We start from the raw sequence: 72,089 nt of genomic DNA, 5'->3' as shown, positions 1-72,089 counted from the left end.
TTATACCTCAGCGGAATTAAAAAAGGCGTTGATTTCAATTGCATATAACTTTGAATCAAATATAATACATTCCATATAATTACCGCATTGCATACAATAAAGAAAGTTATGTGATGCCTATGTCACCGATTGATCAACTTTTGGCGTTTATCAGACCTCTGAAACTGGACCCTTCGGTGCTTTAACATTTTTGCGCTTATAAAGAGCAATATTCAACCAATTTCTTTAAAATTTAATATTTAAATTCGGGGTGTTAAAACAATAAAGTTTTTTGAGAAATCAAAGCTCGGAAGTCGAACTTGAGGGCCAATTTTCTATTTTTTACCATATTTACGGTACGAATGGATAAAATTTCTTAAGTTGTTATTGTTACCGAAACTAGCTTGTGAACTTTTCAGGGAATTTTGGTGCGAAACTCTACTAAGACCCAATAGAATTTGAGAAAAATGTAATTTTTAAGATTTATTTAAATTTTTCATATCTTTTTTAACATTTTATATGAATGTAAAGAAAATGCAAAATTCTAGAACAATTATAACAATATAAATGGCCAATAACATTTTAACGGATTTCTCACCTCTAATGTCTCAATCAAAAATCTTCTTTTAATTTAATTTTAATTCTCAATCAAAAATATTTACATATTAATTGTAATTCAAAAATAAAGTTTAGAAGTCACAAAATAAACACGAAAGAAATTCTTTTCTTCTCGATAATACTAGAATATTTCAATACTATGCAAAAACATATGTGAAAATTTCTACATAATCACCTTTACTGTTTCATAAAATATGACTTTAAATTCATACGTATGTTATATACGAAATAATAACATAGCAGAATGATTGAATTTCAAAAATTTATGATCCGAAAGTATTTAAGTGCGTAAAAAGCGAATTAAAAAACAAAAATTTTTGGAAATACGAAAAATCGTCAAAAAAATAAGTGCAATAAATTCTAAGCTGCTTAACCAGCATTCTTTAAATTTTTGGCAAAATGTAAAGTCATAGTCATAAGTCTGTGCCAAATATACAAAAAAAATATTGTTAATTGGCATCGCTTTTTAAGAATACTAAGAGTACTTTTGATTTTGTCCACTTATAACTTCAAATTCAAGTAAAATTAAAGTTCAAAAATCAAGTAATGAAAAAATTAAATTTAAAATGAATAATTAAAGTAATTATTCGCAAATGCGAAAAAAATAATGATTTTTTTTTTCTTTCAAAAAACACAATTAATTTAATTTTTTCTAATATTAAAATAATAAAGATATTTCAAGGAAAAGCCTTAAGCAGCAAATTAATTTTTTAATTTTACTTGTCAGTATTAATTAGAAAAAAAAATTTTTCTCCCCTTCCTCAATAATATATTAATAAGTACCTACAATTTAAAACACAATCTCAAATATTAATACATAATTTGAAAAAATCCTCAAGGTTAAACTTATTCATTATGTCGTTCATATTATTTTGTCTTTTGTTTTGGTTGAACAATGCTAACGAAGATCTTTCCAATGCCAAAAGAATGCACCCTTATTTTTTAAAGGAAAACACAAATTAATTTCGAAAATTTCTTAAAAAGTTTCTGCTATACTTGATAACATTGATATCGTAAAAATATCAGCGACAACTCAATTATAATTGCAGAATATAGAAAAATTCTTTCAAAGTTTACCAATATATTTCGTGTTTGAAAAATATTCCAGTTAGTGAAAGAAAATTAAGAACACCAAAAGTCTGTTGAATGCAAAACAAAATTTTAAAATAGATCTAGAAATTTTGAAATTTTGAATTTTTTTTTTATGATATTTTGCTCAGAAGCTCGAAATAGTTTTCATTCCCTTAATATGAATGTTTCATGTACTATATAGTTCATTTGAGAAATTTAATTATACGAAAATTTTGCACTAATCCAACGACGTCACACACACATCAGAATTTTGAATAGGTCACTGAAAGGAATACCGAAATATTTGACTTCAAATCCATAAATTCATGTAAGATAAATGAAGATTTAAAAAAAACCGTCACTGACGTTTAAATTGCTACAAAAACAACTTGTAGCATAGTATACATATGATCTATATACGTGTACGTATGGAAATCTATTCATTCGACTGGTTTCCACTGGTTCTGTTAAATATTCACCATCATTATTACATTGTTCACTGAATTAAAAGTCATCCTCCTTGATGGAAATACGAAAATCTCTTACAAGACCATAAAAAATAAACTCTTTGAATTCTCAAAATTATAATAACAACATGTTATATGTATGTATATGCAAAATGTGTATGTATATTCCAGACTGTACACAAGTATTCGTACCACGCCACACTTCATATTTACAAATCATACAACAATATAAAATTTGTATATTTTTGTGTGTAAACAAGTAACTATATCACAAATTATATACGGACTGTATACGTAAATTACGTAAAATATTTTTTTTTTTCGAAGAAGAAGAAAAAAGCTGTGTGCAACGAGTGGCACCTATTCATCTGAAAATAAAAGAAAAATAAAATAAAAATCAGGAGCAAAATTAAAAAATTCTCAAGCAGCACAAAAGTACAAAAAAAAAATAAATGAAAAATAAAATGCAAAAGAAAAATTGAAGTGAAAAATAAGTAAAAACAAAGCGATCAAGAACAAAGTAAGCAAAAAAAACTGAAAAAAGGAAAAATTCCAGTAAACCAAAAAGAGAAACTTAAGTCTAAATTTGCATGTTCTTATGAAAAGTCCTTATGATGTAACAGCATATTATTAAAGGCAATGACTATAAGAAAAATTAACAGAGACCGAAAACAACAATAAAAAAGAAAAAAGAAAAATGAAAAACGCTTCTTTGATGGAGTCTGAAAAGCTTCTGATTCAGATGAAGTACTATATATAGTTAAGCACCAAAAACATTCACACATACTCGCATATATACTTACAGATCAGACTTGAAATTTACTTCCATAAATGAATATTGAGAGTTGCCCATATTTGAAATTTTTTTCTTTTATTAAATATTAGATTTTATATCGTAAAATTTTAGGGAATGGGTTGTTTATGATTAACTAAATGAATACGATAACTTTTGCAAGATCTTTGTTCACCTACATAATATTATACCGCATGCGTTAATGACACATATATCCACCAAGCTAGACCACCAAGCTAAAATTATTTTGCGAAATATTAAAAAATAAATCAAAAAAATGTGTGAAATCAATAGAGCTAAAAATATTAATTGACACAATAATTTCCGTCATCGTTCTTATATAAACGCCATTCAAATTTGGAAATTATTTTAGATTTACTCTCTGAGCTTGGCGGGTTGATAGATATATGACATTAGCAAGCATGCAGTGTGACGATTTTCATTCTCTAATTGTCTTATTCCACAATGCACTTCGAAATACTCGAATCACTAATTCCTGTATTGATTTTTTCCTAAATTATTTTATCGATTAAACCTATACAACATCATTTAAATGGCGCCGCTTTAAAAAAAAGAAAATGATGAGCGGTAGTCTCTTGATATTTACTAGACCGAAAAAGTTCACTTATCTAAAATTCCACAATCCGATGGTGTTTTATAATACGATTCTTGTTAAATTTAAACTTATAATTTATTAAGGATTGCATTTGGGACTCGAGAAATTTCCGCCACCCAAAGAATACCAGAAATAATAGCTCCATACTAATGGCCTTACTATCACATCCATTTTCCTTAATTTATTAATTGCAAAATTAGTAATTACAGCCTTTAAAAATTTAGTTGCTACATCTACTTTTAATTGGCATTGGCACTATTCTATACTTTTCTCAAACCAATTTTTAGTATAGAATAATCATTCACACAACACTGGCAACATTTTTAATTTTATTCTCATAATATTTGATGTAAAATTTAACACAAACTTAAACGGGATTTATAGTCCTCTGTAATAGTCTAAGTTAACTGTTTATAAAGGAAAATAACAAAAAAAAAATGGAATTAAAACGATAAGAAAATTAAAAAAAAAAACAACAATGGAAAAATATGTAAAGTATAAAGCAGTAGAGTGTAACTGCTGTTACACTCCGTTTATGTACACATAAGGCAAATAAATGAATATTATAACAAAACATAAAAATAAAAAAAAAATTATAAAGTAAACCAAAAAGAAAAAGCAAAAAAAAAATATAACGGAACGGCACATCAAATTTGTGAAAATGACCTTTTTTTTCGGGGGTTTGAATTTTCCAGGCAATTTAACTTTGAAGAGCTCATTTAAATCTTGTTTAAAACATTAACCGAGAGAAAGATCTTTATTCTTTGTTTACTTCTCTCTCTCTCTCTTTCTCTTTCTTTTACACTCTTAAAGATTTTCTTATACATAGTCTAACTATCATGGAATTGCCGTTTATACTAAACAGACTTTTCTAAAGTGCCTTGTGCTAGCGTTCGTTCACTCTAAGATGAACGTAACTTTGTTTTTGTTTTCATTTTTGTTTTTTTTTTCAAGAAAATAAAAAATATTCTTAGAAAAAATAAGAAGATTTAATATTGAAGATAACCATAATTTAGGGCATCAAGAAAAAAATAAATAAATAAATAAAAAGAAAACAATAAGAGAAAAAAAGGAAAACTTTTCTACTCTTCTCTCTACTTTAGCTCTTTTTTTTTATTCTCTTGTTTTTATCTTTCTTCTGCCCTTATTTTAAGATAGGAAAACCTTTGAACGGTTTCAAACAATTATGAAACTTTAAGAAGTTTCTGATTTCATTATTTCATATATTTTTTTTCTTGTGATTTATTTTGTTTTTCTAAAGACATAAACAAATATTATTATTATTATTATTATTATTAATATTAAGATATTAATAAATTTTATACTTTTTTTTTAACTTTTCGACTTATTTATTCATTTATTACATAAGAAAAATATCTTAAAAATATGACATTATAGGCCGAATTTACACATAACACAGGAGAAAAATTATAAATAGATTTTGCCCGGTATTGATACTACAGAAGGATCATGTCATGTACGTAAAAATTGGCGGCTAATTCTTAAATGCGAACTAAAAATATTCTGGCTTTCAGATCGTAAAAAAATAACATTTTTTAAACCGTCTTTAAAAATGCTTAAACATTACGAAACGAATTCGAAATTTGAATTCTCAATTCACACATGATTGTGACATTTGGCGACTGGTCTTAAAACTTACCAACTTTATTACAATTTATGCAAAGAATAGCAAAAATACTGCATTCTGAAAGTTAATAAAAAGCATTGAGATTTTATTCAAAGCGCTTCTTATTTTGACCCGTGTATTCAAAGACAATACTTCGACTAGTGGAAGTCACCATAATGTCAATCGGTCAGCTTTGTCATATTTCGATAGTCCCTAATATAGGTAATACAATAATATTCAAATCGTAAATTAAATTGCAAATGAAAGGCAAATAAAGCCTTTATGAACAATGTAATGTAGTTTGCTTTCATTACAAAAATCATAATATTATCAAAAACAAATATGAAAGGTTAAGTGCAATGTTATAACCAATTTCATTTACGTCCAACGCTAAGTTAATATCGATATGATTAAACGAAATCAGCAGGAGCAAAGCCAAAGAGCGGTGTAATCCTTCGTAATTCACTGAGACTCCAGACAGAACGATTTTTAATTTACAAATTGCCATTTGAACGAACAGTTGGCATCGTTTTTCGTTATTCGGGGGAAATAATTTATATTACTTTTGCTACGAATATAATTTTTGATAAGTGAACTTTTATATTATGTGGGTTGTGAATAGGAGTATTTCAATGGTGTAATTCAAAAAAAAAAAATTTAATGCGTTAATTACCAACCGATTAATAGTTATGATTCATTTTTTAATTATTTTTAAAAGATTTTGAAAATAGTTTAAAAATTGAAATGTTTTAACTTTTAATTACAAAAGTTTTTAAACCGGAAAAAAATTCGCAATACCTCAGTGCATATTTCTTACGAAAAGCGGTTACAAACCATTTAAAATAAATATTATATTGGAAGTAAAATTAATTTTTGTGGTTTCATGAAAAAATTTAATTTTCCATTACTTTCCTGAAATTTATTCACCAAACAAAAGTTTCCATTATTTTTTTTTTTCTGAATACGCCTAAGGCAAATCGTAATTGGCGTGCCGTTCTCTCTACAAAAATTAAATATTTCACTTTAAAAAAAATTTTTTTTGATTCCTTTAAGCTATCTTTTTTTTTCTTTTTTTTGAAATTTTTTAAAAAAATTTATCGCGGTCATATTATTACTTAAAAATGAACCTGATGTGATCGGCTTATAAACGACCATATTCTGTAATCTATTCTTGTTAATAGTTTATTGTTCAGCATATTAACAAGATTTATTGTTAAGAACTTGTTAACAAACTTCGTAGTAAAAATCAATTTATGGGTCTAATTTTTCTTTAAAATTGGTTAATTAGTTTCGTTAGCGAATAATAAATTTCAAGGAAGCAATTTAATTATTATATTCTTTTGCGCCACCAACGATGTTTCGATTAGTAGGATTAAACGCATCACAAAAAATTTATCAATTCATGTACAAATTTATCAATAAATCTAAAAATAAATTTTCTTTAAAATCTGTCAAGCCGAACTTGGGCAAAGCAATTTATAAACCATTTTTTTTTTTTTTCCTCCACGGGGACCGAGGCCCCTAAGCCCCACTCACGTCAACCCATAGGATCTTTTGTAATTCCTATCGCCCCTGACAAACCGCAGTATGGCAGCCACATCAAGCTGCGAGATCCTCCCCGGGGTTACAAAGCCCCCCAATTATAAACCATAATCCTGCCATTTTATCGAAAATACCTTTTTATATACTACATCAACCCGAAATGGTGAAACTCGACAAATATATGTATGAGATGAATACCTCCCTTATAGCAAACAATGCAGTCAGTAAAGAGAAGCAGTATTATTCATCCTAAAAAAAACTTAAGCATAATTCTTTAATAAGTTTAGGCATTTTGACCACACCAGAATGAGTGTTGAATAAACAAATTTAAAAATTTTTATTTATAAGAAATTAATTTTTGGAATTTTTTTGTGAAATCTTTGTAACTGGTAAAGAAATTACGCCTTCTTAGCACAGCAATTTCAAATTGAATGTTATAAATTCACATGATCTTATGATTATTTTAAATTTAAAACGGAAATGACTTCAGTAATACTGATTTTGCTTTGATAGTTTAGTTAAATGTTTGCTCATATTAATTGTCCCGTTAGTGCCCTTACATATACAAAACTGGTGTGAAACGATAAATGGCTGTGATTTGTGTTAAATTGCAATGCAATAATAATTCTTATTTCTAAATTGAAGAACAGGATTTTTGGGGCTATTCAGTAAACAAAACACCACTTTACTCGTGACTGTCTATTAATAGAAAATTTTGTTCAATTATACAAAATAATATCATCTAAATGTTATCATCTAAAATGGGTCAAAATTTAATACAAAATTAGAAAATGAACAATCTGAAACTCTTAAAGCATTATCATTAAATAACGTTGTGTATTCTTAATTCTCTTATAATTGCAAAGTTCTATTCAACCCTTTAAACTGAATTGTTTCATGGTTTCTTAATAATTGACGCATTAATTCGCAAAGAGCTTACATTGGCCTTGGAAAAATTTTTCATTATTACAAAATACTCATTTTGTTATATCTAATTAAATTCTTTATTCTTCGCAATGTAACTGCTTTTAAGCGCTTATTAAAATTTTATATTTGACTGCAATTCTAATAATTTTGGACAATTCACTATTAACTACATATTTTCATGAAATTTGAATTTTTATGATTCTACTAAAATTATAATTAAAATCTTTTTTTTAAACAATCATCTGCTACAATATTTTGTGAATGAAGAAATTCTTTAAGTTAATTAGACAATTTTTAATTTTTCTTTTAAATACTGCTTTGGCATCCATCCACTAATCGTTTAATTTTATTTGTCAATCCCAGCCAAAAATAACTTGTATTTTCCTCTTTTTTCTATTTAAGTTTTTTCTTTTTAGAAAATTTTTATCATCTCTTTTAAAGTTAAAGAATAAAATGAAATTCTCAATACTTACCAATTCTCATTCTCCAAAAAAACAAAAACAAAAAAAAATTAAAAATCTAAAACACCCAAAAAAATTTGTAATAAAATTATGCAGTCAGGACATGTCCAAGTACTAATTCATTAGTTGCACATTTAAAACTCAAACTTACTGCCAAAAAAAAAAAAAATAAATAAAACCCATACAAAAAGAAACTTGTACAGAATCGAGAAAAAAGGACATTACTGAATTCGAATAAAAAAATTTTTTAGAGTGGAAAAATGTGATGGCAAAGAAAATGACAATAACAGTAAAGTTTTTCAAATAAAAATTTTTATATATGGTACTATATACCTTGACCTTTCCTTTAGCCATGTTTTCTCAATAATTTTTCATTCGTGCATTTTATACTATTATTGTGTCGTTTCAATAGAAAGAATAACAAAAAAAAAAAAAAAGAATGGTCCTTACAGTTTTCATTTTTTTGTTCTCCTATTTGACTTTCCACATTTACGTACATGCCATCTATTCATAATACTTAGATCTATATGTACGTGTTCCTATATTATAATATTTTCATTTCATAACTGTAAATATGTTGTTATACAATATAATATAAAACTTTTAATACTTATTTTTGAAATAAAATAAGCGATCTAAAAAGAAGAAAACAAAAAAGTTTTTTTTTAATTTTTTTGTTATTCTTTAAGTATGAAATGAATAATAGTAGTTTATAAGTTCGAATATGTGTCCATTGTCCAATTAAGAATCGTGTAATGGTAAAATGGTATAACTGACAAAATGATTATTTTCTGGAAAACACAAACTGAGTTATAAGAAAATTTTATATTTAAAATTAATTTAAATTTCATAAATGTTGTTGATGTAATAAGTTACTATTTTTCGAGGGAAATAGGGAAAATTAGCAATTTAATTAGCGAACACATTTTCAGTTAGTCTAAAAATAATTCATTTTCGGAAAGGTTAAGATCAAGAACTGGAAATTTCATATTATTATCAACACTTATGAATAAGTTTCGGAAAGGAAAACTTCGATAATCTATAAAGGATTTTGAAAGAATTTGATAAATTTTCGCACACTATTGGAAGAAGTTTATTGATATTGTAGAATAAAAACATAATGTCATTGCAAATTAGACTTATCAAGAGCTGCCAAATAAATTAAGAAAAAATGTTCAATAGAAACTAATACTTTTCCACTTTGGTCTTTTGAGCTTGGAATGCGTATTTAACAAATTTGAAAAATCTAGCGGGAAATTTTATTTCGCCTAACACATACTTTGTTTAAAAATCTCCCGAATTTCAATTTAAAAAAAATATTCTTCATAAAATTTTTCTAAAAAATTGTTTATAACTTTTGCAATAATGTCATCCGTACTAAAAATATTCTGACAATTTTTTAATTTATGTGGGAATTAATACCTGCTTAATAACAATTTTGAAACAACTTATACATAATTGAGTTGATAATCAGCTTTATAAAAAATGTTTAATTAGAATTTCAACGTTTCCGATAATATTTTAAAGCGAATTTAATTGGTTTACTTTTTCTATTTCCTAAGAGACTCAGAATAATATACAAGGAATCCAATCGAGAATAAAAAAATACTTTTACATTTAAACTTGCTATTAAAATTCCAAAAAAAGAAACAAACATCTAAGTATTAACGACACTAGAATTGATTTTCTCTCTTAAAATCATTAAATCATAAAATTTTCACATAAAGTTTGTGTTGTATAAAAAGAAGTGATCACAAAAATAATCTACTCACAGAAATGACTTATTTTTTCTTTCTCACTATTAATCATTAAAAGCACTACTATGTACAATTTAAAATATATTATTAAACACTTTTGATAGATCTATAAATTTTAAAATGCTTTCAAAGAAATTTTATTACACTCCACTATAATAATAAAGAAACTATAGGAACCCTATATTGTTAAATAACTGAAATTTATAACTATGTGCATAATAAGAAATCACTGTAATATTTACGATATCTTAAGTGTTTGTTTAACAATTTTTATGATCATACAATTATAGTTAATAATTTTATGATATTTTTATACCCTGCACTTCGTGAAGGGTATATTAACTTTGGTATGGAGTTTGTAACTACTTGAAGGAGTCATCTGCGGTATGGACATATATATATATTCTTGCTCAGCGTAAAATTCTGCGTTGATTTAGACATGTCCGTCCGTCCGTCCGTCCGTCCGTCCGTCCGTCCGTCCGTCCGTCCGTCCGTCCGTCCGTCCGTCCGTCCGTCCGTCCGTCCGTCCGTCCGTCCGTCCGTCCGTCCGATCGCACGATAACTCAAAAACGAATAATGCAATCGACACCAAACTTTCACAAGTTGCTTCTTTTCTGCCAAGGACGAACCCTATTGTTATTGGACCAATTCGGACAACGGGTTCGGGTAGCTGCCATACAACTCAAAGAGTTTATTTTAATTATTTCAAAAACTAATAAAGGTACAAATATAAAATTTTGTATACATGTGTCCAATTATATTCTACATATGCTCTAAAAATTTTAATGAGATAGCTGCACCGGTTCGGGTGGCTGCCATACAACTCCAAAAGCAAATTTTTTATATTCGGCAAAATAATAAAGTCAGATTCATGAAACTTGGCAGTTGTGTGTCCAATTATAGGCCAAAGATATTTCTGAAGTTTTTGTGGAATTGCTTGACAGGTTCGAGTGGCTCCCATACAAGTCCAAAAGCTTATTTTAAGTATTTGGAAAAATAATAAAGTCAGATTCATGAAACTTGGCAGTCGTGTGTCCAATTATAGGCCAAAGATATTTCTGAAGTTTTGGTGGAATTGCTTGACAGGTTCGAGTAGCTCCCATACAAGTCCAAAAGCTTACTTTAAATATTTGAAAAAATAAAAAAGTTAGATTGGTGAAATTTGGCAGTTGTGTGTCCAATTATAGATCAGATATACCTGCGAAGTTTTATTGGAATTGCTTGACAGGTTCGGGTACCTGCCATACAACTCCAAAAGCTAATTTTAAATATTTGAAAAAGTAATAAAGTCAAATTCGTGAAACTTGGCAGTTGTGTGTCCAATTATAGATCAGATATATTTGCGAAGTTTTAGTGAAATTGCTTGGCAGGTTCGGGTACCTGCCATACAACTCCAAAAGCTAATTTTAAATATTTGAAAAAATAATAAAGTCAAATTCACGAAACTTGGCAGTTGTGTGTCCAATTATAGATCAGATATATTTGCGAAGTTTTAGTGAAATTGCTTGGCAGGTTCGGGTACCTGCCATACAACTTCAAAAGCTAATTTTAAATATTTGGAAAAATAATAAAGACGATTCATGAAACTTGGCAGTTGTGTGTCCAATTATAGATCAAAAATATTTCTGAAGTTTTGGTGGAATTGCTTGACATGTTCGAGTGGCTCCCATACAAGTCCAAAAGCTTATTTTAAATATTTGGAAAAGTAATAAAATTAGATTCATGAAACTTGGTAGTTGTGTGTCCAATTATAGATCAGATATATTAGCGAAGTTTTAGTGGAATTGCTTGGCAGGTTCGGGTACCTGCCATACAACTCCAAAAGCTAATTTTAAATATTTGGAAAAATAATTAAGTCAGATTCATGAAACTTGGTAGTTGTGTGTTCAGTTATATGTCTGACATATCCGTGAAGTTTCTATAGAATGGTTTCACAGGTTTGAGTAATTGCTATACAACAATGAAAGGTGCAGGGTATAATTCAATCGGTTTATACCGACTGAAACGTTTTTACTTGTTTTCTTAAAATTTACGATAATGGCTTATAAACCACAATACTATGACCTGTTTCTCGTCATCTTATATACATAAAAAAATATTATTTTTTATCATAATAATGATAGTAAAAATATAAAAACGGAAAAAAAACAAAATAAAAATAAATGGTCCGATCCGTCTAAGGAGAAAAGAAAAAATTGAAGTATCCATTCTAAAATGAAACCATTAAATAACAGCCATTTTAACTCTATTTAATTCCACCCATTTTAAATTACTAAAAAAAGAATAAAAAAAAATAAACAAACAAGAAATAAAGGAAAATTGTGTTAAAAATTTTTATTTCTATTTTAACGTAACAATAACTAAAATTTAATATTGGAGTCCAGAAAAAAACTATACGTTATTATTACAAAATACCCGTCGTATAACAAAACGAAAATTATTATATCAAAAAATTCCATACAATAATCATCCAACATGATGGTGAATTGAAAGGCAAAACATACTTTAGGATATCAAGTTGATTTTACAATTTTGAATTTCGAATTTTTTGGTAATGATCAAAAAAATTCAATAAACTTGCATTTGTATAAAAAATAAATTTAATTAATTAAATCACATATGGAAAAATATCACAGCTTTAACAAGATAAGCAAAACCAAAGACTCAGCAAATCATCAACATTTTAAATCATTGTCACAGAATTTATTTTCTCTCCAGATTCAAAACGTTACCAACACAAGAAAACAAAAAATTTTTATGTTATACAACAAAAATTATTTCTTCTTTAACGACTATTACAGAATTTTTATATAAATATTTTGAAATCTCATACGCCTAAAGTTTACGCGAATTTGCCAATTACCACCAAGTATTCGTATTCAAAAGAATTACAGTGTGTGGAAATCACATTAAACTCGAATTTCCAATTCCAAGAGCGCTCCAATTTCTTTTATTTTCAAAGATCAATCTTATATTTATAACAATAAACGTTGTGCCGCAAAGGCAATGCAGTAATTTTGAATATCTGTTAGAGTGGTTACATTAAATGGATCCATTATTTAATAATTACACATTGGATATGTATTAAGGCACATGACCTTTATATTCGTGTTAAAATTTCTATTTTATACCAATTGCGACTGAATATTCAAAACGAAACCAAAAATTAATAAAAATATTCTTAAATTTGAAATTTTTCCCAATATTTAAGAAAAAGAACAATATAAAAATGTCCTCACAATCACTAATATGAAAACTATATAGAAAATAGAAATGTTTTTTTTATGTTCACAAATACAATAAAAAATAATAAAAATTCAACAAAACAAAAATATTAAACGTAAGAATAACAACAATAAATTCAAACTAAAAAGCCAAATATTATTATAAGAGTGCAAAGCTATTTTAGACGTGAGTAGAATTAATAAAATCCGCTAACTAAAAAAATCCAAGAAAAACAAACATAAAAGAACTTTTTTTTACATTTTCCTCCCTTTCTTATACTTTTGTCCTGACATCATTATTTCATATAGATTTGTAACGGGAACATTAAGTTTTTGTTAAACAGTGTTGTTTCCATTCCCTAAAAAAAGAGAAATTTTATTTTTTTTTCTTATATTTTGACATTTCACACGGCCAACACTTTAATATTAGTGTATGTCCTTATAGTTTTATTTTGTGATCTTGGACATACTTGCAAAACAATTTTATTTAAAATTAAATAAAGGGTCCAACAAAAAATTAGAAATGAGAGCATGAGAAAGTTTGTCATAAAATTTGTGTTAAAGTGACAAAAAAGGAAAAATATTGGAAAAAAATATCTTTGTTATATTTTGTACTAGTTTGCTTTTATAACTTTATTATACGAGATCTGAATCGATGACTTGTTCAAAACAAGGAATATTTTATAAATATTATTAAACTTTGCAATTTATTACGAATATCTGTACAAAAACTTCAGGAGGAACTAAATGCGTAGATGCTACTGCACCGATCCTTTAAACAATAAGGTCTCGGGTTCTCCCCGGTCAGGGTTACTATAAAAATTATATTTCATACAATATTATACAAGAAATTTTCGTATATTCATAATATTCGATATTAAAAAACTAAGAAAAATAAACAGTAAGATATTAATGAACTTATAAATATTTAATATAAAGAAAAAAACTACAGCAGGCTAGTCAGCTACCTAGTTAAAACTATAAGGCGCAATGAAACTAGGGCGTGATATCATGCACTAGCCCTATGCTCCTCACTATAGGAATAAAAAAGGAAAAAAAATATATACAGGGTGATTCAGAAAGTTATACAACAACATATACCACTAGTTAGAAGATCGAAAATGGATAAAACTTTTGTTCCAGACTGGGTGCCAAATCTTAAAAGTAAAGATTTTAGCGAATTTTCACGAAATTTTTACTTAGTTAAAGTTTTTGAATTATAACTTCCATTCTGAAAAAGATAGGAACTTCAAACAAACAATTTGTGAAAGGCCTAGTAGAAGGCTTAAAATAGACATGCTGCCGGATTTTGTATTTTGTGTACCTTCGGAATATAAGCATTCAAACTTTAGGGAATTTTTCCTTTGTCTTATTTTTTCAGTTTTTTCTAAATAGATAATTTCGTAAGAAATTTTTTTTTTCACAGCTGTTTAAGCTTTAATTTAAATCCTTAAACATTTAAAATTTTTTTATGATACAGAAGATATAACACAAAAATCACAAATTTTGTGAGTCATAAAGTCAATTAAAATCAAACCAGATGTTGATAAAACTAAAATTAAATTCAATTTAAAATTCCCTTATCAAAAAATTTTACAAATTTCTCAAAACTAACACCAAATTCTCCTATGAAATTCACCTAGTTCCGCAAAAATTTATATTTTTCTTCTTTCAAATTTATTTCTATTTAATCGCATGTTTTAAATCAATCGCTTTATTGAACCTCCTCTTTAGTTACATCAACCGTACACCAATTTTAGTTTTTGTAGAAATATGTTTGAAATCTATTCTTCCCATTGAATTATTTATTAATTGTTAATTAGTTTCATAATTTTAATACCATATCATTTACATACTCCATTTTGTGTAAAAAATTAAATTTTCCAATAACAAAAATTTTTTTCTATTAAAGCAAAAATCAAAATTTATATGGCATGTCTTTAAAAATTCGTTCCACCTGGAGAATTTTTATAAATTCAGATGCCAAATGGTGTCTAGATTTCGAAAATATTTTTTTCAAATTTTTAAATTGCGTCCAATCTGAGAAAAATGCATTTAAAAATTTCAAACCATATAGGTACCATTTCTTATAAAAATTGGCAAAAATTAAAAACTTATCAATTTTCCTTACCAAGAAAAGTTTCGAAAAAAAATTTTTGATTACTAGATTTTTTTTTTATTTTTCGTAATAAAAAATTCTAGTTTTTATTTTCAAAAATTTCAAATTTTTTAAATTCAATTTTTGTTTTTCAAATTAAAAGTTTGTATAAAATTTCGTTTCAATTTTATTATTAATAGTTACATTTCAATAAAAACATTAAAATTGAGTCTTTTTATCAAAATAACGACTCTTCAAAATATCAACTGTTTTTTGTCTGTCTGACTATTGTCTCTAAAAATTAATAATAATTGATAATTACAACGGTTAAGATCCTTGCCTTTAAGAATCTTTAAAATCTTGACATATAAATGGTTTTTGTGCTAAATCTTCTGTGCCATATAAAATTTTTTAATGCTTGAGGACTTAAATTAAAGTTTAAAGCTGTATGCTGGGCAAAATTCTATAAAAAAATTCCAAGATTTTAAAAAATCTCTTTTAAATTATCTAGTTAGGAAAAACTAAAAAAATTAAAAAAAAGAAAAATTTTATTTTCTTTAAAGTTCGAATGCTTAGTATTTCGAAGGAACATAAAATACCATAAAATACAGAATCAAGCAGCATTTCTATTTTAAGTCCTTTACTAAGCCTTTCTGAACCTGTTTGTTTGAAGTTCCTATCTTTTTCAGAACCGAAGTTATAATCAAAAACACCTGGAAAAGTAAAAATTTCGCAAAAATTCGTAAATACCCTGGAACTCGGAAACCCTTGAGATTTGGCACCAAGTCTGAAATAAAAGTTTTACCCATTCTCAATCTTCTAACCAATATTATATATTGTTCTATAACTTTCAGAATCATTGTATATATATATGAAAATATAAAACAAGCCATCTTAAGACAAAAATTTACTTCTTTGCTACAGAGTCATTAACCTATTGAAGTCGGTATTTAAAACAGTACATTCTCTAATAACTTATTTGATGTCTTGAGTACAACCAATTTAAAAATTCTATTAAAATAGAAAAAAGTAGAATAAAATAATTTTAAATAGTGTTTAAGAAAACAAAATAAAATTAAAATTCGAACAAAAACAATTTCATTATAAGACAATGCAAGTAGTTTTACCGCAACATTACTAGTTGTACCAAAGTTATACCAAGATATTAGATTTTTGTTAGTGTCCCACAGACTTATTAAATAATGTAGAACTCTGCCAATATTCTGCTTCTCATTAACTAATGAAATAAAACTAATGAAATTCGTCCATTAATTAGAACAAATTTAGAACATTCTTGGACTGTCATTAAATCAAAATAATTTTTATACGCTAGTAGTCTTTTGCATCAAGATCATATTTTAAAAATTCCAATAAATGTTAAAAAAATTTTTTTGCCAATAGTGTTAAAATGGATAATCTCTTTGTTGAAAATTTCGACACAGTTTTCTTTTTTTAAAAATTAAAAACTTTGCAAAGACTTCTTTTTTATTTTAAAAGATTATTATAATGAATTTAGTATAGAAAGTAAAGAGTACATTTTATGAAAATTAGATGATTGCATAAGAATTTTAATTTTATTATCAGAATTTTTGCTTTTTTTTTTTTTGCATTCAAATCTTGCCAAATGAATAAATTAAAATGAATTTTAAAGAGCAGAAAAAAAAAATAGAAAATGAAATTGGCAAAGAACTTCTCTGAATACTTTAATTTTTTCATCTTTGTGGAGATGATTATCTCATACAAAGAACAAAATTTAATAGATAATATAAAGGATATTTTCATTAATTTTATTATAATTGAAGATTTGGGTGTAAAACTGTTTTTAATTGTTCTCATTTTGCAATCTAACTAAAAAAATTATATCATAGTTAAATTTTTAACTCTATACAATTTTTGTTTTAAATTAACAACATACCCGGGTTACATATAGTGTTGTAAAGTAAAAAAACACTTTAAGATAATTAGGTCACATAAGTATTTTGAGCTAAATATAAAGAAAATTATTTGTGTGAATTAAATTGGGTATTGCTATAAGATTATATCTTCTATACAAGTAACTTTAATACAGCATTACCCGAAAAAGGTTTTATATAATTTAAACAGTAATGAGTTAACTAAAATATATTGTCCAATATTTCGTTTAAAATGAAGCTTTGTCAACATTGAGTGATTTAAGCTTAAAATAGAAGGAAGCCCTCGAAAAAACTATACAACCAAATTAATACTAAATGTTTTTATATTCTCGAGTTCGTTTGAGTTCTAAAGTGACAATCAAGGTAAAAAAACAAAAGATGGCAGAATGTACAAGATTCTTAAAGGATTGGACACTTTCAAGAATATTTTTCTTCTTTTTACCGTGTTAGTCAAAACCGATAGCTGCTAGTTTACATTAAAAAGCTGTTCTAAATATTTCTGAACATTACTATTTTTAGCAAAGATATACAATTTTTGGTTTAATTCCAACAAAAAGAAGAACAGAATTCAATTATTTAAACTGTCTTAATTACAGTTTACAAAATCAGTAGAAATTCTCATACTTTCGTATAAATTGAAGGCATCTACATTGAGATTGTATTGCATAACATGAAACCTAATGTTGTCAGCACCTAATCGCTCAACTACACAACATATGCAAAATTATGGAAATGCATTTTGGACACTTCCTTATAATTTTAAGGAAGTTAGTATGCTCTTAAATAATATACCTAGAAAAAATATAAATGTGGCTTTTAGTAGTGTTTCGTTTTGTGCTATCAGAATTCTTCGACAGATTCGTCAGTTACTTTTTGTACCAAACAAAACACAAATATTAAATTTCAAAATATGTATTCCGTCGATTATTTTCTTAGATATGGTAAGAAATGTAAAATCCGGCACCTAGTAAAAGTTCAGTTCCCGAGAGCTGACATGTCCCAAAAGTTGATAAAACCGTCTCACCCTCAAGTAAACCTAATTTGTGATACTGATCTACAGAAGCAGACTGACTAACAGACCGACAGGCATCTCTCTAAAAAAAGTTTATTTACGCTTCCCTAGCATGGTGAGATTCAGTTAATTTGATGCCATCTCATAACCTCACTATTGTATGCAATGCAGTCAGTAATTTAAACTGAGATCTTATGCATTTTCTTAAAATTGTACTCTTACAGCACATGAAAATCTTTTTAAATCATGAAAATTTTAAATATTAAATTTTTAATCCTCATTTTAATAAAACTATAAATAAAAACCATTCGCATCCATACTTTGTTACAAAAGCTTATTATTAAAAATAAAATTGGAATTAAAATCTTAATTCGCTTGTTGAATATCTCATATATAAATTTTCATCTTTCGAAAAAAAAATATCCTTAATTATAGAAAAACTTTTCGTAATATCCTTCTATACTTTTAATAATTCATATTTAATGAATCCCCACTTTTATAACATAATCTTTATTTTTTCTTCTGTTCAAATAATTTTTATTTGAATTTTAATACCCGCTTAAATAAAGTTTGAAATTAACCTGATTTTAAAAATATTTTTTTTTTGTGTTTTCCATGAAAAAATTTTCAATAAATTCCCTAACAAAAAATTTTTTCTTTCGTTATTTTTAACCAGACAAAAGGAAACCAAAAATTTCATTTCATCCCTTTTCTTTTTCTTTTGAATTTATGCACGTAACGTTTGCCCTATAGCATGCACGTATCTATAGTGCAATCTTAATCGTAAATAATAAAAGTCTATGAATGTTTTTTAATGAATAAATTTTTATAACTGTCGTTTTTATAAATATTAAGAAGATCTAAAAATTTTGGAAGTTTTCATTAAACTTTTTTTCTATTTCATTTACAAAATATTTTTTGTTTAAATTTTTGTCACGAAAATTATATATAAAGCGTAAGAAGCATTATAATATTATAACTGTGTCTGCAACGGATGAATAATAAGAACAGAAACAAAAAAAGCTACGCAAGGTTTTATTGAAAAATCATTAATAATTAATAAAATTATCTAAAATTGCATACTTTAAGGCTGTTTTGTGTTTGAGTAATGCAATTGCACTCATACATTTAAAATATTTAGATGATTATGTTTGTTTAATAATTTTCTTTAATTTCAAAATTATTTAATTTTTGTGAAATTTAATAAATAAAATCATTGATGTTTTGCTTCATTGAACCTGACACATTATGTCATACATGAAATATGCTCTTTATCAATGCCAATTTTCTTCCAAGCCATTTTCGTTTTACACCTTGTTCGTGTTTTTCTAATTCTATAAATTCAGAAATTACTTAGTTAATCTTATATTTAAATGTTATTTAAAGCCGAATATATGCATAAAGGATGTTCAGCTTAAATCTAATATTGTATAATAAAATACAATATGAAAATGATATTATAGATTATATTTACCGGGTAACTATCGACCATCTTTTTTACAAGGACTTAAAGCAATTGTCGAAAAATAAACAAAGATTTAATTCAGGTCCTTGATTCGATCAATTGGATTATATAGATTTCATATTTGTAGACCCCAGAATAGCACCTCGACTCGAATCGAGCAGGACAGTGAGGTGCTACTCGATTGAACATCGATAAAAGCTTATTATTCAAATTATAGTTTTTTTTATTCAAATCACTATTTAAAGAGCTATACAATGAGTAAACAATAATAATTGAAGCACACAAAGGGCAAAATGGTTATTTTTAAAAAAAAATTAAGGAAATTTAAACAGAAGTAGTGGCATATTTTTATCTTATTCAATTATTGTCCTTCCAGTACTTTTTGCAGCATTATAACAGAATTTTCAGCAGAATCTGAAGAGCAAGAATCTTTAAACTTTTCCTCCTATAATATTCCAAAAATACTTTCTTCTTCGAATTTTTTAAAAGAATATTTAGTTATTTATAAAACAATCATTCGTAGATATTTCCAAACCGTATCCACTAAATTTTCACAATCTTACCACACCCATACGGGAAGACTTTCCAACTAAATGAACTGCACATACCAAATTTCTTCTCAAAATTAAAAAAGTTTGTTTTTAATAATATTTTTGTACACATACCTAAAAGATAAAAATAATTATGCTTGAAATTAAGAAGAAAAAAGACAAAAACCAAAATTAAAATGTTTGTAAATGGAAATCAACATTAATTGCTAAAAAATCTTGAATGTCCTTGAATTACCTGAACCACAAACAAAAAAAACAAACTCTTTGCCATCTCCTATATTTATTTTTATAAAATTAATACATTTTACTAATGTAAATTTGTAAATTTAATACTGAAATTCACCTTTAGGGTAAATTTTAATTACACTCCTGATATTTCATTATTATTTCATTATTATTTCATTATACCATAATATGTGTATATGTCTATACCTACGTATGCATGTATACATAAATTAAGAATGTAGCATCCAATAATATACAAAAGGACAATATTTGTAATTCTTTATAATAAGAGAAATGAAATTCTATAGATATGGAATAATTAGTTTTTCTTAGAAATTGGGTACCCAAATAACTTTACACTTACATCATGTACGAAGGTATTCATATATACATGGTACTCTGCAAGTGATATAAGGTCTAGTATTAAAAATCAGATTGAAAAAATTCTACCTGACAATTATTTATTAGAGTTTCGAAGCTGTTGAAGTGAAAGCAATAAGTTGTTCCTAACTTTTTTACCTGACGAACGATAGGATAAGACATGAAAGTTATGCAATGGAAAAAATCGAAAAAAAAAGGTAAAAAAATAGATTTTTCATAGATTATTAACGTGTTTTGAAAAATTTTTGGCAATTCTGTTACCATTTTCGGCAATATTGCCACAATATAGGCCTGTTAACTGATAAAAGCGGTATAAATCACACATTATTTTAACTTTAATAACTTCGTAGCTATTCAGGTTATTTGTGAGATTTTCTTTAATATTTTAAAACTGTTCTTAGACTTCTGAATTTTCGCTTCCCTTTGAATATTTGTTTAAGGATGAAATCTAAGAAAACTCCAAACAATTATTATCCGAGGATTTTAATCAAATTTCAGACCACTCTGTAAAAAACTTGAATATTTCCTATATAATTATATAAGTCTATATATTATATGTACATAAATTTATGCATATATAATATATTTTTGGAAGGAACGTTTATTTCTAAAGGTCGAATCTTGAACAAATTTAATATTTAAAATATGAATAGTGTAATACTTTACTTGAATATTTGATTAATTATAATTATAACGAACTTTAATTATAGGACCAAAATATTTCGTTAAGCATTGAAATTGTACATAATACGTTATGTGAACCTTTACATAAGTAGATATATGAAAAAAAAACGTAAACAAATTTAAAATTTATGTAATCAAATCTTTCGATTTTCCTAAAAAATTAAGTGAAAAAATTTTTTGGAATTTCAAAATTTTTGTATGCTATAGTCCCAGCATAAGTTAATTTATGTTACAAGATTACATTTTGAAATAATTAGAAAATTATGACACAAGTTTAAAATAATTAAAATTTTTAGTGTCCAGAGACTTGATTCATTTTAAAATAGTACAAATTGAACAAATTGTACATAAACGTTCTAAAGTAAGTGCTTAATGTGGTTTATTATTTCATGCTTCAAATCAGATAAAGCGGAAATGAAGAGTTTCGAAAATAAAACATTTCATAAATTATGAGAAAGATTTGAAAATTGTTTTTTAGTTTCATTCTATGCAGTATAAATTGATACTAAGTAGTCGTGATCGAGTATTCAGAATTGAGAAACTAAATACAGGCTGTTTTTGAAAAGCTTACATAGGCTTAAAAATAAAACGGCAAATTATTTGTGTATTTTTGCAAATACAAGCATTCGAACTTTAGGAAAAAACCAATTTTCCAACCAAATTTCTTTTAAAAAAACACATTACGGAATATAAGCCAAAAAACTTCGGTAGGTCAAAATTTCGCCAAATTTTCTTAAAACCACTTTAACTTTGAAACGTTTCTGATTTGACACTATGCTCCCAACCAAAGTTTTACTTATTTTCCAACGTCTACTCGATGGTATATTATGGCTCTTCACTTGTTGCTAAATCAAACTGTATATGCGTAAATTATTTAAATTGTTTTATAAAATATAAATGAAAATTACATGGTTTGAAGGTAAAATGAAGCCCCTGGATAATTATTTATAGAGCAAACTTTCGGTTCTCAAACATTAATATTAAATTTTTAGCAACTTTATAAATAAATATTTCCGTAAATAATTCCTAAATATTTAAAATTTAGGAAATATTTTTTTTTTAGTACGACAGGTTATTAAAAGGCAAAGTGGTTATTAAAATAAGCCATTCCTTTGAAGAAAGAAAATACTAATAAATAAAAGTATGTATAAAAATTTCAATCACGTATATTATAAGCATTTTAATTTAAAAAAAAAATTGTTATAAACAAATATTTAATAACAAAAATTGTTTCCTTTAATAAATCCTGTTTCGTTTTCTTGCACTACCTACACATACACAAATATAGTTATTAAAGGGCAACTAACCCATAAACATAATATATATGTAAATAATATAAACGTTTTCATTACATTCTTTTTTAAATAAAATGAAAGTGAAATTTACGATATTTAAAACTACATTTTTACATAGTATGCTGCTTTAGAAATGAGTACCCTCTAGATGGAAAGATGAAATATTGAAAAAACTTCTGATTGCATTCAAAATCATTGAATGTGTTACTAAAAACAAAGCGAAAAGTGCTACATGATAACTATACATACAAGTATGAAGAAAACAAATTGACATATGTGAGCATCATCACACGTACATAATATTATTTATATGTATTATTTTAATTCATGTTATTCAATAGATGGAACACGTATCCGTGTCACAATCTGATCTGATTTAAAAAAATTTTCTACAATCATAAATTACAATAACAAAGACGAGAATATTTAAATAAAATAATATCTTTAATTTTAATTTGAAACACGTAATAAAAATCTCAATAACAAAATATTAAAGTGTTGGACGAAAAAATGAGAACAAAAATTAATAATAAAAAAAAATTTATTAAAAGGATGAGAAAAGTTTATGAGCATTTTAAGATTTGAATTAAAGTTTCATGTGCTTTGGAATGAACACAAAGTTTGCATGAAATTTTGTTTCTAATAACTTTGGTTGTTTGGTTTCTTAAATTTTAGAACACGTAAATGCGGTCCCAATATTCAGTACTTTACTTAACTTTTACACCTTGTTGTGCTGACTCTTGCGTACTATAGACTAATGATGTTATTCAATGCTTGGGAAAAACTTAAGATTTAAAGTAATAGATTGTCTCGCAAAATAATTTTCTCGGGTTTTTCACAAAGCTAATGAACATTAATTTATAGTAATATATGATAGAGTAAACGCATTCTATTCTGTTATACTGGTACAAGTGTTTTCTGTAGTTCTTGTTAATATTTTGGTATATGAGTATTTTTAATATATTCTTGGGTTTTCAGTTTTCAGATTTCAATTTTTCTATTTGTGCTAAGAAAAAATCTTTAGTTTTGTCTTAACAACCCCGGAAATGTGAAAATTCGGTTGGACTATGATTTGAAAATTTAACTCTAAATTTTAAACTTCATTTATTCCAATAACATATTCAAAATTATAATTAAACTTGTTTCATATATCTACAACAACTTTATATTCAAAATAATTTTAGTGATACTAAAATTCACATTTCATATTAAACTAACTACTAAAGAAATGCTTGCATAAGTGCCTTAATCTTCTTCTTTATATTATTATGGTTGCAATTTTCACTACAAATTTATGGATAGTCAAACTTATTCCACACTTTTGTAGAAATTTCGTTTTAACGATTTTGAGTTTTTTTTTATATTATTCCTTTGCTCTTTAACCAGGTTTATAGACCAATGGTTTATTAAAGCAACGAAACAGTTGTGTGTTGAGCATCTATTTTTGAAACTTAAATTTTCTATGCAAACATAAAAGGATATTATGAATAAATTACTTTTTGTATTCAAAATAGCAAAAGGAACACAAAAAAAATAGAATAAGAAAAACAAAAAAAAGGAAAATTTTCTAAAGTAAATGAGTTTTTCATTAAAGATACAAAATCGCATTACAAAATCATTGCAGTTGCGTCATCGTTGATGTAGAGAAAACCTCAAAGAAAAACCGTGACTGAAAGCTAATTATTTCCTTTTAAGAATGCACCAATTTAAATAAAAAAGTGAAAAAGAACTAAAAAATAAAAATAGAGAACTGTAAACATTAAAGGAGGAGAGAAGGCAAACCATATCTCGATCTTTTTTCAAAATAAAAGAGGTGGAAGGGGTGTGGGGAGAAAATATTTCAATATTTTCAAAATAAGAAACTTTTTTAATTATTTAAATTAATTTCCTCTACTAAATTGTGATTTAGTATCTGTATGAAAGTACTTGTGTTATACTTCAGTTATTTGATATAGTTTAAAGATAAGAACGAAAAAGTAAAACAAATTTTATATCTGATCGAAAAATTACTTACAAATTCTTAAAAGTGTTTTCCTATATTTAAATTTAGGTCTTCTAGTTTTTAAGGACAATTTTTTTTTTTGTGTGTTAGTATTACCTTGACTGTTTTCCACTTATTTCCTATTGAAATTGATGAAAGTTTATGAGGCAATCTCAGTCAATGCAATTAGATTGCTAAAAAATTCAATAATTCAATAATGCATGGAAGAGATTTCATTACTATGATTCACGAAAATTGAGTCTTCGAATAAATACTAACCGAAATGACTTCTAGAATTTGTTATAAAATGTTGCGAACCTACTTATTGTAATTTCGTGGTTAGCTTTCTTATTCACAATGTTGTGCATTACTAAGAACAAAAATTACAACATTAAAATTGTCGAAACTTCAATTCATTTGGCCACAAACACGTTTTATTAGTTGCGACTTCTTAATATTCTCAGCGTTAGATACTGCAAAAATTCTATATAAGGTCAGTGGGCGAAGCCGTTTTCAATATTTTCATTTTTAAAGCGACAACAATTCTACAGCTCGAACCTTAATTTTAAAGCACTAAAGCAAATTTTAATTGCTCGTTCTGCATATTTTCAATCTTATGTATGAAATTGCATTGAGGCATTCCATTAAATTTTCCTTTTTTATTTAAAATCTTCAATAAAATATTTGGCATTTCAGAAAAATTGCAGTATTCTCGTGGTATGCAATTTTTTTCTTGTCATATTTTCTGTTTTTTTTTTGGATTACCACAAGAGTAAATTTTCAATCAACTCTTTTTTTAAATTGGGGATAAAAATTAATAATGATTTTTCATGTTATACGCTTGTTATCATACGACCATCATTAACACGCTGTTCCAACTACAAAAAGTCATCATGTCAAATTTTTGTCCTACTAAGCGTAATGTAAAACAATTTGTTAATTCAATTTAAATACATATAAAAATGTGTGTATAGTGCGGTGGTACGTAACCTACATAATTTACATGACCAATCTAATAACTTTTCATTAACTTGAATGCCTGATGGGTATGTAAACAAAATCAACTAATATTCTACCCTAAACTAAAATTTTCCATGTTTTTGACAAGAGAGAGAGAGTAAAAGAAAAATGGAAAAACTAATGTAAACGTTTATTATGTACATATTAGGTTTGAGTGTATGAATTTAAAAATTTCGTATCTATTGCATTAATTTAGATATACGAAAACTAAAATCAAAATTCTCTCTATAGTTAAAAGACATTTGGAATAAATTAAAAAGTTTAGTTGACTCAGATTACATTATGTTTTTGGATGGGGAATTCAATCTAACTTCAGCCAAATACGAATTTGAGACAACATTGTTAATTAATTCATCTAGCTCTTTTGGGCTTAATATCGATTTTTTACTTTTTAAATGACTTAAAGGCCAGCCTCTAACAAACAAATATTACAATAAAATTGGAGATCATATTTTCTGGTAAAATTAGACCTGTTGAGTCAATTCGAATAAAATACTAGATTTACGCACAGTCAATATGTAAGCTTAGTCTCAGTCAATGTATTAGTCAATTGAGCAATTTCCTAACATTGAAGATTCGAATATTTAGTGGTATATCTCACATGTGAAATAAATTTCTCAACTAATTTTCCAAACTGTAATCAATTATTGTTAACCATTTCTCTATTGTAATATTGCCAATCACGAATTTTTTATTCCAAATGGACTCCTAAATTAATGGAATCAAAAAATTCACATTGACAGAATCTGATCTTGAAATATTAAAATTAATAAATCGAATTTTGTTAGTAAAAATAATAATGAAAAGGAAAAACAAACATATTGGTTTCCAAGCAAAAAAAAAAAACAGAAAAATGCTTTACCCTGCATTTCTATGTGTACACAAACTACTCGTAAAACCGAAAGCTTTCTAAAATTTTCAACGTTTACACAAATGAAATTGAAAATATTGCCCAATTCAATTTTTAATTTTCCTTTTTCTCCACATTTCTTCCTCTTCATTCGCAGTCTGTTTTTCTTTCCAATAAATGCTTCAGGTTTTTATCGTAATATAGGAGTCACATCGATAACAGTAAAATAAAATAAAGAAAAAAAATTATTAACAAAATAAATATAGAAGTTATGAGGTTATAAGAGAGAAATAGATATCAAAAGTAACCAAAATAACTTGTATTAAAACTTGATGAAATTTTAAAGTATGCACACACACAAAAACACACTTTTATAGTGAATCAACCAAGCATATTCATAAGCAGACCAAAAAAGTGTAGAACTCATAAAATACCTGTTTAAGTTGGGTAACCTTCTTGTTCATGAACAAACCAATATTGAAAAACTATTGAATTGAAGCGCTCTCTTTGAAAATTATTGTATACGGTTGAATAACCAGTTTTATTTTATAGTTCCAGTAGGGACTGTAGAAATTTTTCTAGTTTATCATGGTTAAATAAAAAAAAAAATGTTTTATTGATGTGCAAGTAAGGATCATAAGAAAATCTAAATTAAAAAAAAAAGCGAGGAGAAAAAGTGTACAATAGATTGAAAAGCATGGAGGAAAAAATAAAGTAAAATTATGTCAAAAGGGAAACATGCTTTTCATCGATTGATTTACAAATATTTGGGAAAGTTCAGTTACAAATTTTTTTTCTTTATTCTGTTTGTTTTTTCATTTTTGCTCACCCTCGTTCATAACATTCATTTTAATTTTCGCTTTGTTAGCAAAATTTTCCGTTGCTTTTTACCGACCGTATTGTGTAAACAATAGGTAGGTTATGTGATGGCAACAAATTTTGCATATCGAGTTTTCGGTGGGAACGTACTTCTCCATAGTAGGGAAGTGTAAATAAACTGTTTTTAGCAACCTGTCGGTCTGTCGGTCTGTCGGTCTGTCGGTCTGTCGGTCTGTGTGTGCACGCGTGTATCTCAAGTTCGGCTGAACCGATTTTGATGAAATTTTATATGTAAGTTTGTTTCCACCATGGCACGGATCGATCAACTTTTGGTATATATCAGGCCTCGGGAACTGCACTTTTTAGCGGGCCTGTTTTACATTTTTGAACATTTTGAAGAAAATATTCAACCGATTTACTTGAAATTTTATATATAAGCTCAGCTCGACCGTCCGCAAAAATTCGTATGTTTTGGAAGAAATCAGGCATCGGCAACTAGACGTTTACTACGGGCCAAAGATACATTTTTGTGTATATAAAGAGAAATAATCAACCGATTTCATTGAAATTTAATATATGAACTCCTCGTATTAAAACAATGAACATATAAATTTTTTGGAAAGATCAGAGCTCGAAAACGGATTTGCGGGCCGATTTTACATTTTTCACCATTTTGAAGAAAGTATTCAACTGATTTACTTGAAATTTCATATATAAGCTTTGCTCGATCATACGGAAAAATTTCTAACTTTTGAAAGAAATCAGGTATCAGCAACTGGGCGTTTACTACGGGCCAAATATACATTTTTGTGTATATAAAGAGAAATAATCAACCGATTTCATTGAAATTTAATATATGAATTCCACGTATTAAAACAATGAACATGTAAATTTTTTGGAAAGATCAGGCATCGGCAACTAGACGTTTATTACGGGCCAAACATACACTTTTGTGTATATAAAGAGAAATAATCAACCGATTTCATTGAAATTTAATATATGAATTCCTCATATTAAAGCAATGAACATATAACTTTTTTGGAGAGATCAGGACTCGAGAACTGATTTGCGGGCCGATTTTACATTTTTCACCATATCCACAGAACAAATTGATGGAATTTCTTGAAATTTGATATTTGAGTTCTGGCTATTACCGAAACTAACTGGCGAGCATTTCAGGGAATTCGGGTAGCACAAAGCGAAACTCTACTAAGAGCCAAATTTACATTTTTCTAAGTATGTTAACTATAAGCTTACTAATGTCCTAAAAATTGGAAAGAAGTATTTAACAGACATTTTTATAATATTCTTTAACACTTTCATTTAACTAGACAATACACAATGCGGTCGGTTATGTGCTGACCACATCAGATTTTTTTTTATGTTTCTATAGAAAAATTTAAAATTTATTAAGTATTTTGAAAAATATAAGATTTTATGTTAGCGAATTGAACAAGAGTAACAAGGGCTTACATACACAATATAATATTTTAAAAAACATGTTTGAACTGTTAACGTGAAAGACGTTATCTATTTTTCTATGACGTGAGGAACATGATTTTAATGGGGAAATTTTCATTGGAAAATGAAGTGTAAAATATTAAGTTACGTAAGTGCATTATTATCTATAAATGTTATAAAAATTTAACAGAACTAATGTTCTATACACGGAACGTCTGTAATATCTGGTTGTATCTGTGTTGTGGAAGTGATAATATTTTGTGTTGTGATGTGAAAAGATATAAGTTGCACTAGAAAATAGGAAAGTTTTAATTTGAACGCAGTTCAATATAAATTCAATATAAATATTTGTAGATATGCTCAATGAGGAAATAATTATTATGAAAGTTCCTTTATATTTTATTACTCCAGCTTACGATCCAGTTTTGTAGCTGAGAATTAGTACTTCATCTGTTAAATTGCTCACACTTATTCCCATATGTAATTGTTAAAGATGATATTTTTTTAAGTATTGAAAATAACTTTCCCAAAATATCTCCCCATATACCCCCCATAGGCTTGGGGCTGACACCAACGTCTTTCAAACGTGTTTTATTTTACCTCACTAGGTGTCCAATTATTAGATATTATTAAAGATTTGAAATTTCGATGAATGATTCAACGCAGGAATGTTCGTAACATCTTCCCCCCTCCCAGCTCGCTAGATCATCTCAAAGATGAGTTATTCCAGCTTTAATGACATTGAAAAAAAAAAAACAACATTAACAAAATTCGAGTAAAATTAATACAAGGCTATTTAAAAATTAATAAAATAACAGGTCTTAAAAATGGCTTTTTCGTCTAATAAAATTTAGTAAATTTCTTTTTCCTTTATTCTCTTTACTTAAATTTGAAGATAAGTTTTTGAAGATAAGAACCTATTAAATTCCTTGGGAATTACTGCTACAAACAAATTTTAATCTTCCAATAAATATTTTTCGTGTTAAAAGTTTTTTATTCGATATTTTATATTTAACGATTTGAACGCTCTCTGTGATTAATTTTAGAAACAAAGAAGGAAACTATTTTAATAAAAGCTTTTATAATTTTCGAAAAAGTTGAAAAATTAAGGAACAACCAAAAAGCTTATAAAGAAAATTATTTTCTAAAAGTTTTTTTAAATTTTCAAAAGGACATAAAAGCTTTTCAATTAATATAATTTCCTAACACCGTTAGGAAATTATATTAACTATAGGACAATTTATAAACTTATTCCATGCACCAAAATAATTATAATTATTCGGAAATCTGTTATAATAAAGAAACTCACTCAAATATTTGAAAGAAACTTACATTCTTACTTTAATATTTTATGTTTAAACGGAAACGCTGATAAAACCACCAAGGCTGAAAACTCTATCTTAATATGATAACTATTTTAATATAGCTGAATAAGTTTTTTTACTACAATATTAAATTTTGTGCAATTACATTGAATTACCCTACAACTCCAAAATTACCATCTTTTCTTTATGAAATTGTGAATTTTATTGAAAAAAGTTAGCAATAGCATATATAGTCACACCAATTTTTTTTAAATGCGGACACATTTAGTGAGAAGCTTCGTATTTTAGCTTTGCATACAAAAAACGTTGACTTGGACAATGTCTGTCAATCGCACGGTAACTTAAAAACGAGAAAACCAAGAAGCACTAAATTTTCAAAAATTATTTCTTTTGAGTCAGCTGGTATCATAATTGAATTATTTCAAACAACAGCTTGGAATAGCTGCCATACAACTCAAGAAGATTGTTTCTAATACTGCAAAGATGTTAAAATAAAATTTTGTAAATGTGTGTCTATAATTACACACATCTTAATTTATATAACCTGAGACTTTTAATGAAGTAGTTTCACTACACAGTTCTTAATGTAGCTTAATATAAGGTCTGTCACACAAACTATAATTACTAACTTATATAGTTTTTCAAAAACTTTTTTTTATAATCAGTTTTACGTGGTGTGTGGTACAATTTAGTTGAGTAAAAACGAATGAAACGTTTTTCTCATTACAGATTATTTCCTCCAGATTATTTTAGTTATACAGTAAAAAGTAGTAATATTAGTATATTTTTCATTCTGGTATCTTCTCTTTGATGATTTTCTCTAAAAATTTTATTTGTACATCTATCGTAGGCTTCTATAGCATAAAATATGATTCCATAATATGTCCCCGCATTCTAGCATTAACAGAGACAGACTCAAGACCCTTCTTACCGTGTAAACACTACTCATATGTTCAAACACATATTATGTATATGTATTTTACGGGGAGAGTTTTAGAAATTCATTCAATTACTAATATTCTTTAAAATTAAAAGTGTTTTATTTTATCACTCATATAACCATATTAAATTTTGTTTTACTGCCTTCAATATTTTGCTCAATAAGACTTTATTATAAGATTTTTTATTTGAATTTATTATATGATTATAAAAGTAAACGACGGGAATATAACAAAATATACAATTTTACTTTTATAAAAAAACAAAACAAAATTTTTTACATTTCACTATTGGTTTATTTTTTCAACAACTCCTTCACTTCTTTGAAGTCCTTTTGCTTTTATTTCTATATTCCTGTATTATTTCAATATTGGAGAGAACCTCGGATTCGAAAGGTAAACATCATTTTCCTATAAATTTTTTCTAATATATCGGAATCAATATTTGTACACATAAATGTGGAACATACGTATATTGTGTATTTCGAATTTTATTAACTAACAATCTGAAAAGATGCTATTTTTTATTTCATATTTCCCTTTTAGTTAAACTTTATATTACAATAATTTAATATTTAATAATAGAAAATGAATCAAAAGCAAAAATACATAATATGTATGTACGACTATGTATGTATATAATATAGAAAAACTATAATGTAATAATAATAAAATCAAATCAAGGATTTATTGAAACATTTTTATTTTTCACAATATGAATTGGTTTTAGGGTTCTTACTATTGCTAAACATAATATTAAATTACATAAGAATTATTAAAAAGTCTACATTGAATTGAATTTTAATAATATTTCGTGTATAAAATTTCTAAATTTATTTAAAAATATTGCATAGTTAAATTCAAATTAGAAGAAGATATTTTCAAGGAAAGAAAAGAGAAATCAGTGTGTAAATTTTGTAGACAAGAATTAAACAGGACGAGGAATACTCAACGTTTAGGAAAATTAGGGCTGGTTTGCCTCAAGGCAATATTCTGGATTCTATATTATACGTGCATTACTATATTATACAAGTATTTTACCAGATTTAGCAACGATGCAAAAATATTGGCAGTAGGATCTAATGTTGAATAATCGACAAAAAAATTACAGGAAGCAAGGTAACAATATAAGTAAATGGACAAATAAGTGGATAATAAAGCTAAATAAAAGTAAATTTGCTCATGTGAAATTTTACAAATAAAATTTTTTAATAGACCCACTACAATTGAATTTGAATGGTGTTAAAGTATCAATCCAAAACGCAGCGAAATAAGTAGGTAAGACTTTGGATGCCAAGCTCTAATGGAAAGAATTAGAATTAGAATACAAATATGTGTAGAGAAAACGATTGGCTCCTCGTTTCTGATTGCTAGATTAGCAACACATTACAAGGTATTGACATCGTAGTATTGTGACCTTCGTAATATTGTGACATTCATAGGGATTTGGGTGTCCCCCAAGTAAGTAAAGAAATAAGAAATTTGCATAGATTAACTGGCTGAAAGTATTCAATGTCTCAATCTCTTCATGTGCAACTAAAGAATATTATTATAGTGTTAAAGTAATGCTTCTCTTGAACGATAAATCTTCTATTCAAAAATGAAAATAAACTTAAAAAAATATTTACTATTTTACCTAATAAGACAAAATCATACAATAAAAATAGCAAAAAGAATAAGAAAATTAAAAAAAAAAAATTTAATAAATTTTTACTTTCACCAAAACTTCCACAATCATATTTTCATTTCTGACTACAACGCTTGTATTTTATCCCATCTTTATTATATAGGAACGCATTCATTTCTATACAAAATATTTTTATTGTAGTTATTATGAGTGTGTGTTGTATACCACAAAATCGTGTTCCAATTATATTTTAAAGTTTATTATACGATCCTTAAGCTTCCAAAACAAGGATAATAATTATGTTATCACACAAAGAATTTTAATTTTCATCAACAAAGCCAAAAAAAAAAACTGGTTCCCTTTTTTTTTCTTGCTTATGCACATTATTTTTGTTACAAGAGAGTTCTACTCTTCTAGAATCAACATTTACACATACACAAATGAACATATGTAATTCATATGTATTTTTAATTATGAATGAAGACATAAGAAATGTTATATATACGTAGACGTATGCAACTCTTTTATAAAAGAATATTAACTTTATTAAAGAATAAAACTCATCATAAGTTTTGTGAATACATGAGGCTATAAAGCATATGTATGTACGTGTATGGCAGGATACAAAAAACTTTTTTTACTTGTTTTGTATTCATAGCTCAAAAAAATATTTCATACAGACTTGCGTGAAAGTAATAAATAAAATAATATATAAAGTAAGAGTATTATATAAGATGTGGTAAATATTATGATGGTACCACTATATTTCAGTGCGAATAATGAAACCATTTAATATAATATACCTTTGACTTAATGCAAAGACCTAAAAGAAGTAAAAATTACATAAGACCTGTTAAATATTACTAAGAAGAAGTAAGCTGTATTAAATCATTACTTACTCTTTGTATGATAATTCAACTGTGCTTGTAAGTGATGTGTTTGTGTATGTACCGCATTTTAATATATTTTAAAGAGAACTTATGGTTTTTTTTCATTATTACATTTCATCTTTCTATAATGCTACTTCTATATCTTTTCCAAAAATTTTCTTATTTTAATATTTTATGAAAAACGATTTCATTTTGAATAGTAACTAATTAAGTGCCATATTATATTATGACTTTTTAGTAAATTCTAAATCGTTTTTTTACATTATGTATAAAAAGACTGAAAAGCTAAAAACAAATTTTTGTAAAATGAACTATTATACAAAAATTCAAGAATAATTAAATATTATAGGTTATTCAGCACAACATAAAGGTATAGTGAAATATTTAAAATATGTGCATGTTTGGATATTTTCACTATAGGGTTCAGTCAATATTAATTAATGTAAGTCAGAATTCTTAGACGTTTTAAATAATTTCGGTTTTTATTTCGCTTCCATACAGCTTATCTTGTTTTTATATAGCTCTTTGATTTTCACTTGCTAAAATTGGAAATTTTCTGTGCAAATCCAATACGTTTGGAACAATTTCCGAACAATCGAAAATAAATTGTCAAAATATCAAATATGTTGAAGTGAAAATTAATACCTAATATCGTATAAAAAATCTTAATAATTCAATATTTAATTATCCGTGATACAGGGAAAATTTTCTATGGAATCCAATAAGATTTTTGAAAATGTAAAACTAAAAACAGTGAAATTAAAAGTCGAATTGGTTTTGTGCTGTTAAAAAACGTTAAATAATTCTGAAATTTTGGTTTAGGTATATCTTTCAACATTATTTTGTAAAAAGCATTATTTTGTAAAAAGCACAGTTCCGACAAGATTCATGAAAAATTTTTAGAAATTAAATTAAGTATGATCGTAAAAAAAGCATAGCAAATTAACAAGTAAATGAAGAACTCTAAAAATTTTTTTATGTTTTGCCAGAAACAAAGTTGATATCAAGTTTTCGGCAAAAACTTGATATCAACAGAGTCATTCTTTCGGTAACAAGACACCAACAGAGTATTGAATAACGCTTTGAATTTTTCTAAAAAATATAGAAAAAATTTGTAATTAATTAAAATAGAGTATTTGTTGGGTGGCCATTTCTGGAACTTATTAAACCCTACTGTCTATACAGAATTTTAATTTTTAAGAAATTCAGTAAGCAAATTTATTTTGAACATAATGTGTTATCACTTGAAGAGGCTCAACTTGAAGAACTATTGAATGAAAAACCTCTAATTTAAATATAAATCCTTACGAAATATTTTGTTGAATTTTCCGAAATATTTTAGAACCAAAATTTTTTACCATTATACAATTAATTTTCTTTTTTTTTTTGAAAGTTCATCAAGAATCCTTACGTATGTATAACAACAATTTACTACATTACTTAATATTTTTGTCGAAAAGACTTGTACAAATACTATCAGTACACTTACTTCACATAATATACTTCATGCCCCGCTTCAGGTATACATGTACACTCTCCAGTGTGAAATATTTACAATATGCAGACAATTTTTCTATATTATATTCATTAATACATATGCATACCTACATACCATTATTATTGTTATAAGAAAACATAAATACATATTCTTGTTCTTGATTGTTATTATGGTAGACAATGTGGTGCTAAATTTCATATTATATTATAGGTGCACCAACTACTAAACATAAATTAGAACTAAAAAATATTAAAAATAGAAAAAAAAAAACAAAAGGGAAAATTATTGTAACTTCTTCTCTTTCTTCTCTTTCTCTAACCTCTCTATCTTTCTATTTCTTTTTTCTTAACTTAACATACACATACACATGCACCTAATATTTCCTATTCACTTTAATTCTTTTTTCTTTAATTTTTTATTTATTTTTATAAATTTCTTTTAGTTTTGTGCGCCTTAAAACCTTGAACGTGTTAATATCTCATATTATTAGAAAGTATGTATCCAATATGTGTCTATGAATGTACTGTATATATGTAAGTATGTATGTGTTAAAATAATATAGATAATAATATTTTGTGGTACATGAACGTTTTTGTAACTATATGGGTAGAAAGCAATGTACAGTTATACTGAGATATGAAAAGTGTCTATTTTACAATCATTATGAGGTCCTTATATTAAATGCTTTCATTTTTAACCCAAGGACTCTTCATGCGGTTACAATTTATGTATATTATGATTTTTTTTATATATTTTTACTTTTAGAGTTTCTTATTTTTTTTTTCATTTTTTTTATATATATCATAAAAAGAGAAACGAGTACTATAAATTAAAATATACATGCAAGTGGTATTAAAGTACAAAAATATCATAGGTACAAAAATAGGTGCAAGCTGCCCAGTTAGAATTTGTTTTCAAACTACTAGTAATTTTTCATTTTTCACATCATTTTAAAGTGAATGTATTGGAATTGTTTTTTATATTGGAAAATTTTTGTAATATTTTAAAAGTTTGTGCTTATATAGAACCAAAATTTTACCATAAAATCAATCAAAGGAACAAGTGACCAGTCAAAAATAGTTCAATAAATCTTTCTAGTATATTATTCCTAAAAAAGTATGGCATTAATTAAATCTTAATGGATTTTAGTCAGAAGACAAGTTCTGTTTTAACAGCAAATTAAATTACATTATTTACACGTATATTTAACAGACGACATTGCTATTTACCAATAGTATTGTTTAATTTGGATAACGCAATGAAATAACTTTTTAAGTTTTTATCTAACACTAGTCAAATTCATTATAATCAGTGTGACCTAAAACTAAATTGTATAAACTAAATTGTATAAACACGAATACACAGGGTGTTATACATAAAGTACCGAATAATTTCAGGGATGATTTTTTGACCCATTTCAAACAAAAAATATTTGAATGAGAGGCTGGTGCAGATATATTTGTTTTCGAACTACAGCCTGTTGAAAAAAATGGTACCAGATTTTTTCTGCATATAAATAAATACTTATAACTTCGGAATCCCAATCGAAAATATTCCGCAAAATATTTTCTCTTCGAATAAAAAGAGTAGTATGCACTAAGCGAGTTTTGCCAAGATTTTTTACATAGTCTTTTTGAATTTGTTTTATTATGCATATTTTCAGGCGGGACTCAAATGTGGAACAGATTTTAAACAAACAAAGTGAATGTGGAAAAAGGAATATCTGGAATCAATTCGGAGTGCCTAAACTCCTTTATAATTTAAATTATACTTTCGTCATTTCGAATTGAAAATGTGTTAATCAAAAAATTTAAAGACCACCTGGGACGCATAATATATTATAAAAAAATATGTAGGTAGATATCGAATACATACATACTAATGCATTTATATTGAATATATATACATATATATATATTATATAACATATTTTGGGTAATGATTCTTAAGAATTATTATGTGTAAATTTATCTCATAGAAAAACCAAAAAAAAAAAAAATACAAAATTATCAAAAGAAAATCGTGTTGAAAAGAAAATGTTAGTAACATTTAGAATCTTCTTTTTTTTTTTTCTCCACGTTCGGATCTTGTGTACCATTAAAGCTTGTAAAAAGGAAGAAATACTGTTATTCTAACTATGAATAAAAAATAGAGTAAGAGAATTATTTCATCTCAACAACGTACAAAAGTTCATATCAGTGTTTAGAATAAGAGCAAAAAAGAACAACAAAAAATGAAAAGTACCAAAATTGAAAGCAAAAAAAAAAAGAAAATTTCTAGGGCGTGAGAGTATTGGTTTTGGTCTCTGGTTTTTCTATTTAATGTCAATGTGAATTCTGATCACGTGTTTTATAAAGAAAACACAAAAATAACAAAACTTTTTCAATACGCGTTTAATATTTGCTTTATTTATTTTTTTTATTTTATTTTTCTGGTTTTTTATTATTTTTCCTTAATCTCATGCAATCATAAGCTCTTATACATCTATTTTTTTTTCAAATAAAGCAAATGAGTATTGTAATGTATGTATGTTTGTGTATTTTGTTTTCATAAATATTTACTTTATGTGGTACGTGAACGTATGCATTGTGTATAGGGTGAATTCCGAAAACAAAGTCATATGACCAGTCAGTATGATATTTTGTCTGTATGAAAGTGACTCAAATTTCAACTATGAATTTTCCGATCATACATTCTATTCTGAACACTAATGTAATTTCCATCATCTATGAAATATGATATTTTTAATTTAACAGTAACTGTAATAGAATACCCCAGTAATGGGAACTGTCGACCAATATCTTAGTTTTTCATTAGGCTATTATTATAGTACTTATTTATATATTATAGTATTTATTTTAAAATTCCATATCAAAAATGAAAATATCTCAATCTTACAGATCCTTATTAAATTATCATTAAAATCCAAACTGCTCACAGGATTCATTCAGAATATTTCTATATATTCCATATATGATTCGGCTATATTATAATAATAATCAAAATAGTTTAATATTTTCGTATTTAACTTGTATTAGCAGCATACTGCTATAAAGTTGGAAACAAAATTTCTCTATGCCCAATTTTTATTGCGAATTAAAACTGAGTGCGACTCTTATATGCTCATTTATCTTATATTTGAACATTATCTTAGATAAGCTTACGAACAGGTCTAATTGATTAAATAATATTTTTAAATAATATAGCTTGCAAATACTTAAAATGAACTGATAATGTATATAATACAAGAAGAATAATGCATACTAAAAATATAGAAAATATTTTTCATAATTCAATATTTCAATTAATATTTCATCCTCGAATTGCCCAAAGTTTTCTCAATAATTTCGCTTCAGATTGAAAAACAAAACATTAAGAAGCCAAACATTATGGTTACAACTTCCGTTTAAATTTACATTTAGAGTGGCAAATGTTCTTAGTTACATGATGTAACATAAAATAAATGCCCCCTATATTCACTTATACCAAGAATTTTATATTATTTCAGTTTATTTTTAATATTGATGGTATGTTGGTTATACATACCTACATTTTATTTTTATATACATATTTACAATAATATGTATATGCAATAATTGTACTATTACTAATGATATCGATGATGTTGATATTGATAATTTTTTATTATGATATTTAACTAAGTAGTGACACGAATGTGTGGTACATTATAATACATAATATAAAACATTAAAATGATAATAATGATAATGGGAAACTGTTAGCGGTTTTGACGCGCGAAATTCTTAAAGATTTTCTTGAAATTAAAACGATTTCAATATACATACGAGTACATACATGGAAATATAATATATTTATTTACGAGTATATTTATTTATATAAATGTGTTATCAAATTCAAACACACAATCACTAATTTGTTTTTATATAATATATTGTTATATAATTATATTTAGTACCTCTTATTCTAAGTATATTACATAAGAAAAAATAAAAATATTTACGGTAAAGTCTCCTTTAATAGGAAGAATATATGCGATTCTATATACGAATTTTATATTAATATATGTACAACCACACATACTATATATTATATAATATATCTATGTACAATATATGTATATCCTGTTTGGATATTATTACATAATGATATTATAGCAAATATGATTCATATGTGATCCTGTTTATTTTTACAACTCAAACAAATAAAAATAAACAAAACCATTTTCATGTAAAGATATTGATATATGCATACATGCATACATCTATACGTATAATAATTTTGTTTACATAATTATAATAGTGATAATATACGCCTATGTAAACGTGTAATAAGTAGCGGTTACACATGTTCATATACGTAAATATAATGGTGTCTTGTCTTGTGTATGTGCAGACATTATTATTATTGAATGTTATTTTCTATTTTCTCTATATATTATACATATATAGAGAAAATAAGAGAAATTTGTTATAATTTTAGTTATTATTTCTTTTATTTTCTATTTTATTAAATAGAAAAAATAAAATGTGATAAAATATAATTTTCTATATTTTTATTATTGGTTTTCAAATTAAAGTTCTATAAAAGAAAATAATAAACTTTTTAATATTAAAGATAAAAAACTTCTTTCATTTTGTATATTTTGTAGCTGCATGTAGGTTCAATGAAAACATAAATTGAATTTTAAGTTTTAAGCAAAAACAAAAAATTATAGAGGAATTAAATTGAAACGCGATTAAGTATCAAAATATTCTTCATATATTTTCAATATATAGAATAGATGATTGTTATTTTTGTGTAGGAAGTAGAATATTGGAATTCAATTCAAGGATATTAGGATTGATGTGTAGGTAAGGAAAATATTTAAATATTGACATAATTGTGAATTTATGGTTTAAATTGTTTAATTCACGTAATTTTTGTTTAGATATTAATTCAGTAATGAAATTGCATAAATATTGTAATATTCAGGTTGTTGTAATGTGTTTCGATAATAATTCATTAGCTACCATTCGTGTTCTTAACTTCAATGTTAAGATCTTTTTCGAAAACAACTTCTTGTTATACTTTTTCTTATAATCTTTAAAATATGTGAAATATAACCGAGAAGGTTACCCTATTTATTTATAGCCTATATAATTTCCTTTCTGTCGAATCTTTAACATTAAAATCTTTTTAAAAATTTTACTAAAATTTTACGCAGGAAGCCTCAGTCAAAATTTCTGTTTTACCTTTAAACGTGAATTGCATTAACCTCAGGAATAAGAAGTCTATGTAAATATAGAAAAATGTGGAGTGAAATCATTAAGACATGATAACTTGTACAATAAATCTACAAGCGTGCAATACATTCCACTTACTTGAGTTTTTTGCATTTTAATCAAAAATATTTTTCCCGGCAAAATTTTGCCAAACTTAAATTTTAATTAAATTATATCCCAAAAATGTAATTCAAGTAGCTATATTTCATATTGTTATATTAAGTTATTGAAAATAAAAAATTAAGGATGTTGTCAAGTAAATGTGATTTACTAAATATAAATTACATATTATATGGAAACTTTACTTATAATGTAAACAATACACAATACATTAATGTCCACAGATACAACACTTACAGTTGCATACATACATGCATAAGAACATACATATACCGTCTTGATAACTCAATCACTTTTTAATTTTATTGCATTAATCTTGCATTTTGAACTAATTTGAAGCAAATTAAATTATCTAGTACTATAAAGAAAATTTAAAACTTTGATTCTGACAAGTGTTATCAATGAAGATGAATTCACCCTACTCATACTACAATAATATTCAAAATATAAATCTTCTCATTGGTACTTTATCAAACGGTTAGATCTTTTTAAAGCTCTTATATAATGTTTAGAACTAGAAATTACAATTTTCACACTGATTACATTACAATTTACATTTTTATTCCCTTAAAGAAATTATTTTATAACTATTCGAATAAATTCCTAAAATGTACTTATAATTGCATTTACTTGTAGTAATTAAAATATATATTACTAATTAAAACAATTTCGTTCATAAAAACATTATTATTATATTATTCAAGTACATGATGTAATAGAAAATTGTACTATATTAATTGTGTAACAAAATGTTTGATAAAGTATGATGGTTACATTTTATTCAACAACTCCGAAAAATGTATTAAACAAATTGAATTAAGCTGTTAACATAACCGATACAAATGTAATATACAATATAAACATAACATTAGAATATTTTAATTTGATTTTAATATACAATAACATAACATCTAACATATAACAGAAAACGAACCATAAAGTAGCGCACAAAATAATTTTGAATAAAATTTAATGACATTTTATTCTAAATTTTAATTCAATATAACACTGTTATGTTATCAAAATTACTGTTGTGCACTTCTTTTGATTTTTAAGATTCTTGACATTGTAAATTATCTGTTATTTGAATGTTATCTGTTGATTTTCATTCTCATATCTTCTCATATTCAAAGAACAATTGCAATCAGAGTATTGGTGATTTTATTCTTGTTGAAAAATAAACCTTTTCATAACAAATTAAATTCTTAATCTTCATATTCATTATTCTCCCCTTTCACCAATTTTTATGATTTCAACAACATTATTAGAATCGCATTTCGCATATATTGAAGATTTCTCAATATTTAAAATTAGAATAATAGAGCGCATATGCAGAGCATAATTTTACTTTCGTTAAAAATATTTTTTAAAAATTCAACAACAGTATTTCACCAATTTTAATCATTCTTATCAATAAGTATGTATAATATAATTTTTATATGCACAAAATCACATCTGTATGTAAGGTAAAAATACATACATATTATATTGTATGTAGATATAATTATAGTGTTATACAGACATTATTCAAGTAAAATAGAAATGTGTTTTTTTTTTATTAAATAGCATAAGCTGTTGAAAATACTGGTAATGATAATCAAGTAAATATAAAGATTGTTGACTTCTGTTGTAATGCTATTCCTGTTGTTGTTTCCTATACAACTTTAATACGCTATATAATGTGTGTTATACATTTATGTATACATTTATTTATAATGCATATTCCTTAAATGTATGTTTGTGCATATTTAATTATACACTATAAAATTGTATGTACAGCTCTCTATATCAGATGTTATATTATATAAATTGTATATGAGTATGTATATGATATGAATGTATGTGAATATATTTTATGATACGTCTCATAGAAACTGTGAATAAAGGTGAAAAAAAAAAACAAAAACAATAAAATTAAATATATTTTTTTCCCTTTGATTTCTGCTGATTCAGTTTAAGGATAGGTGAAAATATTTTCTTTAAAAAAACAATACTGTTATAAAATGGAAAATGGTTTTAACGACTCACTTGTTGAATTTTTTGTTTTTATTTTTTTCGTATTAATTTTTTTTTAGAATTTTTTTGTATAATAATCATATGGTCCGGAAGTATTTTATTTATTTTTTTTTTTGCTTATTTTTTTTTGTGTACTCATATAATGACGTGCTTAAGAAATGGATTTCAGTAAATATTTAGCCGGTTTTCATTTCCCTTTTTTTTTTAACTGGGAACTGTAAAAATTATAATTAAAATGTTAAAATAAAAATATCCTGATGATTGTGTTATAGCATGTATAGGTAGGTACTTATTAAAATTGTTAAAATAATTTAATTACAATTTATACATTTTATTTTGTAAACTTAGAAATGGTTGAGTTTGTAGTGGGTCAGAAAATTTTTATTTCTTGTTCAAGGGAAAAATAATCCTTCATAAAGAGTGTTATAACACAATATAATACGGTAATTATTTTTAAGCTAAAAATTATTACCGCATTGCCATATTATAATGCATTAGTATAAAACTAGCTAGCTACGAGTATTTTGAATACAATTAATGATTATTTTACACTTCTTCGATTATTTTAGAGCATTCGCACATCTAAATAAGGTTTAAGTAATGCTGTTTTTTGTTTTAACAATAAAAAGTTATGTTTTTAGCAATTATATTATTCTATACTTTCACATTGGGCGAGGAATGCGCTCAGAAAAGTGCGTCAATAATTTTTTTATAGTAAAAATATTATCATATGTTTTCAAGAATTTCTCGGTTCCACAAAAATTGAATTTTGTGAAAAAATTCTTATTTATTGTTTTCTTGCAAAAATTTCAATTATTCTCAATCTATTAGCTGTGTATAATATTAACAAATTTAATGTCTGATTTATATTTGCATATTGAAATAAGTAAATAAGAGGGCAAAAAATAATCAAATGATATGCTATGGAAATGAAAAATTTAGAATTAAATAATTGCAAAAGTCTTAATTTCAGAGGAATACTTCGAAATAAAATATTAGCTACTTACCACAATTCATCCAATTTAGTAAAATGTTGTACAAAATAACAAAGACTTAAAGAAATATGGCCAAATTTTATAGATATAGAATATTATAAATTAATAAAAAAATTAGTAATTAATTAAAAATGTTTTGTGTATGCATCATCTAATTAGCTCTACAATATCAAATGAATGTAAACATTATGCACGACTCAAAAGTCAATCAGAGTAATTCACTTGTCCAGATCGCAAATGAGGTATTGTATGCAAAATGTTGCCTTATTTTTAAATATTTCGCTTGAAAGTTGTTGTAAAAGAATTAAAATCTGGACATTTTAACTCTACTATTTTTTCAATCTATTTCATTTTGCTATGTTTTTATACCCGTACGAACATATGTTCAAAGGTTATAATAAATTTGGTCTGAGATATATACATAAGGGCATATATGTTGTTGATATAGGCTGTTATGTGTGATAAAAATAGTTGAAATTTCTTGACTCCTTGTCGCAGCTGCCATACAATTTCCAATTTTATTAGGGCTCTTATATTTAATAAACCTAGTTGAAATTTCTTGATTTGTTGTGGTAGCTGCCATAAAACTTCAAAAGTGATTTGATCGCATGTTATGGAAACTATTAAAATACCAGTTCTGAAATTTTGCATAAGCGAATAAAAAATAAGGAATACGTATATAGAACAGTATAGAGTTGATGAAAGTTTTTCCAAACTAAATTTCCTCAGAAAATTTTTAATGTTTTTTATTTAGATTAACAAAATTTTTAATTTTAAATTCAACACAGCGCAATTTAAATTCAAAGTAATCATGGTTCAAAATAAATTTAATAATTTTAAAATAACTTTTAAATTAAAAATAAATTAAAGATATAAAAATAATTGCTTGATTGAAGTTTAACTAAAAAATTTTCATTTATTTTAGAAGCTTTTAAAAAAATACATTTAAGAATATCTGAATTAGCCATACTCTTTTAAATTTGAAGTTGAAGAAAAAAAAAATATTTTTCAGTGTGGATAACAGCTACCTTCCTACAATAGAAGATTCCTGCAATTACCGAAAGTTTTGTAATTTTCTAAAATATTCTAAATTAAGAAGCTCTTTTTTGAATGATACACATATATACCAAGAAATAATATCACAAGGATATTTCAAAATTAGAATTAATCCAATATAATTTTAAAAATTAATATATTTGGTATAAGTACTAAATAAAGATCTCTATAATTAGGACTACTTTTTTAAAAGTTTTTAATAAATTTTTATTTATATTTAGGGATTTTCTTAGAGTTGATTCATATTATAGCTTAGGTGTAAACTGAAGTGAATGCAAATTATTTTATTTATCATTTTGGAATATAAATAATCCGTTTCAGAAAACTCTTTTTATTTAATGTATTAAACATAAAAAATATTATAAGAAATTGTAAGGATTAAATATTACCAAATTAGAATTTTAAAATTATTAGAATTTTTCCTCTCATATAAAATTGAAAACCCATTCTATTTAATAAATAAATTACTTTTAAAAAAATTAAATGTAAAGAAATGAAAATTTCAAAAATATATTAAGCCTATTCCTAATAATATGTATTGGGAAATTCGAAGTTCATTATGGATTACTTCAGCTATCCAAATAATTTTTCTTAAAAATGCTTATTTATATTAGCTATATGTCCTATACCATTTAGAATTTGAAATCATTTTAAAATTGAAATACTTATTTTTTGTTTTCATTCTTATAAATTAGTAAAAACTGATTTAATTTTAGAAATTTTTTTTAAAAATTTTATTTTTATAAATAGTGGGTAATTTTTTTTTCTTAACCATAAAAATTAAATCCTTTAATTCCACTCAGTTTAAGATGAAAGAAAATGAAAAGAAATCCCAAAAACAAAGAAAAAAAACAATCTAATCGTTAAGCACATACAATTTAACTCTATAATAACGTTAAATATATCTTATAGCAATGCCACTTGCTTACCCAAAAATAATATTTAAATTTTGGAAAATTTCTGCTTTGAATATTGTTTTCTTCTCTAAAAATCTGATTTCAATTGCAAATTAAGTCTTAAAAAAAACCTGTGATTATAATTTTTATATGAAATTTATTGCCATAAAGAATTTTAAATACATAAAAAAAATATTGAGTAACTATAATTAGATGAGTTAATTCCATTAATTAGAAGTGAATTTATTTCTGAACACTTCTATTTTTAAGTGATCCAAATATCTATACTATTGTTGTTCTACTTCATTGATTTGAATAGACAGATATAATGATAATGAACAGTGATATAAAAAAATACAGAATTATTAATGCTCTTTAAATTAAGGGTATATTTATAAAAATTTGAGCACTGAATTCTCTTGTACTTTATTCTAAAATGAAATACTAATTGAAAAACGCGAATATATTGAGAAAATTTCAAAATGTTTTTCGGATTCAGAAATGTTTCACAGAAATAGGAACGAATTTAATAAAATTTGTATATCAGAACTGAGCCTCATTATACCAGGAACTCTTAACTTGTTTTCAATCAATAAATCAGAAAATTTACAAAGTCTCTGTTCCAGCAAGAACCAAAACAGCAATGATAGGGTGCTTGTATTATTTTTATACTTGCACATTTTTATATTAAAATTACGCATTTTTTCGAAAAATAGACGAATATTTTAATTGTTTCGAAACAACGAACAGAATCTTAACGCTTCCCCCTCAATATTTTCTTCAGAATAACGGTGTATACATGAAATCTGTTTTCCTATAAAATATACGCAATTACGCAAAACGTTTTAATTTGTTTTCTATTTTTTTCTTCTGCTTTCCGTTTTTTTTTTTTTGTTTTTATTTAGAAAAACCAAACTAAATTTATTCATCCTTCATTTTCCGTTCGTTGTCCTATTTAATTTTGAATGATTTAATTGAAACGCCATCTAGAGTAAATCACAAAAATATTATACATTTGTATGTATATGAAACCAAACCTAAGAATAAATGAGAAAAAATAAAAGAAACAAAAAAAAAATATAGATTTTTCATTCTGAAGAAGATTTCAATTGGATTTTGGATTTTGTTAAAATTCTTTGATTGATTATTTACAACGAAATTGGTGTTTACCAAACCGAAACCAAAATGATAATTAGGTCTTTTCAATAGATTTATGTGCATTACAGAATTTTCATTATTTTGTTATCATGTATATTTGATATTGTTACATAAACATACATAAAATATATTGTACACATTACAACACAATGGTAACGGATGAGTCTAGAAATATTTTGTATGTACATAATGTATACCTATATCAATACACTTAGATTCATCATCTTAATCTTGCGGCTGATATTTCGAATGTAAACCACATCATTATTACAGTTATAAAACAAAAATAAAAGAAAATTTTCAACACAATTTTCAATGCTTGTTATGTTACATTATTATGTAACATAACAAGCACAATATTATTCACTTACATATAGGATAGTATAAATCATGATATAAGTATAGAGGTGCTGTACAACTTACACTATATAGATAGATAGACTCATCTTTTTTTAGATATTCCAATTTTAGTTAAAATACATTATCAGCTATACAAGTCTGAATGATTTTGTTTGTTTCATGAATAAAAATCTAAAAAAAAAATTGTATAAGGAATAGGAGGACACTGTCATTAAATTCTATTTTGTAATTCTTATTTTATTATTATTGTTTGGTTTGTTGTAATAATTTAGCTTATAATACGTATCTACATTCATATACCAACATAAGTATATGTATAAAATAGGATTCTCTCACTCCATTTTATTTTATAATTTTTCTTTTGTTTTATAGAAAGGAGAAAAACAAACAAGATAAATTACCGTTGGCATAATATGAGTGTCAAACAAGCCATAAAAATGATGGATTTTTGAATTTAATGTTGCACGAATACGAGTATAAGAAATTGTTATATTGTATGTTTTATTAGAATTTATAATATATTGTATTGTGTTCTATTGAAATGTACATTATAAAGTAAAATTCCCAATAAGACGCAAGAACCAATGATGGGCGATTGGGTTAAAAAATATTTTTGAAATCTGCATTAAATTCATTTAATTTAAAGTTACATAAATATTTGAAAGCGATATGAAGAATCTTCAAGCTGAGCGTTGATGCAATTAGTTTGGTATACAATTTCAGTTTATTAAAGTTATTCAAAAGGTTTTTCTCTATTGACTATATGTCTTGAACACGAGTCGAAATAATATCTTAAAAGCAAAAATAATTCGGAATTCGTATATATCTTATGTGAAATTTAATTTAATAAATTTTTCCATTAATTTCATTTCAGTTTTATAAATTAAAAAGTCTGGAACTTAATCTATTATTTCCAAATATAGCAATATTAAGTATATCCAAATTTGAGTAAAGAACTTTCAAGAAGTTATAAATTAGTAAGAATTTTCCAAAACAAATTTAAGGGGCTGAAAATTGCTACGTGGGTGAAAAGTGAGTCAAAATATTGCACAAATTTCATTTAAACTGGACAATATTTTATTTGCCATTAATGGTGATTTTATTTGCTCTCTTTTTTGTTTGGTCGTGTATCTCAAACAAGTTTCATGGTTTTAAATTATATTTTCTAATTTTGTGATTTTTGTTAATTTTACGTGACGTGCCTGCCTTATGGTAAACTTCTTTTCTAAATAGTTTTTCTAATGGATTAAATATACAAACATAAAAAAAATTTATATTGAAAAATTTTAATGAAATTCAAATAGAAATTAAGTATTTTGTTGACTTATTAAAAACACAATTTGTTTTGTAATCAAAAATCATGCAATATTAGTGCCTAAAGTCAGTGTTTATTTTATAAATGTAATAACATAAATAAGATAATTTCATTGATAGAATTAAACATATTTTAGGTGTATCACCAGGTCCGATTCTGGCTTGTGTAGCACACTGCCTGGTTACTGAAAATAGGGACTGCTTTCTAATTCTATTGATGGTATTTTCAGTTTTATACTTGGAACAGGGATATTAAAGGAGGAAGCGTAGGGATGCTAAAATAAGTCGAAAATGAATGCGATCGTCCGGAGGATATGTACATTTTGCGCCACTCAGTTCCCTTGGAATCTATCAATCTATCTAGTATATAGGTATACGTCATCAAGTTAGTTTCCTTGTAAATAGAGGGAAAAAAATTTTTTGGAGAACACATATTAGAAGAAATTGCAATGAATTTTTATTAAATAATAAAATTTTTCTGTTTCTGGAAGCCCATTGCAAATTCGCCTGTTCCCCTTCCCCTTTTTTCTGGAGCCCATTGCAAATTTTTACTTTGCATAATATGGCAATTAATTTCATATAAATTTAGGAGCACAAATGCAATTTTTAGTAAATGGTCATTTTTACTTCTTCGAAAATATTTTAAATTTACTTAATTCTGTAATTAAATTTTCACTTCTTAAAAGAAAATTTGTGATAATTTTAAGCTTTTGAATAGATTCATGAGAGTTCTGTTTTTTAATACTAAAGTATTCATAATTTTGAGATATGTATTCAACTTTTTATTCCATTTCAATCATGATAATTTCAAATTTAACATTTTTTTTATATTTTAAAGCCTTTAGAAACTTTTGTAGTTATACTCATCCTATAAAAACAGGATAACTACTTTTCTCTTCTTAGCCATTACTACTATTAAAATTTCCAATTCATTATTCAAATATTAAAAAATATATTTGTAACTCAATGTAATAATGAAAGTACTTACTATAGCGCAATGGCGTGTTTTATTTCTCTAATGATCTTTCTATTTTTAAATAACATGCAAACAACTACTTTTACTTTATTATTAGACTCTATTATTGCAATTCTTCTTAAATAACTTAAACGAATCAATTTCGAAATAAAACTATAGGTAAGTATAAGCAATGAAATATCATCCTTACAAATTAAATAGACTTTGCATTCGTATTCATTGCCTATACTCGTACATACTTATGTACTTATTTTTACAGGTTATATTTACAACAAACCCATCAGACGAAATCAAACAGAAAAAAATAGTAAAATAAACAAAAGAGATTGATCATTTTGAATGGTGTTTCACCCATGAGATTTCATCATACCAATGATTATTAGCCTATTTTTGTCCCCCTACAAATTTATTGAAAAGGCAGAAAGTGAAAAAACAAAAATTATCCTGAAAACATAAAAGAAAAAAAATTTTTGCTATTGTAATTTAGGTTTATTGTTTAACCAAATGTTCGTAAAAAAATAAGAAAACGAAAAATAAAATGAAAAGAAAACAATTGTTTGCCTTCACTTACTTCTTTTAATTCTTTAACCTAAGAATCTGTTTGAGTATAAAATCATAGTTACTTGTGCTCTGAACTCTGTAATTGTGTTTCCAAAGTTAAATTGTCGTACGTTGAAATTTTGATTTTTAAATAATGTTTCGATTGAACGTAGGCCTCCTTTGTTAGCAGTACTTTGTTGTACGCTAGTCATGTTATTGCATACATTTTTTGCACCTATATCCAACTCGTGTATCATAATTAAGAACGTTGGTAGGCTTTATAAATAAAAGAGTAAAGTTTTAATTGTAGTGACTCAATTTTAGGTTTTTCTTATTTTAGGTATTTCTTATTCGTACTAAATTTTAAATACTCTTTCTGGGAAACCAAAACATAAAAACAGAAGACATTCTTCTCATTAGAAAATTACATTATAAGAGTATAATGAAGTGCAGCACAATCACTTATCAACTGCTTAGTTTAAAGGTAAGGAATGATTTGCAAAGTATTTCGAACTAACTGGAAATTGGCGTGATTACTGACATTCATACATTTTTTTCCTTGGGCTTGTTTTTTTGCTCTTTCGAATATTGTTTTCGCAGTTCCCTCACTACTATTCGGTAAAAATAACCTTATTAAGATTTTTCTTAAAATTATTTCGGATATCAAAAAAATTCTTTAAAAATTTTAAATACAATTACTATAAATTAAAGTTCATACACTTAAAGTAAAATGCTTTTTCGGTTAAAATGCAAAAAAATCAATTTTTTTCAATTTCTTCATACTTATTTATAACATAATCAAAATAATACAAGTTTGTCTGTATGTGTAATACTAAATTAAAGAATTATAAACAAAAAACAAAAAATAGAAAATTAGAAAATGCCCTATGACGAATATTTTATTGATTGTTCGTTCAGAAAACGCAAGAAGTAAAACTCGTTGCTAAAAACTAAATTAAATATTTCAAAAATTAATCAATTTCGTCAAAAATTTTCGATTGTATATAAAAATCCTTATATAGAATTTTGTCATAAAATTTTATGTTAATATACAAAACAACAGATGTGACGACCCAAAATTAACAATATATTAAAATAGAAAAAAAAAGGTCAAAAATCATTTTGTTGCTCAAAGAAGATTGCACCAATATTCAATAATCACTTTTAGATTTACACTAGAGAGTCCTCGTACGATGTCCATTAAAAATTCCCCACTTTATAAGGCTTATATGAACGTATCCTTTTTTAGGTTTTAATGAAGGACTCATAATGTAAGTGCGTATTTCAATATACATTTCAAGATGTATAAAGGACGACAATATTACAAAAATATTTATAACACTAAAAGTGTAACAGATGATTGACCGTATCGGTGTCATAAAAATTTTTATTTTTTTTTATAATTTTACTCTCATATAAGTATATTGATAATGTAAATACACTTACAATATTTGTTTATATTTTTAAATTGCAACCACAAATTTTTGTATATAATTTTTGTTAAATTTTGCACATAAAATACCATTATTATATGGAATTTTTTGTGTTATACACTCGTTGAAATTTATTATATTTTTGGAAAATTGTACTTATGAAATGAGTATTTTTTTTTGTTTTAGTACAATTTTACATTTAATAATATAAAATATTTAAATTGAGAATATTCAAAAAAAAATATGTTTTAAAATTTAATTTCAATAGAATTTAACCATAGTATGCTATTTAATTCGGTAAGAGTTGTTGACAATAATTACATGTTATAATAATTGATATAACATGATTTTATTCTAAGCTAAAACTAACAGAGTCTCAGAATACGTTTTAGAAAAGTTTGATAATGTAAGCATTTATAAAGAATATACAAATTTCGATTTCTAATGCTTTGCATCAAATTTTAAAAGTGAACCTCATCATTATCACAGTTCACAAAGTGAACCTCACACTTACTATAACAGTTTTGAAATATATTATTCTATTATAATTGATTTTGGGCACCATTTTTTAAAAGTAATTTTCCACATTACTTGTTGCGAGAACACAAGGATAATTTATTTTCTCATATATCTAGTATAATATCAAAACCTTATAATTTCTGACCCAATCTCTAACACTTCTTACGAAAAACAATGTTTTATATCACAAATTCAAAATAGAATGAAGAAATAGAATCTGATTTACTAATTTACATTTCTAATTAGTTTTAAAAAGGATTTTAAAATACGAATAATAATAAGGTTTCTAACAAGAAATCCGGACCAGAATTTGAAATATTACATTTACTGGTATAACATCACAAGTCATTGACAATATTTCTTTAAAGAAGAAGTAGATACTCCATTCGATATAACAACGATTAAGCTACCGAAGTATAATAGAAGAGACCGAATGACTATTGATTAGAAATTTATGCTGCTGAAAGGTACGCTAGTACTAAATCGACTTATTCCTCAGGCGCATGTACTGGCCTTCTTAAATTTGCGGAAGTTCACGTTTCTTGGAAAATATTTGCTTAAAGTAGATTTCATAAGCCGTAGATTGTTATAATAATCGCTTGGAATAAAAGTTTTTGGATAATTTTTCATCTGTGTAGAAAAATCAGTAAGTATGCAATCCTCCCTGTAACGCTAGTTGACAAAATACAACATTGTAAAAGTAAAAATCCTCAATTCGTTATTTCTGTTTACTTGTTATTTCTTTTTTCCGTGTAAGTTGTTATTCCGTTTTTCTGTGTGTCACGTGAACCTTTTCATATTATTTACAACTTAACTTTGAAAGTATTTGAAATCTTATGTAATTTCCATAAATTACATAATCATTTCCAGAGAAATCAAAATTTGAAAAGAATTTTGTTATTGGAAATCTTATTGTAAACCTTTCATTGTCTTCCAAACAGAGAAATTTTATTTAGAATTTATTGAAAATATAAAATTAAGTCTATTATTTCAATAAGCCAATACACCATGTAATATTTTTGAATTAAATCAAATCTTTTGAAAGAGAAAATAATTTTATATACCTAGACCGGATATCAAATTGATTTCAAATCAAATAAAAATCAATACTAATTTCTATGCCTAATAATATTGCATTTTACGAGTTTTCAAAATATAGTCAAAATTACCCTTTATTAACTCACTAATATTTCACTACATTTAAAGGAAATAAAACTCAACAGGACTCTTTTAACTTTTTTTATTGTTTCATTTGAATTCAATTTAATTTTGTGCATATTAAGCTATTATTAAATTTTTGTTAAATTTAGTTGACTTAATTTTATTGTTTTTTCAGCATAAAAAAAAAAATATTCCAAATTGTTCAAGAAATTTTTATTAATCCTTGACAACTTGTCATTAACATTTACACCATTTACTTCCCGCCCGCATTTGCAAAAATGCTTATTGCATCGCTTTTAATGGTATACAATCGACATTATAATTATTCTTTTCCGTTATTCCAAAATTTTTAATTAAATAATTTTAATATTGAACTTTGAATTTTGTGAAAAGAAAAAGACATATCCAGTTCAGCCCTAAATTAATCAGATTAATGATATTATTTTGAAAATGGGAAAAAAAAGGGTCAGAATAATTACAATACAACGGAATCGATAACACAATAATATGGGATACACGTGCGTAACTCTTAAATCAGCTGCAGAATTCTCTACTAAAAACAATAGGGAAACAATAACAATGGACCAAATATTTTTTCTTATAGTTTATAGTTATATAATATACGTTTGGGTGCTAGTGTATTTTGTTATATTCAATTATATAATAAAATTTTTTTTTTGTTATATTCAAGGGAGCAAAGAAATAAAGATTAAAGCTTGAAATCATTTAATTTTAATTCTTATGCATTAAAATGATTTTATATAGATTACGATATGCGTGTTTGTATAGTGTCACATTTTTTTTTATCCAAAAATGCACATTTTAAAATAAAAATATACAATAATTATAATATACCAATATGTGTGTGTTTATATCAAAAACACAATGTTCATTATAAATTTCTTATTATTCTTATCAAACAGCGAATTTATTTCCTTTTAAATGCCCTTCTTCCTTCTTTCCTTCTTTTATCCTTACTGTACTAAAAATGATGACGTTCAACTTGGTTTTTTGTTTTGTTTTCTGTTATCCATGGTATTCGTTGCCTTAATTGCTATGCAATATTTTTCCGTTAGTGTCATTATTTCAATCAATTCTTCGCTTATATCCTTTTTAATTGCTAAGTGGAAAAGTACTTTCACCCCAGCAATGTGTAAATATTTATGATATTTCTCATTCCTTTTTATTTTATACAAAAAAAAAAATACAACAGAGTCATAATCGTTGTTATGACTATAACGATGTTGAAGTTTAAATAAAATGAAAAAAAAAAAATACAAAAAAACAATATCGAGAACAGTCTTGGTTCTGTTAAAACTGTTAAACATAAGTAAAAGAGATACGAAAGAATACGAATATTACGAAGTATGTATGAATAGTATGAGAAAGACAAACACGAATTAAAACGACATAAAACGAATCTATATGCATGTATTACAATTTACAAAATAAAGTCTTAACTTTATTCTATCTCTTTTTTTTGTTTTTTTTTTTACTTTCTTTACACAGTTAGAAGCGCTCCACCTTTATATTCCTATTTGATCTATAATAAAAACAATAAGAATATGAAAAAAAAAATTAGGAAAAAAATGAATGTTGTTTGCATGTTTTCTAGCTGTTTTTCGTTATTCAGATTGAAATATTCTATAAATTTTTGTAATAAAGCTATAAGAATATAAGGAATATTTAGTATTAGAGGGAACTTAAAAAAAAGGAGGGATAACAAGAACAAAATATGGAAATAAATATGTAAAGGAGACAAAAAGAAAATTAAAATGAAATAAAGAACAATAAAAGTTGAAAAAATTTTTTGAAACTCTAAGGTATAAGTGAGACTGCTTTTTTTCGTATCACACATAAGAGTTAAGGGAGATAAGATTAAATATAATTTTGATATCTATTAGATTATATAACAAAACATGCGTTTAAAATTGCTCATTTTACTAGAAACTATATTTTTTAAGAAAAAAGCCTTCTCTAATAACAACCGTTAAATTAAAGATCATCGCAGTTTTAACTATATTATTACAATAAATCGGAGCCACCAAATCTCCGATTTATTGTAATAATTACAAAACACACTCTTGTCCTTCTAAGAAAATATACAATCTTACCTGCTCATAAAATTCATTTTTCAGAATTTTTATAGCCCGTAGATTAATTTATAGTAATTTTATTATTTTCAAACAATATAGAGATACGATAGTATTAGAGATTCTCGTGTCTAAAACTCAAATTCTACCAATCATGGTTATTACAAACCGGAAATAGAATTCCTTATATGCGAATGCTTAAAAAATAAGAAAATAAAAATTTACAAACAATAAAACCACCACTACAAACTTCTACAAACTTTAATGAAAAGAAGGAAGAACAAAAAACATGATCTCAACAAATGTTCTATTATTTTTACAAGTTGCTTGAATTCTGAATAAAAGATTACAAAAAATTGTCTCATAATTAATTACACAAAGTTGAACAGGTGCACTAAAATTTTAATAAAATTTCTAAAATTGCAATTTCTTAACATTTGGAAAATTCTGAAACAAATAAGTGCAGGAAAGGAATTAAGTTTTACGACGTAATTTCAAAATTAGTTTATGCTTTAAGAATATGAAAAATTGAACTCCACTCTTACATTTTCAAATTATTTTGCGTTCGTTGAATAATAATTTTTTACAGTGCACCTTCGTCAATTAGATGCCAAATTATCCTGAGATCGAAATTGTCATAATACTGTATGTAATGCAGAATCCTGTTCATAGATAAATGCCAATTGTTGATACGGTGTTATTACAATTCCGATACCGGTTATTTCACGCCAAAATCTGAATTTAATAGTCATTTTGCGTTTACCTGATTTAAGATATTACTTAATAATATTTAAGACCTTTATATGACAAAGTTATTAAGGAAATATTTTAAAAGCATCTAACACTAAAATATTCAATTTCAATGGTGTCCTTAATCAATTGTAATTGCTTGTGATAATTTACCATAAATAAGTTATAAGTTTACATTCCCATTTATGTATTTATAAGTACAAGGATACGATTATTATATATTTATGTTGTAAATTTTATATACTTATTCTGCATATGTACATACATAAATTCAAGAGCATAAATATAATTGTACATATTATCAAATTGCTACTGCCTGCCGCGGAATTTATTTTGGATAATGCTCTTGTCAATATTTGCAATTCATGTTGCATTTTCAAATTAATATTCCTTTTTTTTTCTTATGTTTTTTTTTGGTTTTTGATCTTTTTAATTTCGTTTTTTTTCCTTGTATTTTGTACATCTGAGTTGTATTATGAGTTTAAACGTTATCTCAACATACTTATGTTATGTATACTTTTTGTTATATTGGAACAGAGTGTTATCAAATGTGCCAGAATGTCAATAAATAGAATGTTAAATTCAATAATAATTTTTCTCCTCGATAAAAGATCCGTATCAATTTATACGGGTTTCTATCCGGACCCTTTATTGAAAGAGTTACACAGAGATGTGAAGAAAATTATTTAGGAATTATTGAATTAATAGAAATATTTAATTTTCCTTCTAGTTCTATAATAACAACTATTCAAGTTGTACGCACTATTCAAGTTGCAAACAGTATGTTTCCATTATGAACATCACATAGATCAGTCAAGTCATCATGTTAGGACAGTCAACCCTAAATTGTGACAACTTTAAATGGTTCTTAACGTACTACTTGAACTTTGACTGTTCAAGATAAATACAGTATTTATAACGTACTATAAACTTTGACAGGTGACTTTGAATACGAAATACTGACTGAAATATAACAGGCCTCGAAAAATGTAAACTAAACATTATTATGGTACAAAAGATCTATTGAAATTTCTGTTTGAATTTCTGTCTTTTCTATGACAACTAAATCGTAATATTTGCAATATTACACCAAAATCTTGAGGGAAAGACCCTGCCATATCATATCTTGTTCAAAATGTATTATAGTTGAACCTATAGGTACTTAATTCCTATATGTGTAAGCATCGCATAAAATTTGTAAGAGTAAGCTGGAAAATGAAAACAGAAATGAATTTTTCGTTTTTCCTGTTTTTTTTTCCGCATATTTAACCCATACATAATCATTATAACAATGTATACACTTACTTATGTACATAGATATATTGTACAAGCATCCGAATTTTGTAGATACATTTACTTATTATTATTGTTCACTTACGAATCCTTACATATTGTATATATTACTCTATTTTGTGTATACGGCGACAATTTTTGTTTTCTTCTGAACTAAAATTTTATATAATGTAGGGACGCAAATGAAAATTATAAATTTTATTTAATATTTCCATAGACATTATAAATATTTATGAATATTGTAGGTTAGTTATACTATATTACCTATTTATGTTACACTTTTATATTGAAATTTTAATTCAAAGGATATATGAGAATAAGATTGTCAAAAAATTCGACAAGAATATAAAACCGATTATAATTATTATAAAATATATAGAATAACAAAAACACAATAGAAATATAAGAACAGTATGAATTACAAGGACTCACTTGTAAAATTTTTAACAGTTTTGTTGTTTTTGTTATTCTATACTTTGTTTTCATTATAATTTTGTTCGCTTCTTTCTGAAAATTTTATTTAATTTTTATTTATTTATTTATTTTAATTTCTTTCTAAGAAAATTAAAACGAAATTATAATGAATTACCAAAAAATTTGTATGTATAGTTGAGAAGTATGATATCTCAAAGAGTACATAGCTTTATATAACTATACTTGTATCTGATATGATGTAATACCCCCAAATTTTTATTGATATTGTAATAAATTTGGTATGGTCAACACATAACCGACCGTATTCTACATTTTGTGCATAATATTTGTAAATACTAATCAGTCACTGATTTCTTCAATAATGTTCATGTAAATTCTTTTCAATGAATCTAGAAAATACTCGTAGCAATTTATACGAAAATAAGTTATTCTTCATTTGACATACCTACAAAAGCGGACATATGGCTTTTATAAGGATTTCCTTTACCTTTAAAATTTTACTGAACGCTTACTTCTCTCAAGAGAATTAAAAAATATGAAATTTTAAGAAATTCAACTAAATTATTTACTAATATCTGGCCTAAAATTTAGAATCAACACATTTAACAAAAAGGGTGCATTTTCTAAGATAGTGCATACCATTAAAAGATGATCAATTCATTATATCACTAAAATAAATTCAGATTTAAGTTTTCATTAAAATGTTTTACACGTTCAGCCTGAATGAAGAGACAATGGTGCACTTTCTATCTGACCGACACGTAGATACAATGTCTTTAAGAGTAGTTCATTTCCGATTTTCCAATATGGAGAAATGTACTTCTGTCGAATAATCGATATGTGAAATTTGTTAAGTGTACGATACCTCCCTTTGTGTACAACGTGCGTTATAAAAACGCTCATATATTATTGTCTTTCCTTATATATAAAGTCGTATTATGTAAATAATATTTGTACATAATTTTATGTATTTATAGTACTTAAATTCAGTACGCTAGCAGTACAGCACGTAAATTAAAATATTTTATATTTATTGTACTTAGAAGGGCATTCTTTGATGATGAATTAGCATTTTATATACTAAATAAATAAACAAACAAAAGTGCGTATACTTCTAGGCTAATTTTACACCATTTCGTTCTTACGTATTTTAATTTGTATTTCTCTTAATCTGTTAAAGTTGTCAGAAATATTAATTTTTGTTTAGAAATGAAAAGAATCTAAAAACAATTTTTTTTTTTTGTATAAAGGATTATGCCCATTTTAAAAGGATATTTTTTTATTTATTTTTAATTTAACCCAATTCAATTCTTTTAATGGTATGAGAATATCTAATATAGTTTGTCTTATATTATTATTCTAATTCTATTTTCATTATTATTCTTTTAATTTCAGGTCTATTCAGATAATATTCTAGTTAGATTAACGGAATTAATTTTGTTTACAAAAAAAAAGTATATATATTTTGAGACGTTGATCCTTTTTCAATAATTTTAAATGATATTTTTTTTTTGTGTATTGATGTCTGTATTGTTTTGTTGAACTTTTAATATTTTTGATTTTATGCTTCTTTTTTAGTTCGAATGAATTGCTATACCGTATTTATTTCATATCAATAATATGGAAGATCTTGTGTAACATTTATAATCGTTAAAAGAATGATTACATCTTTTGTGGTATTGTACTAGTGAAGAAGGGAAGGGAGAAGGGCTGCAGGAATATTGCTTGATTAATTTCAAAATAATTTTAATCCTATTCAATAATTCGAATCTATATGTACATTCAATTTTATTTATTAATTCATATTATTTTTGAATATTTTTGTATAAATAGCTTTAGAGTATTAATTTTTCAAAAAAATCTGCTCGATTTACGTTCATTCAAATAATAAAGGCTTATTTTTAATTTAAGGTCATATTTTGATATTCGCTTTCACCGTATACTGTAAGAAAGTTTTAGATAATATTTCTGAGGATGTTTTATGCGATTATCACATTTACCTACTGTTTTTGAGAAAACTCCACTATACGTGCAATGTAAAAAAGAGGAATTTTAAAAAGAGGTTTGCTTTAGAGTTACAACAAGGTTCAATGGCCTCTGGCACATTCCACTGTCTTAGGAGTGCCAGCAAAGAAAAAAATGTGACGAGGCATATCTGTCTGAATGATAGTGCATACTTAGGCAGACGAGAGTAAAATTTGATTATGAAGGCGGAATTTCAATACGGAAGGCTTCAAAACTAAAAATTAATTGAGTGTAAATGGCAAGAACGTAATAGCCCCGTAAGCCCACGAAGTACATATTATGTCATTATAATATCAAGCCAACAAATTGAATTGAACTTTTTGCTCGAGAATATATCAGAATTGAATATGCATTTTCGCAGAATTTATGTTATGTCAAACGGAAGGGTTGTTATAAGGTTATTTCGCCTAATGTATGACGATCGAATTAAATACAAAATGAATGGAAATTCTGATATTTTTTTGTACAAAGAAGTTATTCAAATGTTTCTGAACTAATTCAAATAAGTTATAATAAATATGAATCGTACAGCTATGACTTGGAGAGTGCTATTTGTTTAAAAACTTCATAATTAAAAATCGTACCTCAAGGGTTAAACTTTTACAAATTATTACACTTGTACCCAAGTATATGAATTGTTATTAATATTTTTTAAGGAACAAAAATAATATTTTCAAATTCTGAAGATTATTAAAATTGAATTAATTAATTCTTACCTAAATTAAATTGAGCTCGTAATTTAACAAATTTTCAATATCACAATTAAACTAGATAATAATTGATTAAGTTTTATATTGTAGTATGTGCCTTCCGGTACGTTTTTAAAAAATATTGAATACGTGCTTAACTTCTTTTTACACTTTTTTTATTAAAACTACTCTAATTAAATTTTATAATTGAACAGTTTTTCAAAAAAAGTTTAAAATATTTTCGTTTCTTAATGCTTTTTAGATAAAATTAGAAATTCTTCTATATATTCAATTTCTTTTTGAAAAGTTTTAGAGAGAAATAAATTTCTTTTTTGTTCTTCTATTAATTTTCTTTTTTTTTTTCAATTTTAAATTATTAAAAACAATTGAAATGTCGTCTTTTTTTTATGTTATATACTTTTATTACAGTTCAATAGAGATTCATATCTGTTTCATTATCATGATATATGAGATATTATTTTATTATTCACATATATACAATATAAAATCATTATTATCCTTGTGATATATTAATATCCTTCTTATATAATATTCTTTATTAAAAATTTTATAAGAAATTTTCTATCTAAGAATAAAATTTTACACGTAATTTCAATATTTTGTATATATGAGTATGTGTGTATGAGAGTTTTATTAAGGCAAGAAATAAAAAAAATTTCTTAAGTTTATAGAACAAAGAAATTTGCATAAGTTAAAAATATTTTGTATATCTTATTTACCATATTATAGGTACACACATATATAGGTACATATATTTGAATGTGTGTGATTTAAGACGATATATGAATATAAGATTATCATATTTCTAATAAATTTTACAAAGAAGAAGAAAAATTTTTTAACATTTATATAAATGCATTTATGTTAACATATTTTATACATACATGTATCTACATTATTATGTATAAATGTGTGTGAAAATATTTTTTATGATGTGAGATAGGTTAACAATATAGTAAGCGTTTGAGTGGTTAAAATGCATAATCACTTAAATTGAACGTTTCAAATTTTGCAATATAGAAATTGTATTGGTGAACTTTTCGCACTATCTCAATTCAACTAAGTAAATAAACTGAAATGAACTGGTCTTCCAAATTTAATTGAGTAAACTATGTGTGTGTTGGTATATTTCTTTAAGTGATTGATGATCATCGAGGCGATAAAATTGAAAAGAAATATCAGAAATGTTAACACACTTTGGTAGTCAATGTGACACAAATATTTCATTTCACTAATGTCACAATTATTATGATCTTAATGGTAGATCAATTTGTCAGTCAAAATAATTGTAATTTATTTTTAGTTAATTCCGTAATGCTTATGTACGTAATATTACCAACATTCTTTCTTCTATCCATTACACTTTTATGTTGAAATTCGAATTGAGAACAACAAATTCATGATTGAGTGTGAACCAAGAAGGAAAAATTTTTAATTTATACCAGTGCAAATAATGTTGCCACTATAATCTTATTGGATCCAGCTGCCCCAAAATTTTAATTTTAAAATCGACGCCAAGGAGTTTTCAGGATTGTATTTGGCTGTTATTCAAATGTTCCATGCCTATTTTTTTGTTTTTTGGATTTAATGATTTAGTCCTTTTCACTATACAACTCGGCTATTTTTGTTTTTTGAAATTTGGCTCGTAAAATTTTTCAGGAGTACCAATTCTGATATAAGCAATTACATACACTCAATTAAGGGGCTTTTCTGTTAAAAGCTTATAGTGTTCAAATTTAAAAGTTTATTAACTTGAACCACTGGTTTAGTAACTTTTGTAAAAGTAATATATTTTTACAAATGAAATAAGCTTAAATTTCGAATTTTTCATCTATAAATTCTCTATTTTATACTATTATAATACGTTTATAAGAAAACATATTGCTTTAATCTTTCATTACTTAATTTCATTTTAATTTTCTGAATATTTGCTATAGAAATTTTTTTTTCTTCTTAACTTGTATAATATTCAAATTTAATTCAATTAAATGGGAGGAAATGAGTATAAAGTTTTTTTTTCTAAAATAATTTCAAAAATTAATCAATATATGGGCGACATAAGAGGAAGAGTGAATACAAATTTAAGAAAGAGAAAGAAGAACGAAATATGAATAATTATGCTTGTTATCTTGAAAACAAAATTAGGCTTATTAATATAGAATCCTGTCAGATGGAATTTATTAAGCAGTCTAAAGTAAACAGTATAATAAATTTTACTAGCATAAATAATGGCCAATTTATTGAATAATTTCAAGTCTAATAAAGGAAAGGGACATTTTTTTTCCCAAAATTGTGAACTAAACAACAAGTTGTAAAATGTATGAGCAAATTAAACTATTGGCGTCTCAAACTTCAGATGTTCAAAATTAAATATATTTTAAAAACATGGAAACACTTTGCATTATTTCTATTGTTTTGTCAATTCTAATTGGAGAGTCTAGAAAATACGAGTAAGACATATGAAACGAATATTATGTTACATTAAATGCAAAATGCCATTGGCTTTTAAAGGAATTATACATTGAAAACTAAATAAAAGATTTTTGAAATTGTGCTACTTAATCAATATAATTTGAGGTTGAAATAAAACCTTTTGAGGTTAAATTCGATTTCTAACACAAAGTGTTTCTCGTATTCTTCGCATTATATTTCCGATTATTTTTCAATGAGAATAGATCACCAGACTACAACTTAAATAACATGAACTTGTGAATAAAAATTTATCTTGCTATTTACTTTTCCTCGTACTAACATTTGACTGTATTTTAATAGGATATGTAATAACTGCTACATAACCATGATCTTACTGTATACAGTAAAATTATTCAGTATATAAAACAAAAATTTTTGAATAATATTTCGCCATATATTATACAAAATAATAATTTTTTACAATATTACATTTCTAATAATTCTAATAATGTAAAACCATAGAATAAATCATACGAGAAAGAATGAAAAATATGGTTTTACATTGTCGACATTAATTGCAATTTGATATTTTTCGAACGTAATGTAAATTGGCAAACTGGAAAAGCAACATAAAAATAAAATAAATTTTAAAAACAAATTTTGGAAAAAAAAGGAATGGTTCTCGCCATTTTAATCTCCTCCTTCACTTTTGCCTTAAAGTTTTCAATTTGTTTAACAGTTTCAAATTTTTAGTACAAATGACTCTAATTTCAATAAGTTTTTGAAATTTGATAAAAAAAAAAACCATTTGTATCTCTTATTTTGACTATGTTTACACCTTAATGTAAATTTTATTAAAAACTTAGTAAACAAATTACGAACTCAGAATATTCTGGACGCAATCTAACAATTTGATTTCTTATAATACAATATTTCTTTGAGTTTAAGCCGGAAAATTTACACTTACGCAGACAAACCGCTGCCTTAGCAAAGTAAATTTTGAAAAATACCCAAGACTATTGCATGTACTGTTGCAGTATTGTTAGAAATATAGAATATTCTAGCAATATTCTGAAGACGAAGATAAACTCACATAGATATATACCCTCAATGCTGTCATGTATAAAATTTTTGTGTAAACCTTTAAAAATTACAAAAAAAAAAATAATCGAAAAATATTATTGGATTACATTTTAGTTCTTAATTCCAATTTATAGTACTTATAATCCTTATAGGAATTTTACATGATTTACATAGCAATCCTAGAAGATAGGATATTTTATTTTATTTTTTTCTTTCCTTTTTGCTTTTGTATTTTAAATCTCAAATCGAATATACCACTTTTGTTAATTTATTTTAAATCATTAATAATGAAATTTTAAAATATAAGAAGAAATTCATGAATTTTATCTGTATTTATGTAAGTATACGTATACATACATTCGCACCTACATATTGTTGTAAGAAGATCCTGAAATTTTATATAAGGATTTTGATTTTCTGTTGTTTTCTGCTTTTATTTTTCCTTTAATTTCTTTGGCTTTATTATTTTATTTTTTTAGTAGTAATTTATAACCGAAATGAAGTGAATAATGGCTTCCATTTTGAATAAATAAAATATCTATATTTGTAATAAAAAAACTGAATTTATATAAAAAAGAAAAAAAAGAAAAAGGAACAGGCAGAAAACAAAAAGAAAAAAAAAAATTTTTTAGTAAGAAAATTGGAAAAATCATAATCGTTCCATTGTGTTTTTCTTTAATAATTTCAGCTTTTTTTTTTTATATTTCTTTTCCAAGAATTTTCCTTTTTCTCCTTTCTTTATATGTAATTTTCATTTCAAAGTAATATTGAATAAGCTTGCATATGTGGAGAAATTCAAATAATAAGAATATGATCTATATAGAAGTAGAAGAAAACAGGTTGATAGGGTGATTTCTACAAATGAATAAATTTCAATAAAAATTTTTGGGAAATTTACTGCGAGTGAAATGAGTTCAGATACAGAAATGAGATGGAATTACAAATTAGATATCAAAAAATTAAAATTAAGAAAAATAAATGAACTACAATAAATTTTTGTGGAATGACAATTGAGTATGGTCAGAAATTCTTAAAAAAATGCATGTAGTTATAATAGGAATGTTTTGTAAGAAAGATTGCCAAAGTAATATAAGCAGTTAATTGTCATGAACAATTTATCAAATGTTATATGCAATGGAATTATTGTAATATTTGTTTTATATTCAGAGTAATTGAAGGTTACAATATAAATCTAATAGTTGTATTATCTACAACTTAACCAAGATGTTCATTTTAAATGTAATTTTGGGTAATTTTTTGAAATTTTAGGGAATTTAAAGAAATTTCATAAAAATGAGCCTAATCCACAATTAGGATCAGCTGTTCCTCTTCGAAGTATGGAAGAAATTTGCTGTGTTTTAGAACTTTTTTTGAGCCATAATTACAATTTATGTTCAAAATTCAATCAAATTAAAAAAAAAAGCACGTCTCTAATATTAGTAAGGATTAATTTAGAATTATTCTAAAAAAAATTTTATATCCTATTTGAAATGATAATAGTTTAGTTCGATTTTCTATTAATTAGTCTGAAATTTTTACAAGATCGCTTCATAATACCTTATAAATTTTTTTAAATTTTTCTAGAAATTTTGCGATTGACATTATTTTAAATGGGTTTAAAATAATTTAATTTAATATTGAATTGTTATAATTTGTGGAAGAATTTAATCAATACTAATCCTGACAATAGAAAGATAAAGAACAGGATACGTTCATAATTTTGAAGGCCAAAGCTAGTTATAGCATATCATGACCAGTTATACATGTTGGATTAATTATTTAGAAAAATTTGTACAGATTTTTATTTGAATTTCAAATGATTTATATTTCTTTAAATATTAAAATATTTCTGGCTTAAAATATCAATTACCGTTATTATAGAAATTTTAATTGCTATTTCCATTCATTTTTTTTAGAGAATCAAAAAAATATTGCAAAGAAATTTCCATTATTGAATTAAATTTAAGAAAAATAAACAAATTTTTGGTTTAGGAAATACCTAAATAATATAGAATCACTACAATCACTATATTTAAATAATTGGTATTTGCACCTGTAATTTATACAATATATTATTCGTCTTCTGAAGCCTCACACTTATGTGCTCACCAGTCTTGCCTTCTTTTGCAAAATATCATATTTCAATTAAAAAAATTTTTTTCACATATCCTGCTGTACCCAGTCTGTATACTTCTTTTTTATTTATTTAAAAAAAATTCTTTATATTATGTACATTTAGTATCTACAGAAAATGGTTTTAATGAAGCCATCTGTAATATTTATTCAGCAAAATTAGAAACTTTGAATTTTTAATCACAATATTCTATATAATATTACATGTACACATTTATATTCAAACTTTTATCTGTAATATGTATGTATGTCTAGCTACACATTAAGATCGTTTTGCCCAAAAAAAAAACAAAATTCTTTTTTCTCCCTATTGTAGTCCTGAAACCAAAATTATTATTTTTTATTCATATTATTCGAAAAAAATGTTGTATGTATAATAATATAACAATTACAATAAAACACTGTAAGAAAACTCATATTTTCTTTAGAAAAAATATTTTTCTTTTTGCTTCAAATTTAAATTATAATTTCATACGATTTTCTTTTAAAATTTTTTTTTGAAATATCCTTATTTTATAAATTATAATATTTCATAAATTTAATATGTATATAGCAGCCACATACATTTAATTTTTAATAATTTATGTATAACTTATTGAGATGTGGGTAAGTGCTTTATGTAGGTACCTTATGTCTACAAAATTTAGAAAAAAAATCATAATATTTTCATGTCAAGGTAATATTTTAATCAAATATTTTCTTTCAGTGTATAACAAAAGTAATATCGAATCAGGTGTGTTATTGATTTTGGATTCCCTTATTTATAATTTTTATGTAGATTTTGATTTTATTAATTTAATATTAATTTGAGTATTTTTGAATGAAATGAAAAATTGTTCCTGACATTCCTGTGCTTCTAGTTGTTGGAAAATTTTTATAAAGGCTCTAATTCTAGTTGAACCTTATAAAACTACTAATTGCTTTGTCCTTCACCAACTTTTTAATTAAAGAAATAATTATTGTTCTAAGTAAGAGTTTCCCTAAATTCTGTTTAAACTTTACACTTGAATTTTAATTCTATTATTTAAATTATAATTCAGAAATTAAAAAATAAAATTTTTAAAGTTTCGGAATTTGCGGGAGTTAAAATTTTCTTGATTATTCTGCTTCTTGTATAAATTTAAACTTAATTAAATTCATACCCAACTCTTTAATTTTGCTTAGAGTTTTGAAAGACTGTAGATCGCGGTGAATATTTGAAAAGCAACAAGCAAAATAATGTAAAAAATTGCATTTTTATTTGAAACAAAATTAATGATTAAAGTATTCGAAACGAAATTCTTATTTACTAATAACAAGAGCACAAATTTTAAGTATTGAAACCATATGCATAGTGGTTAAAAGGAAAATATTATTTAAAATTTAAGAAATATGTGAAAGAAAATAAATCTGTAAGATTTTTTAATCAAATTCGATTTATTTAACATATAGGCGTGAGGTATATAGGAAAAAATTATGATTTATAATGAAATACTTCCTTTATAATTCAGTGGCCTCAAGCACAAACGACTTAAGTCTGTTTTAGTGATTTCGAGATAAATGCATTTTAAACTTTAAATTAAATTTTGAAAAAAGTTATGAAGTTTTTTGAACCAATTTTTTTTTTGATTGAAAGATAATTAAAAAAGGAGGCGATTAACTCATAATCTGAAGTAAAACAACTAATAGTATTCTCATAATTATGAAAAAAGTGAGATAGGCGGTTATACAAAATTTATAAAAAGCACTTTGCAAAGCATAACTCGACTTAGGCGATTTGTGAAAAATTACTTTTGTATTTTCGTCAAACTTAAGTCGACTTAAGCTGTTGTTGCAAAACTGAAGATATGGTTTTAGGTGACTTAAGTTATACTAAAAAGGGAAGAAATATATATATTATTTTTACGTTATTTGATTTTTGACTCTTTTTTCAAATCATTGTCATTAAAAACATAAATTGAGGTAAAAAATGAATAAACTTCAAGTAAAAATTATTTCTAAAAGTTTAAAAATAATTTTTTCATTAAACTTAAGAAAGGTGACAGTATCTTTTATTCTCTCTCGGATTCTCCAACTAAATATGGATGAGTATCTGCTAAATCTCCAGTCTTAATCTTTTTGTAAAATTTGTGAACCAAAGGATCAATAAATTGCATCAAGTACTCTAAGTTTTTCTTTTTTTGGACTAATTTTCTCTTCTTCTTCAATTCGAAGTATATCTTGAAAATCTAACTAGTTAACACCTCGTCTTAAAATATAAAAAATCTTTGTATAAACTGTTCTTGTAAAATATTTTTGGAAGTCAATTTTTTGAAATCTGTGGTGCGACTCTTTCCACTTAAGAGAATTTTAAAAAGTAATTCAATTACAAAAAGGCTTCATTGTGCAACGGATCTGACAAAGTTGTTACATTATTGTAAAAATGAGCACATAAAGTAATCTCTAAAATGAGTTTATGAGTTTTGTGTTTGTTATTTTATTTATGTACTATAGTCCATATGACTTTCTTACTTGTTCATAATGATACTAAATGCGAATTAATTAAAATTTTTAAATCGAAAACAAACTGAAATCGAGTGTGAGTCATTACAACTACTGTAATGAAAAGTCAAATTTGATACTGAACTCGAACTCGTATAGAAAATAATAATTCGATACTTGTCAAAATTAAATCTTGGAGACGAATTATTAACGTATAGAAAATGGTTTGTTCGTCAGTTTTTCTCAAGTTCTGCCGTAAAAAGTATATAGATCTCCGTAAAAAGTTGTGGCAAAGTAAATTGGTTCAGAATTTGCTCTCCTTTCATAGAGTATATAAGTATTTGATTATCAAATAAACAAAAAATATTGTAAGTTTGCACGACATTTTTATTTTAGCTGTCAGCATTTACTTTTCAATTAAGACTCCATACAAATTGACCACGAGTCAGTTTCGAGCGTTCATGTGCTTGAGTGCATTGAGGAAGCCCGGTCGCGAAAGATTAAGCGAATTTTTCTAACCGTTCGGCAAATTGTAAAAGGATTTTTCTTAAAAGAATAAAAGTAGAAAGCCTTTCATATTTTTTTATCTCTACAGATATGTTCACATGCCCAATAGGACTCAAAAACTTGCTTTTGAAGGTTGTCAATTTTAAAATCAGGATCATTAATACAGTCACCACGACCAAAGTCAATTGCGGTTTTCAAAACTGTATTAACTTCGGTTTTTAAAGTAAGATCTGTAGTATAAATACTTGTTTATTAACTATAGGACCAGTTTCGCTAATTTCTATGCTTTAAAACACACTGAATCCGTTACGTTAGTTTCAAATATATTGCAATACCTCTAACATCCGCCACAATCATCTCAGCTCTCCTAGCAAGTTCCAAAATTTTTAACGTACATTTATTAAGCGTGAATAAAGTTTATATTGGATAATTTTTGCATTATTTAACAATTTCCAACATAAGCACATTTAAAAACAATAATAAATAACTGTCTTTGTAAAAAATACTTCCTTCGAAATAACAAAAATATAATAAATATTTGAAAATCGAAGAAATTTGAACTCACGGAAATGAGTAATAAAAAGTATAACAAAATATTGTTATTCCCAGATGTACCAGTTTTATTTATTGAAAAAAACCCTTGCAAATTATAATAATTTGAATTTCCTAACAAAATGTGTTTTACTAGTGTATAATAAAAGTGTTGCTTTGTAATACAATAATTAGAATAAGAATTCTTGTTAAACACAAAAATTTCATCTTCCTAATAACATGTGTTTTACAAGGGCGTAATAAAACAACACTTTGTTTAATAATACAATTAGACCACAAAGGCAAAACAATCTACCATCAGGTAGCTAGCCACGTGTCATTTTAACATGAGAACTCCGTCAATTATTATTTTTTATTCATATTATTCGAAAAAAATGTTGTATGTATAATAATATAACAATTACAATAAAACACTGTAAGAAAACTCATATTTTCTTTAGAAAAAATATTTTTCTTTTTGCTTCAAATTTAAATTATAATTTCATACGATTTTCTTTTAAAATTTTTTTTTGAAATATCCTTATTTTATAAATTATAATATTTCATAAATTTAATATGTATATAGCAGCCACATACATTTAATTTTTAATAATTTATGTATAACTTATTGAGATGTGGGTAAGTGCTTTATGTAGGTACCTTATGTCTACAAAATTTAGAAAAAAAATCATAATATTTTCATGTCAAGGTAATATTTTAATCAAATATTTTCTTTCAGTGTATAACAAAAGTAATATCGAATCAGGTGTGTTATTGATTTTGGATTCCCTTATTTATAATTTTTATGTAGATTTTGATTTTATTAATTTAATATTAATTTGAGTATTTTTGAATGAAATGAAAAATTGTTCCTGACATTCCTGTGCTTCTAGTTGTTGGAAAATTTTTATAAAGGCTCTAATTCTAGTTGAACCTTATAAAACTACTAATTGCTTTGTCCTTCACCAACTTTTTAATTAAAGAAATAATTATTGTTCTAAGTAAGAGTTTCCCTAAATTCTGTTTAAACTTTACACTTGAATTTTAATTCTATTATTTAAATTATAATTCAGAAATTAAAAAATAAAATTTTTAAAGTTTCGGAATTTGCGGGAGTTAAAATTTTCTTGATTATTCTGCTTCTTGTATAAATTTAAACTTAATTAAATTCATACCCAACTCTTTAATTTTGCTTAGAGTTTTGAAAGACTGTAGATCGCGGTGAATATTTGAAAAGCAACAAGCAAAATAATGTAAAAAATTGCATTTTTATTTGAAACAAAATTAATGATTAAAGTATTCGAAACGAAATTCTTATTTACTAATAACAAGAGCACAAATTTTAAGTATTGAAACCATATGCATAGTGGTTAAAAGGAAAATATTATTTAAAATTTAAGAAATATGTGAAAGAAAATAAATCTGTAAGATTTTTTAATCAAATTCGATTTATTTAACATATAGGCGTGAGGTATATAGGAAAAAATTATGATTTATAATGAAATACTTCCTTTATAATTCAGTGGCCTCAAGCACAAACGACTTAAGTCTGTTTTAGTGATTTCGAGATAAATGCATTTTAAACTTTAAATTAAATTTTGAAAAAAGTTATGAAGTTTTTTGAACCAATTTTTTTTTTGATTGAAAGATAATTAAAAAAGGAGGCGATTAACTCATAATCTGAAGTAAAACAACTAATAGTATTCTCATAATTATGAAAAAAGTGAGATAGGCGGTTATACAAAATTTATAAAAAGCACTTTGCAAAGCATAACTCGACTTAGGCGATTTGTGAAAAATTACTTTTGTATTTTCGTCAAACTTAAGTCGACTTAAGCTGTTGTTGCAAAACTGAAGATATGGTTTTAGGTGACTTAAGTTATACTAAAAAGGGAAGAAATATATATATTATTTTTACGTTATTTGATTTTTGACTCTTTTTTCAAATCATTGTCATTAAAAACATAAATTGAGGTAAAAAATGAATAAACTTCAAGTAAAAATTATTTCTAAAAGTTTAAAAATAATTTTTTCATTAAACTTAAGAAAGGTGACAGTATCTTTTATTCTCTCTCGGATTCTCCAACTAAATATGGATGAGTATCTGCTAAATCTCCAGTCTTAATCTTTTTGTAAAATTTGTGAACCAAAGGATCAATAAATTGCATCAAGTACTCTAAGTTTTTCTTTTTTTGGACTAATTTTCTCTTCTTCTTCAATTCGAAGTATATCTTGAAAATCTAACTAGTTAACACCTCGTCTTAAAATATAAAAAATCTTTGTATAAACTGTTCTTGTAAAATATTTTTGGAAGTCAATTTTTTGAAATCTGTGGTGCGACTCTTTCCACTTAAGAGAATTTTAAAAAGTAATTCAATTACAAAAAGGCTTCATTGTGCAACGGATCTGACAAAGTTGTTACATTATTGTAAAAATGAGCACATAAAGTAATCTCTAAAATGAGTTTATGAGTTTTGTGTTTGTTATTTTATTTATGTACTATATATGACTTTCTTACTTGTTCATAATGATACTAAATGCGAATTAATTAAAATTTTTAAATCGAAAACAAACTGAAATCGAGTGTGAGTCATTACAACTACTGTAATGAAAAGTCAAATTTGATACTGAACTCGAACTCGTATAGAAAATAATAATTCGATACTTGTCAAAATTAAATCTTGGAGACGAATTATTAACGTATAGAAAATGGTTTGTTCGTCAGTTTTTCTCAAGTTCTGCCGTAAAAAGTATA

The sequence above is a fragment of the Condylostylus longicornis genome, unplaced genomic scaffold (assembly GCF_029603195.1).
Source record: "Condylostylus longicornis isolate FDR11 unplaced genomic scaffold, ASM2960319v2 ptg000010l, whole genome shotgun sequence".
NCBI lineage: Eukaryota > Metazoa > Arthropoda > Insecta > Diptera > Dolichopodidae > Condylostylus > Condylostylus longicornis.
This window is presented reverse-complemented; position numbering follows the sequence as displayed.